At 43.6% G+C, this 72089-nt stretch overlaps 1 protein-coding gene and 1 long non-coding RNA gene across 2 annotated transcripts; one reads left to right on the top strand and one right to left on the bottom strand.

Moving 5' to 3' along the window:
* Nucleotides 1-20517: 20517 nt before the first annotated feature.
* On the bottom strand, nucleotides 20518-24769 carry LOC114811054. Its single transcript, XR_003758737.2, has 2 exons — nucleotides 24602-24769; nucleotides 20518-20894 (listed from the first exon to the last, which is right to left on the bottom strand). It is a non-coding gene; the product is annotated as an uncharacterized LOC114811054 (long non-coding RNA).
* Nucleotides 24770-31563: 6794 nt separating this feature from the next.
* Nucleotides 31564-50067, top strand: INHBA (inhibin subunit beta A). Its single transcript, XM_029063406.2, has 3 exons — nucleotides 31564-31658; nucleotides 34220-34712; nucleotides 44180-50067. The coding sequence occupies exons 2-3, from the start codon at nucleotides 34325-34327 to the stop codon at nucleotides 45079-45081; spliced, it is 1290 nt and encodes a 429-aa protein (XP_028919239.1). The 5' UTR covers nucleotides 31564-31658; nucleotides 34220-34324; the 3' UTR covers nucleotides 45082-50067.
* The last annotated feature ends 22022 nt before the right edge of the window (nucleotides 50068-72089 follow it).

Here is a 72089-nt window from a genome sequence, read left to right as displayed (position 1 = left end):
CATCTTCAGAATCCTAAAAAAATCATATCAATTTGTCGGTCATATTTAGTATTGACAGTATGCAGTGTACCATACTAAGCTTTTGGAAGAAAACAGTATAACTGTTAATATAGAAATAAATGTGTTCAGACACAACTAAATTAGAACATAAATGTGTTCAGACACAACTAAATTAGAAATGGGAAGACAATCTTAGAAGCAAGATCTAGGTACGCTCACAACACAGAGAGGCAAAACCAAAATGGGCGCTAAGCACTGTGGATAGTAAACGCGACAGTGAAGTGAGGGGTGACTTCCATATATGGAAGGGAGCTTACACTCGCTGATGAAAATCTCACCATCATTAGAGTCTTCTATGAACCTGAAGGCCTGCCATACATAGAGGGAATGGATGTACTCTTCCTTCCTATCACTTGATCTTCCTTTGTGTTCATTTCCCCAGCTATCCGGGGGGACAGGAGCACCTGCCATCTTCTTCCTTTCCAAAGATGTTGTAAGGGCTAATGAGGTAATGTCTGTAAAACATTTGGGCCCTTCCTCAGAGGAAAGAATTTCGAAAACCAATTGTATTATTATTACTATAACGTGATTATGCAATTCTGCCTCAGGGGACAGGCTTGTTGATAACTAGTCCGATAGATGGGTAAAACAGTTCACTTTTAGAACTTGGGCTCACCTGACTGTAAAAAAAACAAAAAACTGCCATTGGCAATTTGGGGCCCTAAATCTTCTGTCCACAGGCAACTGCTGTTGTCTCCTCCTGTTCTTTCTTGGGCCAAACTCCATTAGGCTTCCTTCGGAAGTAAACACGAGTGAAAGTGGGACCTAGTACTGTACACAGAATCAATTACTGTCACATCTTGGTTCTGAGTGGCCTAAATTTGGATGTAATGCCCATTATATAATTGGTCACTGACCTCAAAGAGCTTTCGACCTAAAGGAAGATTGAAATAGGTATAAATTGCCAGACATCCAGTAAGTAGAAGAGTGACAGGCTAGATACAAAATATTAAAAAACACAAGTAAACAATATTATTGTTATTGTTATTGTTGTGTTTGTTTAGCACTTACTCTATGTCCAGCACTATTCTAAGCACTGGAGTAGATAGAAGTTAATCAGGTTGTATACAATCCCCATCCGTGTGAAACTCACAGTCTAAGTGGGAGGGAGAACAGGCGAGGAATCCCTTTGTACAGTTGAGGAAACTGAGGCAGAAAGAAGTTAAGTGACTTGCCCCCAAACACACAGCAAATAAATGGCAGAGAAGGGATTAGAACCCAGGTCCTCTGACTCTCAAGCCCATGTTCTTTCTAATAGGCCACACTGCTTCTCTATAAAAATAGTATTAGGGTGACTGATGGAAGGGTGACATTAAGGAGAGGAATAAACAGGGAAGGTTCCTTGGAGAAGGGAAATTTTCAGGAGAGCTTCAGAGGAGAGGACTTTTGTGGTTCAGTGAAGCTGAGGGAAGAGGGTGTTCAGGCTGGGGGAAAACAATAGGTTGGGGATGGGAAAATTGTGAATGAGACACAGTTAGAAAATGTGCTTGGAGAAACACAGGAGCATGAGTTATGGTGGAGGGGCAGAAGAAAGAGAACCATGGAAGAGTGCCTGTGGGGCAGAGATCTCTGATTTCAGTGGTTTGGAGTTCGTTTTTTGCAAGGAGAAGAGAAGAGGTCGCCACTGGAGGTTTTTTTTCACAGAGGGAAGTGATGTGTTCTAATATGAATTCTATTTCTAGGCATCACAACTCAAGAAGAATGTGGAAAACTAGAACAGGGAACAGCGGTTGCTTTTCATGTTCCAAGGAGAGAGTGAATTATTACAAATGAAAGGCTAGAAAACTAGAGAATTCCTCTTCATTGAAATCAATATTTATTAAGCATGGAAGAGTAACGAAAAGTAGAATTTCCCCACATAAACTGGAGGGGTTTGTGTGTGGCTCTGCCAGCATGCATTATTTCATTTGAAGATGATGGCTCTTGTGTTATGACCTGTCTGTTTGGTCTAGTTCTGCTAAGCAGATTGTGACATTGAAGTGCTTTTGTCATAAGCGTGTGGATCAGTAAAAGGAGGCTTACACGTTTAGGAATGAAGTTGAGAGAAAGTAGAGATTCCTTATCACAAATACACCTTAAATCTCATCAGGAAACATTGGTGATTACAGAAAATTGAATTTTTTTCCCCCTCTCATTTTGCTTTTGTTAATTCCTCTTCCTTATAGCACTGTCCTCATTCTAGAAGCCAGGTAACGGCATCTCAGCATTCTTAATGCCACTGAAAACAAGAAATTATTTTAAAAGAGCTTTCTTTGCTTGTTTGGGACTGATGTTATGAACTAAGGAATTTTATTATTATTGGGGAAATTCATCCAAAGGAACCTCCAATCCTCTAGAGCTGCATCCATTGCCAACAAGGTAATTCTTTCAAGAAGGACTGTGGCCAAATGGAAAGAACATGGGTATGGGAGTTAGAGGACTTGCGTTCTAATCTTGACTCCACTTATCTGCCCTGAGATTTTAGGCTAGTCACTTTATTTCTCTGTGCCTCAATGTTCTCATCTGTAAAATGGAGATTAAATCCTACTCCATCCTACTTTAACTGTGGGATTAAGACCGGGTCCAACCTGATAATCTTGTATCTACCTTAGTACAGTGTGTGACACAAAGTAGATGCTTAAAAAGTACCATAAAAATCAAACAAACAACAAAAAAGGGGCCCAATCTGGATTCAAACCACAGCAGGTTTAAAACCAAGGGGGCCATTCATCCACCACCAGTTTCCAACCCAATCAGCCACCTAATTGCAAAGCCAGTTATTTCTGGCTCATGTCTTTTCATGTTGCCAGAGATCAGGATTTTTTGACTGTACAATTCCAAGAATAGAAACTACATGCTAGCTCTAAAGGACTTGGATAATAAGCTCATGTCAGAGGAAAATCCATTCACTGGAATGGGGTAGTAGCAAGGAAGGTTCAACACTGTGAACAACCCTCTGCTCCCCCATATACAGAAAGCCTTTAGGAAATGATTTTTGCTTCTTCTGAACTCCCGGAATATGCCTCATGCTAAATTTTCCATCAACATTTTAGAGGATTTCTATTTATTGACAGGATTGGATTCAGAAACAGGTTTTCATCAGCTTTCACATGTTTCAATGAACACTTTTCAAACTGTTTTATCAGCATTATCTTAAATCAAACTTTAGCACAAGATCACCAAGAATCAAATCCCGAATTCAACTGGCTCTACAGAGTCGAGACAACACTCATCTCTAGAGAGCTTTTCTGGGCAGGACATGTGAGGAGGATGGACAAGAGTAGTTTACCCATGCAGCTACTAATCATCATCATTATTAATAATAATGATAATGGTATTTGTTAAGCACTTACTATGTGTCAAGTACTGTTTTAAGCATTGGGCCAGATACAAGTTAACCAGGTTGGACCCAATCCCTGTCCTACATGGGGCTCACAATCTTAACTCTCATTTTGCAAGTGAAAAAACTGAGGTCCAGAGAAGTGAAGTGATTTGCCCAAGGTCACAGAGCAGACAAGTGGTGCAGGTGGAATTAGCACCCAGGTCCTTCTGACTCTGAGGCCCATGCTCTATCCACTAGGCCGTGGTGCTTCAAAGGAGAGAAAATTGAACAAAAGGTATGTTTCGTCATTATATTGGTAAATCTACACTTCAAGCGCTAGTGCAATTATACCTTCCATATCTCAGGAAAGTTGCAAATGAGAATTCACATGCGATTAAAATGGTGGTAGAGTGCTGCCAAGGTTTTCATCAGAGGATAGATTGAGAAGATTAGCCTCTTTCAGTCTGAAAACATGAAGGTTGAGATAGAACATGATTAAAATGAACAAAACCAGGCATGTGTGGTCAGAGCTAGCATAGAATTATTGCTCACCACCATCACTCTACCCTTCCAAGCAACATTTGGTGCCAAGATTCCAGGACTTCAGATCGCTGGTCTGGCTCTTCTTATGTGTGGTGATCCAAAATGGTGCCTCGTAGGTAGGAGGGGTAGAATCAGGGTTGTAAAAGCATAGTGAAGCACTGTCTCTAAAAAATCGTGAGACGACGGGCATTTGGGGGATGTGAAACAAACCTATCTTGTGGCACCAGGAGGATTGCTCCTCTTGAACAGAGGGAGTATCAGGATGCCAATAGTTAGATTTTGAAACAGTGAAAGAATCTCCAATTGCAGCACGTCATCAGCTTGGCATAGGGCCATCTTTACATGCACACAGTGTGGACTGGAGTCTTGGTCAGGCATGGACATATTAAGCAATATCCTTAGGCACTGATAGGACCTCACCATGAATATATTCATCTTCGATATCAAGGCCAGCCATATATTAACAGGTGTTGGACATTTAATTCCAAATATAATCTAAAACCTCTGGAATTAGTAGTCAAGAAAGGTTGATGTGGTAAAATGTCTCACCAAATTCCCTCCTTTCTGTCTAATCCAAAGAAAAGTTGAAGGAGGGGATTTCATGAAGCAGTGTTTGTATTTATGAGGTCAGTAAGGGCCTTTTCCACTGTCTGAGGAACTGATGGATCTATTATAAACTCCATTCTGACTTGGTGTCAAGAGTCTTGATCCTGGTGCATTCAGGGGAATTCTAACCTACTTTTGACCTACTCACGTCTCTATCCTCCTTTTCCTCAAAGCCTATCCTGTCAAAGAGCATGTTTTCTACCAAAAGTCTTTGACACTAATGGGAAGACAAATGAATTGTTCATGGCAAAGACTCTTTCAGGCTCCTGAATGAAAGGGAGAAGAAAAGCATTGCTTTCTAGAGCACCTCTAACACCTTTCAAGTTCCTTTTTTGCTCCCAAGGCCAAAAGGATCAATTTGAATGGTCCTTAAAGTTCTGGTCAAGGATTTTTGAAACCATGGAATATCTCTTCATAGGAAAGTGTCCTCTCCCATTGAGACCAGTGGAATGCTAGCTATTGCATAACTTTGCTCATAATTTCATCAGGAGATTTGCGACCTGTCAAGATCACACACTTCTGCATCCTCCCTTCTTCGCAGCTCAAGTTGGCTTGCCCCACAGGAACAAAGTGTTTTGACACATAAAACTTTCACAATTTACTTTTGTGCTTTCATCCTGCTCAGTGATATAAATTTGTATCATTCTGTGGCTGAACTCAATGGTTTGGAACTATTGATTCAATTTAGAAATTTCATAAAATTTTTCTCAATTTGTCTTAACATTTAGAAAAATAGGGTCCCAGCTGTGGATAACTGGACCCCAAACAAAATACAGATGTGACTCCGCCCAAGATCTTTTTTGATCCTTTTTAAGCTCTACCTCTTTTCCCTTCCTCTCTCCCAACCTCATAATTCCCACCCACAATTCCATTAGCACTCTTCCACACAATTTCTTTTCTTCTTGCTGACCTTTCATTGCTAATTCTCAGCTTCCCATTCTCCAAATAATTGCCATCTCTCAAGCCCATTCATAGAACTTCCTCACTTTCTTGTCTCTTCTACTGTCTGTGCTATGTACTTCATTATTAGCAATAGACTGCTCCTCTCTTACTCTACCCATTTAGTGTTCAAAAGATCTACCACCTCCACACTGCAATATGGAATCTTAAAAGAAAGAACTCGAAGAGGTACAAGAAGGAAGATATTCAAAACACTCAACTACCAGTATTCTAATCTTCATGGAGTCTGTAGGCTGCCTCAGAAAAGCTAATTTGATCCTGAAAAAATAACTCGGTTCCCTCTGACTGTATTCACTGTATCCTAAGTCTTCAAAGATGACGGTGACGGTGACTTGCTAGCTGCCAATAATGACCAAAGCAAGTCACGACTCTAGCCAGCAGAGTCAAAGCTTCACAGATATAGAAAGAACATGTGAGGACATTCTCTCTCTCTTGAATCTAGGCCTGGGAAGATAAAGGATAAACCCATTTTCATGCATACTGGAAATCACTCTATGTGGGTCAGGTGTCTTCCAATTTCCCTATACTTAGTCCGAATAAATGGAAAAGGACTGTATACTGTGCCTTGATCTCATTTCTCTTGCCACTGACCCCTTGCTCACACCCTCCAACCTGCATCCTCCCAACTAAAATCATATCTTCTCCAGGAAGCCTACCCTGACTAACCTCTCATCTCCTCACCCAATTTTCTCTCCCTTCTGCTTCACCTGTGCATTTGCATTCATCCTCTAACCACTTTGCTACTCACCCCCAACTCCAGAGCAGTAAATTCTTATTCTTATACTCTATTGCTTCTCCTATCAGTAATTTATTCTATCTGTCTTTTTCCCCTACTTGATTGTAAATTCCTTGAGGGCAAAATAGTGTCTGCTAACTCTATTAAACTCTCTCAAGCTCTTAGTACAGTGTTTTGCCCACAGTAAGCTCTCAGTAAATACCACTGATTGGTTGGTCTTCATATTACAGAGGGGACACAGCAACACAAGAGAGTAAGACATTTCCCAGTGATTAAGAAGTTGAGCAAATAATAAATATCTTTTCAGCTGACTGATTAGACTGTTTATCTATTCCCTCCCTTAAGCCTCCAATTCCAAGGATTGCCCTGCCATCATGTCCTATGGCAGTAGGTCAGGCCCTAGCCAGATCTGCAGCATAATCTCCCAGCTGCTAGATCATTAGAAAGGTTGTTACTGCTAGACTAGGAATTGTCCTGCCGAGGCAGTGAGGACTCTGAAAACTGTACCTATAGCTCATTTAGTTTTAGTGTCCCCATTGCATTCATTTATTGGTCTTTACCTTGTTATGGAATCAAATCTTCATATGTCTGCTGCCAATTCTTCCCCCATTCCCCATGTGTTAGTTTGTGAGCCTCTATCTTTCCCTTCTCAGCTTGTGATCCCCTTGAGGGACAAGGTCTGTGTCAGATCTGATGATCTTGTATATACCTGAACATGGATACAGTGCTTGAAATATAGTAAGCCCTTAACAAATACCATAATTATATTGTTATCATTATTTTCTGTGGTTAGCATTGTGCTCTCTACAAAAAGGGCCTTAACGAATGCATTTAATAACACTAGTATTTTATGGAAGAACACTGCTATCATATCAGTGTATGGAATTTAATACTATTACCACTTCTAATAAGAACAGTTATTGCTAATTATCACATTGCTAATTTAGTACACAGACTTACTGCCCACAAGAGGTTAATCCTGTAGACATTTGAAAAAAATTCTATATATGCATACATTTGTATATTTGTACATATTTTTATATACATATATATTTGCATATATAAAGGTTTCATATATGTATATATGTATATGTGTTTGTGTGCATTTTATGTATGTATATGTAGCAAAAGGTCATCACTTCCCCAGACCCAGGACTGCTGGAAAGACTGATCCTGCTTCGGTCTCCCTTGTAGGAAAGTTCAGACTCTACAGTTCCATAGAGCTAGGGCGATCTCAGGCATCCCAGAGCAATGCACAGGCACACAAAACCATGACCTGAACCACTGAAGGCCTCGTGGTTTCCTCTGACTTTCTAGTTCTTAATTAAGACTTGTCTTAGCCCTTGTGATGAATCAATCAATCGACTATATTTATTGAGCACTTACTATGTGCAGAGCACTGTACTTAGCACCTGGGAAGGTAAATATAGCAATATAACTGAGTTGGTAGACACGTTCCCTGCCCAACAGTGAGCTTACAGTCTAGAGGGGGAGACAGACGATAATATAAATAAATTACAGATAAGTACGTAAGTGCTGTGGGGCTGAGGGAGGGGTGAATAAAAGGAGCAAATCAGGGCAACGCAGAAGGGAGTGGGAGAAGAGGAAATGTGGTTTTAGTCAGGGAAAGCTTCTTAGAGGAGATGTGTTTTCAGTAAGGCTTTGAATCTTCTGAGGAATCCCCAGGCTGGTCCAATTCTCGTCTGGACCCAACCAAGAGACTCAGTTGACATGGTTCAAACCCAAGCCAACAAGATGGGAACCAGCAAGCTGATGATTGCTACCCTCAAGACTTCACTATTCTGCCCTCCTGCTCTCCAGTGGCACCACATGGAGGTATGTCCCCTGTACCCACCTACAAAAGGTCATCTACAAAATACAAATCACAGTTTTCCCCAGGTAGGGTGAGATGCCTCAGAGCTTGACAGCGGATGTGGATTGATCTCTTTCAGTGTGCCTGTGGGTAGATGTGTGTCTGTGTATCTTTGGGAGGGGATAGGGACTCCCTTGGTTTATGGTAAGATCAATCCATCAGTAAATCCAATTTATTGAGCACTTAGTGTGAGCAGAGCACTGTACTGAACACTCAGGTGAGTACAATATAATAGAGTTGGTAGACAAGTCCCCTGCCCAAAAGGAGCATACAATCTGGAGCAGAAGACAGACACCAGTATAAATAAATTAATTATGGATATGTATGTAAGTGCTATAGGGCTGAAGGTGGGGTGAATAATACAATTCCAAGTGAGACATGAGGAGGGAGAAGATTTGGACCAGTCCTTTTTCTCCTTTTTTAGGGATTTAGCTTAAAATGCTCCCCCGCTGGTCCGTTAGCTGCTCCGTTAGAGATCATGTCTATATCTACCGTAACCTTCCAAATGCTTAGTACAGTGTTCTGTGCACAGTAAGTTCTCAGTAAATATCAACGAGTAATGGAATGATCATACCCGCAGGAGCCAGGGTTGGAACTGGGGCAAGGGCTCGAGTTGGTGCTGAGGCAAAGACGGAAGCAGGGGGCTGATGGTTTGGTGACTGAACCAAACTCTTGCCTGGGATACCATACTATTTTCCGTGGGAAGTGAAAGAGGACACATATCCTCTTCCATGCTGATTCCAAGCAATAAACTTTAGTAGAGCCTGTCTCACTCCCTAAAGTGAAGCACTCAATCCCCATGTCCCAGTCCTGCTGCCGATTGCCAGTTGGAAGCTATCTCCTGGCAAAACCAGATGGTCACAAGCCATCATTTTTTTTCCTCTTGCATTATATACATATAGAAGCAATATCTTCTTGGGCCAAACTGATTATCCATGGAGCTCAATGTTCATTCAGTCTCTGAAAGTGTCATCAAATGGCACTTGAAGGATGTATGATACTGCTTTCTGTGCCATCCATCCTCAAGATGGTGGATGTATCAACTAAGGATCTAACTCTCCCCTTCCAATAAGCTATTACGGGCCTTTCTTCCATCATTGCATCCAAGTCCTTCCTGAAGCTGTTGATATTTTTCTCAGCAGAATTGTCTGTGGTAACGAATTCCTATATTTATCACACAATTCGTGGAAAAAGCTTTTCCTTTGGCTTACTTTGTTCTTATTACCTCCAGGCTTCTTTGAGCAGGACACCAAGAATTGGTGATATAGGATTAGGTGAATAATTCACATTCATACATTCATATTCACTCTATCTGAGATTTTGTAAACTTCATCCTTAATCTTTGTGGACTAAGTCCTCACCGTCCCAGTCTCTCCTCTCATTAAGGCTTCTCCATCCTCCAGCTCATCTGGATTGCCTTTCTCTGTGCCTTTTCCAGCTTTCTTATGTTCTTCTTGAGGTGCAGCGGTGAGAACTATGAGCAGTATTCCCGGTGCCAATGATATATGGTTGATTACAACGGTCAAACCCTGCATTCAGTCTTGTGTTCTATCCTTTACCAAATGATGTCCAACTTTTTGTTGGCTTCTGAAGCTGCTGCAGTCCATTGGACCGTTGAAGATAAAAGTCTAACTGGTCTCACAATCTCTTTCATGAATGATGTACATTTCTTGGCCTTCTACATTTCTGAACTGACCAATTATTAGAGGCTATCGAGCATCAGTACTCAGTGGCAATACAGTCAGGATATGGTGTTACAGAGACAGAACTCTACCTCCCCTTAGCCTACATAATTTATAACGCAGAATGCTTATCTCAAATACTGTATAAAAAGTTACCATTATTTGAATCACTGCCTAATGATATTCTTATATGAACACCAAATCATTTCAATTAGTTTAAGTTCATTTCAAATGTTGGAGGGAATGGAAGCATTAAAAGTTAGTTCTAGGCGATTGTAACGCTTGCTTCTTTCCCCCCGGTCCAGTAGAGGGCACTCAATCCTCAAATAAATGCTTGCAAATCCATAAGGGCAATCCACATTTCTATTTAATTAAAACTCCTATTTAAGAAAAATAAAAAACAAATCCCCACATAATAGGATTTAATTACCGGCCTTGCCAATAATTACGCTGAGTGAGAGGAGATCTTATGAGTGACAAATTGGGGAAATTCCTCTCTCTGAGCAAAATGTGTCTCTTTTCATTTTCACTCAGCTAACATCCCAGAGACCAGAGGAGAAATCCTGTCATCTCATAGTGTGGCATTTGGAATTCTAATTCTCCAATAGACCTATTAATCTCTACGTTATATTCCTCATTCAGGATCTCATGTGGGTATTGTCCTGGGGAAAGTAAAACTCTCTTGAATATGAATCCATGTGTTGGGTGCCAAATCAATGACTGATATGACAAAGGACTATCAACCTAAGGACCGTCAGCTGGGCCCTGAAGATGTGAATTTGAATTTTCTTTCAAATCTCCTACCGTTCATAAAAACTTGCATATCTGTCTGTCTCATTACCTAACATTTGAATGAGAGAACTAAAATTTCAGATGAAGAGAGTGGATGGACATTACACACAGGGTACTTGGGTTCTGTCTGAGAAGTAATAGACAGAACTGGGTGTGAGTAGGGCTCAGGAGTTAGGCCTCATTAACTCCAGGACAGCTTTATGTGTTCTTGATGCTGAAAGCTATCCATTGGGCCATAATCCACGAGGCAGTGGCAGTTTTCATTAAGAATCTTGAATAGTAGTGATTCTATTGTCACTTTGGGACCTTAAAATCCTGTGGAAAGAGCATTGGCCTTGAAACCAAGGGATCTGTGTTCCAGTCTCAGATCTGCCTTGCTGCTTGCTGTATGATCTTGAGGAAGTCACTTACCTTCTTTCTGCCTCAATTTCCTTATCTGAAGAAAGGGATTAATTACCTATTTTCCCTCCTTCTTAGACTGTGAGTCCCGTATGAGACAGAGACTATGTCTGATTTAATCAACTTGTATTTATCCCAGCATTTAGTACAGTGCTTGGTACAAAATAAGCACTTAACAAATTCCAGTGATTAATTACCATTTCCGAGGAGTCCAAGCTCAGTTGAGTCACCTGCAGTGGTTTTCCACGCGGTGGGGAAGCCATTAGTCAGGCCTCTTGGATTTTCCAAAGACAGAGTTGTCACAAATTTAATGAAGAATTTGTGCCTTGAGTGGGAGCAGCTATTCTCTCCTAGGAGTGAACGAGAATCACTTCCAATCTTGGGTAATGAAAATGACCTTTCTATCAGCGGCTTGGGTAACACATTTCAAGCTTCTAGAGGAGACAGAAATCTTCCTAAATCAAATCCCTGTCCTTTTACTGAGGAAGGGAAGTGGGAGGCAGCTGGGTAAGACACAACGGCAACAGGCTTCTCTATCTGGTTGGTTTGAGGGTGTTTTGGGTTGATTTCAAAACAGGAATTGCAAGTCATTGAGTCTGAAGCTGGCGCCCAGAGTACTCGTCTCCTGACTATCCTGGTGCTCATTCATCTGAGGGAGTCAGTGCTGAGCACCTCAGAAAGTCCCACCCATCATTAGTATTTTAATGGGGAAGTAGCGTGGACTAGTGGGAAGGACACGGCCTTGGGTGTCAGAGGACCTGGGTTCTAATTGTGGCTCCACCACTTGCTTACTAGATGTCCTTAGGCAAGTCGCTTGACTTCTCTGTGCCTCAGTTTCTTCATCCGGAAAATGGGGATTAAATGTCTGTGCTTCCTCCTACTTTGACCGTGAGCTGCATTTGGGACAGGAACTGTCTGACCTTATTGTCTTCGATCTACCCCATCGCTTAGTACAGTGCTTGGCACATAGTAAGCACTTAAAATACCACAGTTATCGTTAATATTTACCAAGCTCAGAGGCTGGAAGAGGGACAGGGAATGGAGAGTGGATGGGAGGCCAAAAGAGGGCATCTACGTGGTGAAAAGTCACTTAACACTTGAGCCATACCAACACCGCCAAACCTGGAGTCCCACTTCATTCTGGTTACTCCCTTGCGATAATTTATGGCTTGTTCCTCCCCGGTTGATTGTCACATGACTTCCTGATGGGTTCAGGGGGCACGGAGATAAATTACTTTCCTTTCTGACATCACTAAGAACATCTGGAGCAGAGATGGCATTTTTTATATATTCAAGGAACCCTGGAAAATCACCCAAGGAAGGAAAATTTGAATTCCCCATCTTTTGGGGACAGTGATCTTGAGGAGAATGATGAGGGGGATATGGGGAAGAAAAAGAAGAGAGAGTGCTAAAGCTTTCTATAGGTTGTTCTTTAATTTTAATTACATTCTTGTGGATTTTCTCCAAGGAATCACTGCCTCACAGGGAAAATCCCCAAGGAGAAACTGCTCCTTTTAGGAAAGCTCACAATTTTTCATTTTAATTTCCAAATAGACCATGAAAGTCACAGTGGGAGACCACCACCTCTATCTCCTGAAGACACACCATCCAGGCATGGTGGAGTTTGGGGTAATACTCTTCTGGGCCCTGGATTGACCCAAAAAAATAAGTAAATAAAGCAACGAAAATTTGGAGTCTGAATTGTTCATCAGCCTGTGCCTCACAGGATATTGTTGGGAGGTCAGGAGGCAGCTGTCTCGCTGTTTATTCTTGTTCTCGGCTCTCTGACATGGGCTTGTTTTGTAGCTGCGGCGAAGGAATGACAGTTGAGTCTAGTTCCTTAGCCGTTGGCCGGAGGTTTCCCTCCCTCCCGGCTGCACAAGGGAATTTTGATTTCCACTTTCCCGGCAGAATCGTACATTTGACAATGGGATTCCAGTGGAGCTCCAAGACGGGTCCCTCGGCTTCACAAGTGCTTTATCCATATTGAGTAGTCAAGGTTCCTGAACCTTGCACACATGCTCCCAAGTGATCGGACTATCGCTTCGTCCGTACTTCCACAGCTTCAGCCCACGGATGCTCCAATAAACCCACCTACATACAGAATCAGTCTCCCAGCAACCCAGATGCGATCAGAGAAATGCACATATGCAGACCCCGTACATATTAACTTCCTTAAGTAGGAGCTTCTAAAACTACTTGGACTTAATTGGATCCTGATCCCTGTAACTAATGACTAAAAGAGCATGAAACTCCATGTTATGGACTTGTGGAAAATGAGTCCATCAGTGCCTTTCCAGCCTTCTTAACTAGGAGAGGTCTTTGGTTTTCAACACGGACAAGCTGGGGTCTTCATCTAATTGATTATTCCTGTCTCTGGAACTGAGTCATTTGCTGCCAAGAAGGATCACGATCCTTCCTGGAGTGCGTCTGTTTCTCTATGTTCCCATTTCCGTGCTCTCTTTAATCCTAAGGGTCATCTCGCCTATGCTCAACAAACTGGCCTTATTCTCCTTTCACCTCTGCTCGGTCTAGAGGCGTGGGAGTGCAGGGACACAGAGGTGGCTTTGTGCCCGGGGGTAGAACATGAGAAGAAGAAATGTCAAATGAATCTCTGATTTCTTCTTCCATTTCCTTAGTTTAATCACTGAATCTGGCCGTCGCGTAGAGTTCTTCCCAACCAAGTTTTCTAGTTTAAGAAGAGGTTGCTCTTCCTCTTTCTGTGTTAGGGAAAGGATGAGGCTTTCGGGGGGACAAGCTTTTAAGACCCCAAAACTATTCGTTAATAAAATGACTTCATATTCAGTAAACATCCTTTCTTTGACCTTTTATGTGGTCTTCTCCACCTTAGGGAGGGCACTCTTTCAGAGTGGGAATGATGGATCCATCAGAAGGTGAACTGACCCTTCCTGGTATATTTACCAGTGGTTCCTTGCATGGCCAGTGGGACATGTATGTGACCATACTGGGAAATCTCCTTGAACCGTCAGGATGGGGTCAAGCACCTTGTGCGGTGGCCACCATCCTGGCTTTGTCATGGCAGAAAGCAGCAGATGGCTGTGGTCTGTGGTAAGCAGTGGAGGAAATAGTGAATTTGTCCTCCCTTCCTTACTTCTCTCTCATGCTCTCTCTCGCCCCTCTCTTCAGAGGGAAAATGAAACTTGATATAAATAGAAAGACTCCTTAGGAAGGAAAAGAACATTTATGAATTTAGGAGTGAAACATGAGAAATGTTTTTAAGAGGAAACTTTTCATGAGGATTTACTGTCCTAGCATGTTTGATGTCCATATCAGTCATAAAAATCACTTCATGCCCAAGATCCGGCGAGACCGAGGAGAGATCTAATGATGGAGAAGCACCGTGAGCTCCATGTGGTACCTGATTATTTTATATCCACCCCAGTGCTTAGTGCAGTGCTTGGTGAATACTGAACACTTAACAAATACAACAAAAATTAATAATTAATTGTAATAAAATATTGAAAATATGGCCAAATGCTACTATACTACAGGTTTCCTCCATCATGCGATGAAGCATTGTGGATGAAAGTGAGATGCGGTGGTGAGAACACTCTCAAGGTGACAAATTTCAGAGTGAATCCCTGCGTAGAGCTAATACAGAGAGGAATCCAAGCTAAAAAGAGTCCCGTATGCTTGCTTTTGTTGATGATTTTCAAATGGTTCCTAATGCCCTCAGGCCACCACACAGGTTTAAACCTGTTTAAAGCAGTTTGAACAAGTCTACACAGCTCAACAGTAGAGGGTCTAGTATTCCTTCGGGTTGGAAGTCGTAAGTGCCAAGCACAAGGGTATTTTATTACGCAGCTGACACTGGAGCAATGGTTAACAGATCAGGGCCTCGTTATCTTGGGCCACCTAGTACATCTATATAAGCAAACACACATAAAAGCTTACAAACGTATAATTATAGCTCAGCACACATGGAACATACACATTGCTTTAGGAAGAATGCCAGTACTTTAGCTTCCACGGGGAGGGGGGGGCGAAAAAAGAACTTCTGTAAGTCAGCTAGTTTCAGCTCCAGCTCACTGATTATTACCAGTGTCAGTAGCCATCATATAACCACAGGCATCTCATGCATTAGCTGGTGCCCTAATACTACTGTCATGCTTCGTTCTCTTCTTGCTTACCGCAGTTGCACACGCACAAAAAAAAATGGAACAGGAGGGAGAGGCATTTTTTTACACAAAGAGTGGAAAACATAAATGAAAATTGACATTCGGTTTGAGACCAGGAAGTCAGCCTTGGGCTTGACCACCTGGAAAGAAGGTATTTGAAGCAGGCTTCTCACTGTCTGACTTTATAACCACCAGCCCCAGTATAAGGTAGCTCATGAGTAAGCCGAGGAGCGGTGGTCTGAAACTGGGAGACGGAAAATTCCAAGCGAGACAGGAGGAGATTTTTCTCGACTCTCCAGCCGAGCGAGCAATGGAAGAAATTACTCGGCGAGGCCGTTGTGGTTACCTAAATAGAGGTGCTCAGGAGAAAGGGAGATGGAACACTTATTGGTGTTGCTGTCATTACTCTGCAGTGTTTATGGGGTGGTGACACTGCTGTTCAGTCCACAGAGAAAGTGATTGTTCCTGTGGAAAATCCTGGGCAATAACACTCACATTTCTAGGAGACTGGAGGAACTTGTGATTCAACTCAACTTTTATGACTGGAAGACCAAGGATTCTGAGGCAAGCCACAGGGAAGCAGCATGGCGTAGCGGGAAGCAGCATGGTGCAGTGGATAGCACGGGCCTGGGAGTCAGAAGGTCATGGGCTCTAATCCTGGCTCTGACATTTGTCTGCCGTGTGACCTTGGGCGAGTTCCTTCCCTTTTCTGGGCCTCAGTTACCTCATCGGTAAAATGGGGATCGAGAATGTCAACACCATGTGAGACAGGGACTGTGTCTAATCCGATTAGGTTGGACGGTGTCTTGCACAAAGTAAGCTCTTAACAAATACCGTAATTATTATTAGGACATGTGGCTGCTCAGAACAGGGAAAGCTCCCATACCTGGAGAATAACAATAAGAACTTCTACCCTTTTGAGCCCCAGGCTCTCACTGAATAAGGAGAGAACAGTATTCTGGAGCACAGATAAGTAGAGGTTAATCTTTATGGGTGATAGAGGAGAGAGTTAAGTGGAGGGCAAAATTCAAATCCTTTAATGAACCTCTGGGGAGGCCTGGTGATGGGGTAGTTACTGCATGCTGTATTTGCATAGCAACCCCCTGGAGTTCCCCTGTCCCGATCAGCAGCAAATCCACCTGAAATGAAATGTCTTTCTAGAATGTTCAGAGCCAAAAGTCCCCGACCCCTTTAGCAGCCCAGAGCACCTGAACCAAACCACAGCCCATAAACAAAACGGTGTCTCACCCACTTTGGAGGGAAGGTCCTAAATAAATTGAACAATCACCAGCAAGAGACAATAATGCTTCATGTTTATCTAATGTATTTCTTCCAAAGTAGTCAAAGCCCTTTTGTGTACGCTATCTCAGGGAATCAGCAAATTCTCTTTTCACAACTGAAGGAACAGAGAATCAGAGGAGGTAAGCATTTTGGGTGTTGTCTTGGAGAGCTAGTAGCAGAGGTGGGAAAAGATCTTAATCCTCTCGATCCTTGGTCCAGGGCTTTTTTCACTGGGTCACATAAAGTGGCCTTGCCTTTTTTACTTTCCTGATTTTTAGGGAGTTTAATGATTAAAAACAAAATCCAAAGAAAATCGTCCTTCGAGATTGATAGGTTAAAAAAAGGACGACATTAGTCTATTTTCCTCTTGATGGATTTCCTTTAGACACGCCTAAGAAATCACATCGATCTTCACTGGGAGGGCGAAAGCATAGAGTCGCCATGATTTGTTTGCGCTCAAATTGACCCTGCCCAAGGTGACACTCGGGTCAAGTCAAGTCACAGAACAGCAGCTTGGCAAGTCCAAAGATACAAATTCCTCACTTCAGGATACAAAAGCAGTTTCAATTTTCATTTAGTGATGAGGTAGAATAGAAGTTTGGATTTTGTTCTGCTCCTCCTCCCCATCCCATCTCTCTGCAAAATCCAATTCAAGACCTTTAGATGCAGCCCAATGTGCAGCATTCTCACCTGCTGTACACAGCTACTGTCGAACTCACGATTAACAATCACTTTTCCAATGCCACTTTTGGCTTCCCATGCACTTTCTATTAACAACTCAGGTGGTGACATGATATGAATAGGTGTTAAAAGCAGGGATTTGGTAGAAGGGGAAATATTTAGGGTATGAGACTATCACTTTGGCAGGTTCTTAGTAGGACTAAAGCCATTCCATACGAAGAACCCCTAGTGATAAGTCTGTTTACATTCATCCCCAAAGCTTCGGTAGCTCTCTGCAAACATCATAACAAGCCAGATTCTTTGGGGAGAGGTCAAAGAATTCACAGTCATTGCTCATAAAACAAGGTGTTGATGTCCCTGTGTTTAAATTCGATGGGAATCCAAGGGGAAATCAGGTAAGAGTATTGGAGGAGGCCAAGGGAGAGTAGATATCTGCAGTTTGGCCTAGTTAAAGGAGCATGGTCCTGGGAACCAGAGGGCTTGGGTTCTAATCCTGGATCTGGGGAAAGTCGCTTCACTTCTCTGCACTTCACTTTCCTCATCTGTAAAAGGGGATTGAGTCCCTCCTTAGACTGTGAGCCCCATATGAGACAGGGACTGGGTCCTTGTATCTACCCTAGGGCTTAGGACAAGTGCTTGTAACATCTAAGGGACATAAAAAATGCAGACATCCTCATCGTCATCCTCATTACTTCCATTTTACAACTGGCAACCATGAGGTGCAGAAAAATTGTGCAGCGTATAAGAATTCAAAACAACCAAATAGGTAAGGATAAATAGGTTATTGAGCCAGTTCTTCACCCTGCTGCTCCTTTATTGTAGATTCATTATTTAGTTATGCTTTCCCAATACATGAAGTGGAATTGCATGATTTCCCCAAAATTACTTCTTGACCTTGTTAGTCCCGGCTAAGTATGCTCCAATCTGCAGCCACCATATGCTTAGCATTAGACTCCTCTCCCCACACCAATCTGCACTTCAACCTTTTACCCACTGTTCTTTTAATGTAATAATAAATTTCCTGCCTTCTGGGAGGATACAGCCATCCTCTGTCTCTGTTCTGCTCTCTTCCCCTTATCTTGTCCTTTCCCCTCTCCTTCAGTGAGCCTTGAGAGAAATAATAGTAGACACTAAGCTCCTCCTGGGCAGGTATCACATCTACCAACTCGGCTGCATTGTACTTTCCCAAGTGTTTAGTGCAGTGGTCTACAAACAGAAAGGACTCAATAAATACCATAAAAATACTGCTAGTCCTGATCCCTTTAATGCATTTGTGACCATTATCAATCAGTCAAAAGCATTGATCGAGTGCTTACTATCTGCAGATCACTGTTGTAAGCTCTTGAGAGAGTGAAAATTGACATTATGTCCATGCTGATAATCACAAACAATTCTGCTTGCATCCATTTGTGTTGCCCTTCCTCCAAAGTCAAATCCAACCCCAGACAAACTGGCCAAACCCAGAGGTCTTGAGCAATTGACAGACACACAGAGAGAAAAAAGAACAGAATAATCTTCTCAGAATTTTGTAGGAAAAGTCAAAGGCAAAAAATATATTGGAGGGACAACGTTAATTCAGATTTCATGTATGAATCTCCAGTCAGCTTTAGCAGAGCTAAGAGAGACGTCCTATGCACTTTATATTTCAAGGGATCTATTTCATATTCATATGTTTTATTTTCTTTAGCACTTTCAGTTTCAAGGCACTTTGCCTTCTCACCTCTCATTGCTTCACACCAAACAATTCTTCTCCCTTTTCTACTTTGCCAGCACATCCCTTTCTGGTGTGGATTTTTCTCAGTTCTTTCCTGGAAGCCCTTGCATTTAACCATAGAGGAAACCCTCATTTCCTCTTCTCACTCCCTTCTGTGTCACCCTGACTTGCTCCCTTTATTCATTCACCCCTCCCAGCCCCATAACACTTATGTACATAGCTGTAATTTTATTTATTTGTATCAGCGTATCTCCCCCTCTAGACTGTAAACTCATTGCAGGTAGGGAATGTGTCTGCTTTATTGTTATATTGTACTCTCCCAAGCCCTTAGTACAGTGCTCCATACACAGTAAGTGCTCAATAAATACGATCGACTGACTGACTGACCATTTTTAATGATTCCCTCTGAACCTGTCCATCCTTTCAAGAGAACTTAAACAGTTCTTCGGTCAGAAATTTTCTACCTACATTCCCCTACTTCTGATTTGCAAAAAAGGCAGAAGACACAAATCAGGGTAGTGTTCTTCCTCTCACTCCCTAGCTCCTGCTCTCTGTCGGCCCCTCTCTGGGATCCTGCTGAGGGGATTCAGCCAACTCCCTGGAGCTGCGAGAATAGCGTCCGAGACTGATCCGGGCCAGCCTCTTTAGCTCAGACCAACCAAGCCAGCGGCGTGTCAGGCCACAGAAAAATTAGAATTCAGATTTTCCTTGGCCATTACTCCTTCCTGCAGGTGAATGATTTTCACCTTTCATTTTTTTTCAGTATCACACTTCCCTTATTACTTGAGGCTTCATTGTCAGAGGCAGTTTGGCAGCTGCAGGGGCCAAATCAAGAAGAGGATGGAGAGAAAAGAGAAAGAAAATAAAAACCTTCATCTTTTGGAGGAATTTTTAAGGACTTGGGGTGCCTGAAATGTATTTTGGAGATCTTTGCAGGGGCAGCAGTATCCCAAGATGACACATTATGCTGTGTCGAGCATTTGCTGTTCCTAGTTATACCTGTTAGGTGGCAGCAAACCTCTTGGCATGCTCTTTTTTGTTCAAAAAACTGGTAAGTGTAGTTACAGTTTCAGGTTTATAAGCCATTTGGTGCAAAGATTCTTTATCCTGTAGAATTGTTCTACCAACTCTCCCTCCATAGTCTACCTTGAGGTTCAGAACCTACCTCTCTTGCTGGCAGTCTCAGTTGGAAGGTCAATAGCCTGAGCTTCCTTTGGCTAATCACCCCGTCCATTAGGCATTCATGTCCCGCTTCTCAGGGCTTGACTGAAGTCACAGATAATCATCCGAGTAACGATCTTAACTGCGGTATTATGTGTCAAGCACTGTGCTTGAGGTAGAGACAAGAAAATCACTTGAAGTCACCGGAGTTTTGAATCTGCAGAATCCCTTTCATCCTTAGACAACTATTACCACATCTCCATTTTCTCCTACTGTGTACCTTTCTCATCCTCACGTAAGTGAGTTTCACTCCGACTCCTCTGGGCCCATCCCCAGGATAGTGTGGCACAGAAGTAGTGTTGCAGATTGGACAGATCACGGGCTTGGGAGTCTGAGGGTCAGGGGTTCTAATCCGACTCCACAGCGTGTCTGTTGGGTGACTTTGGGCAAGTCACTTAACTTCTCCGGGCCTCAGTTCCCTCATCTTTAAAAATGGGATTAAGAGTGTGAGTGTGCTCAACCTGATTAACTTGACTCTAAACCAGCGCTCAGAACAGTTCTTGGAACATAGTAAGTCCTTAAGAAGCTCCATAATTATTTTATTTATTTACAAGGAGGAACGAGCCAAGACGTATGTAAAATTGCCTCAACACCAAAGTTCACCCCGCAGGCATATGTTTATGGGATATAAGTAGAGCTAGACCTGTTGTAAAATGAGCTGGCTGAAGTCTCCCACAATTGCGGTGACATCCTGGAGTCGGAGTCATCCTAGAGATGCCCGGTGAAACCCAGACGTAATGTTGATGGACGCGAAGCTGTGGGGAGCGGGACACGCACGGCACGCAAAGAGGACGCCAAGGTTGGCCAAGAGCTTCGTCTCCCCACCTGTGGCCGTCGGAAGATTTTCATGTAGACGCCAAGACACGGATGTGCAGCGACGGATAAAGAGAGAGACAGCGAGAGGCACTGGAGAAGATGGATAGAAATGGGAAGATAATGACAGACTACAGGAGACAGAGAGTTACTCTCTTTTCAACCACACCCGCGTGCGTAAATAGAATACCACCGGTAGCGTCATGGTGGAAAATGAAGGGCAGTTATATATAAGTATTAAACTACTATGAAAGTTTTATAGGTACTGTGAGTTTTTAATTGTTAGCTAAATTTTATCAAGGTGCAGACACCAGATTAGTGCCACAGCAAAATTTTCCTGGGGATCTACTAAGCGAATCTATCATTTTATTCATTCAGTAGTTTTTACTGAGTGCTTTCTGAATACCGAGCACTGTACCAGAGCACTAGGAAATCGCAAGAATGATAGGTTGATGGGTTCCTGGTCCCTGGAGCATGAGAGTGTAAGATTTCAGAAGAGGGACTTATCCCCAGACTCACAAGGAATTATTGAAGTGATAAAAATAATAATAATTGGGTATTTGTTAAGTCCTTACTTTGTGTCAAGGACTGTACTAAGCACTGGGGTGGATACAAGATAATCAGGTGTCATCTGAGGCTCAAAGTCTAAGAAGGAAGGAGACAGGCATTGAATCTCCATTTTGTGGACGAGGGAACCGAAGCACAGAGAAGTTAAGTGATTTGCCCAAGGCCACCCAGCAGGCAGGAGTTGGAGCTGGGATAGGAACTCGGGTCTTCTGACTCTCATGCCCATGATCTTTCCACTAGGCACATTGCTTCCCAAACAAATGAGGAAAACAAATTAAGAAAGCAAGGCAACAATAAGACCCAGAAGGGATTCAAAACATTACAGCTAAAGAAGCCTCCTTGTGCTCAAGGATCAAGTCTACTAACTCTTCTCTGCTCTAGTAGAATCCACTAGTCAACATCCTTCTCAACATTGAAAAATTTGGAAGGCAATCTGCTGTTTTTGCTTCTATCTGGACCGTTCCAGTGGGACAAGATTGAACTTTCCTAGGATGAGCGGGGAGGAGGGGAAGGTAGGAAGGGTCTCCCTCTCCCACAAGTTCCTGGCTGCTCAGATGGAGGAGTTGCTGTGGAGGTTGCATGGCTACCACCTCAGCTCCTGTTTTCATCCCTGAAAACCTATAACACAGTATGTTTGTGTGTTGCCATCCAGATCATCAGGGAACTAAATAGGACATCATTGAATGAAGCGGAATGCTGTCTGTTTGAAATGTGAGCTCAGGAAAGAGCCATGAAGAAGTGAGTTGCATTTCTACAGTAGCATTCATCAAGAAATTAGTTTTGCTTTGTGACCTTGGGGAAGTGACTTCCTCATGTGTAAAATGAGGGTAAAATACCCCTTCTCCCTCCTACTTAGGCCATGAGCCCAATGAGAGACAAGATTGTGTCCAACCTGATTATCTTTTATCTACCCCCGTGCTTTGGTACTGCTGTGTGACCTTGGACAGATTATTTACCTTCTCTGACCCTCAGTCAGCTCCTCTCCAAAACAGGAATAAAATACCTATTTTCCATTCCTTTTAGAGAGTGAGCCTCGTGTGTCAGATACTGTGTATGGCTTGATTACATTGTAGCCCAGGGCTCAATACAGTGCTTAGCACGTAGTAAGTGCTTAACCAATACTACTGTTGTTATTACTATTACTGGGAATTGAGTAACTTCATACTTTGTGCTCAGTGGAACGTAGTCTTGGGGAAGTGAAGTAGAAGGACAATTCTGACTTGTTCGTGAACAACGAGAAGTTGAGGGTGGGGACACTCGTTGGAAAGATCTATCTTAATCAAGAAATCTCCCCATCTATTCTTTGCTCCCGAAGGCCCACTTGGTGATAAGATTAGCTCTTCAACAGAAGTTCAGACCAGGGTGTTAGAAACGATCAGTAGGACATGGAAAGTGCAAAGTGGTAATCATTTTCATATGACACTTGAGAAATGTTAAAGCTGAGTAAAACAGCATGAGTTAGCCAATCGTCTCTACTGATGATGTCACCCACTTTCTGCTTCCTCCAGCCCTATGATTAATAAAGGGGGATTATTACAGTAACCAACTCTTGTGGGCAACAGTGACATCAGCAGCAGCTGAGCAAACTGACTGAGTTGACTTGTGTCTGTGTCTGTGTGTGTTTGTGTTGGGTTTATTTTGTGTGTGTGTGTGTGTAGGAGCATGCGCTCATGTAGCTTTTACTATGACTAACAAGTAGCTAATACCATTTGATGGAACAAAAACTTCTTGAGACTGACAGAACACTTTGGGTGGAACCTTTGAATAGCGGCCACCATTTTAATTCTTCTAATTTCATGGTCAAATGATGTTTAAGTTGGCTCAAAATGTACTATCGGTCTCCCCCGACTCTCCCCGCCCCTGTTCATTAAGAGGTCAAGAGCAACTCTGGTCTTTTGCTACAAGTTTCCTTTCCCACCGAGGAGTAACGTGATGGCTTTTCCTTCATTAGTCACTTTATCCTGCCTTTTGGGGCAACTCAATGTGTCTATGGAGGATGGATTAAAACAATTTTAAAAAGTTAAACACTGCGAGTAGAATGCATAGACTCCAGCTAATCTCTGGAAGAATGTTGTGTTTAATTACATTTTCTTTTCTGAACTGATACAGACTTATAGAAATCCTGCCTGCTATTTAACCTTTGCAAACATGACCTTCCTAAAATTAGAGCAGGGCACCTGGAAATATTTATGGACTGAACCGAATGCTTACCCTGGCAAGTAACAGCATGGGCTTTGTGCACACTGGATGTGATTCTGACAGCAGGTCAGGGACTTTGGACCCTTCCTATCAGGCTAACTCTTGCACATGAGGCAGGGGAGCACTTGAACTGATAAAAAAAAAAAGTGTGTCCCAAACTCTCTCCAAACCCTGTTTGGGCTTTGTTCTCCTCAGAAGTTCCGAATCGAGACAGGTGTTGAAGGGCTCCCATTGGCGGGGATAACCACTTTTATCATGTAAAATATACCAAGAAATTGCTTGTCTGATTTGTCATTTTTCTCACTTGATTAGGCAGTAGCGTCCCCCGTGTAAAAGTGACTTCCGTACCCTGATCGATGACATAGACAAGCCTTAACCGGGCCTCCAGGGAAGTTCTCCCTCTTAAGCACTTTTAATTTTCTACAGGCTTCCTGAGATGAGACTCCTGTTTCCTGAATGAACCAGTGCTGTGTAGTTATGAATGACTTAGCAGAATACTACCTGAAGGCAGCATGGCGTAGTGGATAGAGCCTGGGTTTGAAAATCAGAAAGTCAAGGGTTCTAATCCCAGCTCTGCCATGTGTCTGCTGTGTGACCTTGGACCAGTCACTTCACTTCCTCTGTGCCTCTGTTATCTCATCTGTAAAATGGGGATCAAGATTGTAAGCCCAAAGTGGAACAGGGACTGTGTCCACCCCGATTTGCTTGTGTTAGTTCCATCGTATTGAGCGCTTACTGTGTGCAGAGCAGTCCACCCCAACCATTAGAACAGTGCCTGACGCATAGAAAGCCCTTGATAAATACCATTACTTTTATTAATATTACTATTATTACCTTCAAGAGCCCTGGGGTTATGCACTCACTGAGTTTGGGCCCACTCTTGGATCGTGCTTCTTATTTGACCATGTAGTTTCCTTAAGCTCTTCTCTCCTCCCCATATTTCAACTTTTTCTCATGCTCTGAATGTTACTTCCCCCTGGAGAAAAAATCTGAACTATCCAGAAATATTTAGGAATAAATTAGAACAGACCTACCTGAGGCATTGTGGTGACTACATTCTTGGAGGAAATGAGAATGTAGTCTGATGGCACAGACTCATGTTTTCTTGGCTTTTCTTCTTAAACCACCTTTTGGACATGGTTTTTGAAGGACTTAAGTCATCAAACTGACTCAGGGGATAAGCCTGGGAGTTGGGGCACAGTTGTCTGCTGCGACATCCATTCCAATTCAGCATAGCCTAATGGAAAGAGCACGGATTTAGGAGTCAGAGAGCCTGGGTTCTAATCCTGGTTCTGTCCCTTGTCTGCTGTGTGATCTTGGAAAGTCACTTCACCTCTCTGTGCCTCAGTTACCTCATCTGTAAAATGGGGATTAAGACCGTGAGCCCCACGAGGGACTTGGACTGAGTCCAATCTGATTATCTTGTATCTACCCCTGTGTTTAGTACAGTGCCTGGCACATAGTAATCGCTTAACAGATACCTTGAAAAAAAATTTCAAGTTTCTTGATCTTGGCCTCCTGTTTCCTGTGTGGTGCCTACACAAACAGTAAGTGCCCTCTCAGATGGGGTGATGTCTACTTCAGGAAGCTGCCATCATCACGGGCGTCTTCCCACTCCTTCCCCTTCATCTCTACTTGCCTCCTTTTGAGAATTTGACTCCAGGGGATAATGAATTCCTCAAGACTTTAGTGCACTATATATGGACACATTCACATGCCCATCCACTTCCACAGATGAGTCAGCTTGATCTTGTGCTAAGTTTTATCATCTGCTTCAGTAGACCACCTAGTCTCTGGACATTCCCAACACAACAGTGTCTTGTCTCGTCTCACGCTGTCGAGTCGTCTCCCACCCAGAGCGGCGCCAGGGACACAACTCTCCCAGAACACCCCACCTTCATCTGCAATCGTTCTGGTAGTGGATCCACAGAGTTTCCTCAGTAAAAACACAGAAGTGGTTTACCACTGTCTCCTTCAGCAAAGTGAACTCGAGTCCCCACCCTCAACTCTCTACCATGCCGCTGCTGCTCAGCACAGGTGAGTTTGTAGCGGATTACCTTCCACTCTCTAGTCATCGCCCAGGCTGGGAACAGAATATACCTCTGCTTGACTCTCCCTCCCGTAGTCGAGACTGATAGAGTCCTGGAAACTCTCTAGAGGCGACCCTGGGATGGGACACAACGGTGAGTATGGAATTAATGCAGAAATTAACCCCATGTAAATTCACAGTGAGAACTCAAATGTCATCAAGAGGAGATGCTGTTGTAATCAATAGGCAGAGAAGACTCCATTCAGTTAAGATGTCCTCAAAGCAAACATGATGGGAGCCAATCAATCAGTGGTATTTCGTAATAATGTTGGTATTTGTTAAGCGCTTACTATGTGCCGAGCACTGTTCTAAGCACTGGGGTAGATACAAGGTAATCAGGTTGCCCCACGTGAGGCTCAGAGTTAATCCCCATTTTACAGATGAGGTAACTGAGGCACAGAGAAGTTAAGTGACTTGCCCACAGTCACAGCTGACAAGTGGGAGAGCCGGGATTTGAACTCATGACCTCTGACTCCCAAGCCCGTGCTCTTTCCACTGAGCCACGCTGGCTTACTATTTGCAGAGCACTGTACTAAGCACGTGGGAGAGTTCTTACAATAATGTTAGGGTTTTCTTTTAAATGAGGGCTCGAAAATAGGGATAGATGTCCTAAATTAGAGATGGACAGTACACTGAATGGGAACTGAGACCCATCGATTAATCAGCAGTATTTGTTGAGCACCTCCTGTTTATAGAACATTTTACTAACTCCTTGGGAGAGTGTGATATCGTAGACATCCCTTGTTAGTGTGGAAGCTCTTTGTGGGCAGAGAACTTGCCACTTCTTTATTCGGTATTTTCCAAGAACCTGGCAAAGTGCAGTATACCAAGTAGGAATTCAGTAAATATTAATAATTACGGCATTTGCTAAGGGCTTATTATGTGCCAGGCACTCTACTAAGCACTGGGGTAGACACACGCAAATTGGGTTGGACACTGATCCTGTCCCACGTTGGGGTCATAAACTCAATCCTCATTTTACAGATGAGGTAACTGGGACACAGAGAAGTGAAGAGACTTGCCCAAGGTCACAGAACAGAGAAGTGGCAGAACTAGAACCCATGACCTTCTGACTCTCAGGTCCATGCTCTATCCACTAGGCCATGCTGCTTCTAAATGCTACTATTACCACTACTTACAGTAATAATTTATAGATAGGAGGCAGAAGGAAAGTGGAGATCTTTTGTAATCGCTCAAGGAATAGGTTCTAGATTCGTCTGGCCTCAGACTATGGTATCTCCAACCCCCACAACAGAAAGAATCTGCACTGCTGAATTGTTCTGATGTGAAGCCATCAATAGGGTAAGGAGCAGTCAATCAGTCATCGGTGTTTACGGAGCATTTACTGTGTACAGAGCACACTACTATGTGCTTGGGAGAAGCAATGTGGCCTAATGGATAGAGCACAGGCCTGAGGGTCAGAAGGAACTGAGTTTTAGTCCCGGATCCATCACTTGTCTTCTGTGTGACCTTGGGCAAATCATTTCACTTCTCTGTGCCTCAGTTACCTCATCTGTAAAATGGGATTAAGACTGGGAGCTCCACGTGGGACAGGGACTATGTCCAACCCGATTACTCTGTATCTACCCCAGAGTTTAGAACTGTGCCTGGCACATAGTAAGCACTTAAGAAATACCATAAGAAGGCACTATATAACAGAGTTGGTAGACACCATCCCTGCCCACTAGGAGCTTACAGTCTACAGGGACACCAACAAAGGGATAAGGAATAGTATTCTTGGAAGAGCCAGTTTCAGCCATGGAATTTTCAAAAGAATTTTGAATTAATCTTAAATGTTGACCTCTACCTCTACCCGATGTCCTGCTACTTTTTGAAAAAGTCACGAAGTGATTTAAGCTAAAATTGGGAAAACCAGCTTTGGCCTTGTACTGGGGGTCCGTGTTCAGCCCTGAGCTTTCCATCTTACTTGCAGCTAGAGACATTGGTGAGCTGGAGCTCTCCAGGAACCTGGCAGAGTTTGCCAATTGCATGTTTAATTTAAACTGTTTGATGAGTCCCTTAATCATGGACTCTTGAAATATCTCTGCAGCAAAATATCACCCTGGGTGTTCTCCGTATTTTCACGTTTCAGACCTCATTCTCTGAAGAGTCACCAGCCCAGCCCGGACTGGAGGTTTTCCTGCTATGAGCCTAGAATAACCCATCAGATGCTGGGGACACCTTGTGGCCTTTGATTTCTCTCCACAGTCACGTTTTGGGTTCGGTCTCCCAGGCGGGTTGAACCAGAAACGTTTCTTTTCTGGAAACAGATTTTTTCTTTAGGAAGGAACTAAAACACATTGACTAGTCAGCACTCCTCTCCCTCGTGTGATTTTGGCTGAGGCAAATGGATATCTTCCCATGTCACCTGATTTTATTTTTGAATGAAAAAGAGCAAATCAACTGTTCATGGCAAAGGCAATCATGGCATACAGTTCCCCTTTGAAGGCCCTGTCTGTTGTTTCCTGATGATGAGGAGAGCCACTAGGTCATAGGCATGAGGGGAAGATTTAGGACATCCGGTTAATCTGAGAGGGAAACGGAATGTTATTCCTTACTTTCTGCTGATTCTGGTCAAGGATGGATACTGCTGAACCCTAGGATGCGTGCCAATAATTGTCACAGAATAATAATAATAATAATGGTACTTTAGTGTTCAGAATGTGCACTGTTCTAAATGCTGGGGTAGATGCAAGTTAATGAGGTTGGACACTGTTCCTGTCCCACGTCGGGTTTACAGTCCTAATCCCCATTTTACAGATGAGGTCACTGAGACACAGAGAAATTAAGCGACTTGCCCAGGGTCACACAGCGGACAAGGGGAGGGATTAGAACCTAAGTCCTTCTGATTTCCAGGCCCATCTCTAGCCACTAGGCCATGCTGCTTCCCCTGTCACAGGACACATGCAAGCTGGTCGTTAACCCCTCCTCAGGATGGAACTCGAGTTGATTTACCTTCTGGATTGCTCACTAAGTGTGATGGAAGGCCCTGTCTCAAAAGCTATGCATAAGAATGAGCAGATCAGCAGCAGCAGCAAGGCCGATCCTTACTGTTCAATTTGCATAAATGCAAAAAGTCGTATTTCTAACTGGGGCACATCTTGCAGGAGAGTGAAACGACGTTGAGTTTCTTTTCTAGCCCATCCTGGCAGCAAAATGTCTAGGAGCAGGCCCTGGAAAACCCAACGCGGCCAGACATTCCGGTGGGCTTTCCGTGGCTTGGTCTTAGGCGCGCGAACATTCAAGGGTGGATGTCGGGGGTTAAACCACCGGTGAATCAAACAGCCTCCACTAGGTGGATAGGAAAGAGTGGTGGATTCCGCCAGTGACCGGTTGCATTAGATTCTACAATTAGGAAAGAGAGACAAGACGGGTCGCGACTACGCGAACACGCCTCCTTATGGACCCAGTGTGGGGAAACAGAGCGGGCCAGCCAGCCTTCTGAGAGAGCAAGCTTCAATGACATTTGCTATGTTTCAGTTCCTGGCATGGAGCTTTATAAAGCTGAGAGATCTCCACTTTCCTAACAGAACTGGGTTTGTTTCTGGAGTCTCTTGAGGCAATAGATAGCTCGCTAAATAGCCAAGAAAACAAATAGAGAAATAAATAAAGCTGCTCCCAGGAGCCGTTGGCCTGCCCGGTACAAAGGGGTAAAAAGCAGAGGCTGCTCATTAGAATGGCTGGCTCCTTAGCCAGGAGCCCAGAGTAAATGGCTGTGGGATGGGCTGCCCCCGTGGAGAGAGTGCTCCTGCCAAAAGCCAGCAGGTGTTGCTCTAGGTACAGGAGCAGGACAGAGTCAGAGAGATGAATAGGCCCGGAGAGTGGGGGCAGAAGGTGGAGCGGGTGGGGCAAGGGAAGAAAAACAGAAACCAGACAGAGCTTGGAAAAGCCCCTTCGTAAGAGGAAGGAGGCCAAAATGACCTTCCAGCACCCTGAACCCTTTGGGAAGGGAGGAAGAGAGGAAAGGGGTGAGTGTCCGTTCAGAGGGCGTTAGCTCGGTAGCTACCCGACTTCCCTTTTGTCTGAGGAGATGGGAGAGGGTAATGGCGATCCTGCTCCTTGCTGCCTCACCGGGTCGGGGGAGTCAAGTCCCCACACGGGTCTGGAGCTACGTGACCATCAGCAGGGCCGAATCATTTATTCATTGATTCATTCAGTCAGTCGGTCATATTTATTGAGCGCTTACCGTGTGCAGAGCACTGTATTAAGCGCTTGGAAAGTACAATTCGGCAACAGACGGAGACAATCCCTACCCAACAGCGGGCTCACAGTCTAGAAGGGGGAATCTACCTAGCAGGGGTCCCTCCGAACAGGATATTTTCAATCCTATGCCCCTCCTGGCCCATTTAATTGGATTCTTAATTGCAGGCTTTCTCAATATCACCTAGACCTATGGGGGCCGATTGCCTCATAGAAGGATGCCTTTCACAAAATAACGGGGACCCAAGTCTCTACTCGACCCCGTTGAAAGGGATTCTGGGAGACCTTGGTAGGATTGGAGTGAGATCATTCCCATCTAAGGCAAGAAAAGCAGCCTAGAGAGAGCCCACCCTAACAATCCCACCTCCACCTCTTCCCCCCCCCCCCCGCCTCTTTGCCCCCTCCCCCTACCACCGGGATAAAATCATTTCATTTCACAGGGATATTTTGTAATCCCAGAACTGGAATTTAATTTCATTACTACTCGGAAGGGTTAAGAAGGCAGATCTTCTCCCTCCATAACCCCGACCCCCACTCCCAGCCCAGAGACGCACACATATTTTTCTCAAATCTGAAGGAGAATGGGTTCGATCCATTAGCGAAGCTTTGCCCGTCGCGGGTACAAGAGGACCTGCTGAAGTCTTACCTAAAGAGGCTAAAACCTCTATCTTTTTCTTGTGGGTATGGTGGAAAATTTATTTTATGCATGTTAAGCCCTGCAAACAAAACAACATATCTGGTCATATGGCTTTCATTACCTCCCAATTTTGCACATTTTATCCGACTTGTCATGAGAACTCAGTATATGTTCCAACCGGTCTCCCTGCAGACAGGCACCAATTCTCCTGCTCTGAGGTTTCCCTTGTTAATCCTGCACTGGTCACTCTTTCATTTGTAATCTGACAAACTTTAGTCTGACTGTGAAAGTAGTTCACCTCCCTCAGTATTAATCTGAGGTTTTATAGGGTAGAGTTGAACACTTGAGGGAATAAAAAAAAAGTTTTACTAAAAGAGACTGAGCTCTGAAGTTTTGGTTTCTTTTGGTAGTGAACTGTGGTTCAAAGGAACTGGAAAAAATACTTATACAGTTCACTTTAAAGGTGTTTTTTTTTTCCAAGCTATTCTAGCTCAGAATGATTTAGACAGAAGATATAAAATCCTTAGTGGCACAATAGCGCTATAAATCAGAAAAAAATTGCCTAGTATGAGTGTGCATACTTTCCTAATTCACTCTGAATGAAATATTTTCTTGAGTTTTCTTTCTGAAATTAGAATCTGTGTAAAGAATGTTTGGAATCCTCTTCACAGCGGGACCCGATAAACTACTATGTAAATAGAGGCAAATTAATTAATGAAGTAACAGATGTTTTACTTGAAGAAGTTAAACTGAAATCTGAAGATGACTGTACATATGTGTTTAAAGCATAATAATAAAAAAGTTGAGCTGGCTCCTCTGGTATAGTTCAACTCTTTATTTTTCTAAATGGTAGGCAGAAGAATCAGTGGTTTTGTGTATCACCCAGTGCTTTCTGTCATGTTAAACAAATAGGGCTTTCCATTAGATAATGAATTATGAGAATTATGTCTCACTCTGGAAAAACCAGTCATTTGCTGATGTAATGATGATTCCAACCAATCCCAAACAAAGCTCCAGCCCTCTTCAATTTGAGGGAGTAATGTGTGAGTGTACAAATAAGTAGTACAGTATAAAACTTCACATTATGAATACTAAGAAGAGGAACTTGAGCAGCTCTTGCCACACAATCCAGCACTCTGCTGGTGAGAGAGAGAGGAGCAGAAAGGTAACATTTTTCAACTTTTACTTGAGAGATTATATCATTTGCACATTCATGATCAGCTACTGAATGTCTACCTAGCATTTTCTAGCTTATTGGTGATTCGATGTGAGTGTTGATTAACGGCTTTTAAGCCCATCAGGCTAATACTAATTTCGATATTAACCACGAGCATGTAAATACAATGTGTGTGTTTATACAACACACTCAGAGTATATACACAAATACATATGTTTAATGGAATGCTATTTTAAGATTTACATTCACAAACAGTAAATTCAGGAAATAAACATACAGAGAGAGTCCAAATATTGATAAACTGCACTTCTCTAACTGTTAATATTAGGACTTTAACTATAAATTGCCTAGTCTCAAGTTGTCTTGGAAGGCATTTAAACTTTTATTCCTATTTCAGCCCCAAGGTAAAAAGCTTAAATGAAGTACAGTATGCTTGGGGGCTTGGTTTTTTTTTTGGGGGGGGGGAACACGACAAATGTTTAGGTGCATTTTATTAAGGGATTGTGTTACAAAGATATATTTATTTTAAAGGTGTAGGTGTAAGTCTCCTTCTTGTGCCCCATGCCTTCTAAAAAAAAAAAAAGGTTTATAAAGTAAAGGCTGATAGACCCTTACCAGTAATAGAGTATAATTGAGGTTAGTAAAGCTCAGAACACAGTGCATTTTAGGTGCCTTATAACAGTGAACGCCTTATAAAGAGTTGTTTTGGAAAGGGTAGCCAGTATATAAAATTCATAAAACTGTTGTAGATTGTTCATTTAGCACTTGAATTTTCACTTATTTTCCCAATGCTCTCCCTCCTTTTACCCTCTGAACTGATGTAGTAACTCTCTTAAAACGGAGACTTCCTAATGCTTAGGTTTCAGAATTATTTTTCCACCAAAAATATGATGTAGAGCTAAGAATGAATGGCACCCAGTAGGCGTTAGGTGTAAGCTCGGGCTACCTAAAGAGCCAGGAAAACTTGTGTGTGGCAGGAAGACGGGGGTTGGGGGGCGGGTAGGGGGGTGGAGGAGGCAGTGGGGAGAGGGCATGCCTTAACAGATAGACATCTTAAAGACACCACTGCAAAACCAAGACAATAAAGCCAGAGTCTGGAGAACTTGGTGGGAATTAAATACTCAGTGAGACGGTGCTTTTATATTTCATATTTTCTTCTCTGAAGACTATTAAGCCATAAGGGATGATTTGATCTCTGCAGTTCATCTGGATAAAAAGAAACACATAACTGGAGAATCCCCCTCCTAAAGAACTGGTGGGCAACTTGGAGAGATGTCATATGAAAGAGAAAAGTCATTTGGGATTAGGTATTAGAGATTCTTTTCTCCCAGGGTTACTTATTTGGGCACGGTAGCATATTATTGGTATAAAATAATGTGGGAAAGGACAAACCCGGTTTCACATTGTATCTGTGTCTTCAGAGTTAAGCAGTAGGCGGTGAGTTCTGTGTGTGTGTGTGTGTGTGTGTATGTGTGTGTGAGAGTGTTCTGTAGGGGAGGAGAAAGAGGAAGGGGGAGGCTGGAAAGGAGGGGGAAAGGTCTTAATGTGCCACAGACTTGTACAGGACTGTCTACTGTTTGGGGTTCTTCAATACCCCACTGCATTTTGTGGTTGGGAAATGTGAAGTGAATTCTCTGACCTCAAACAAAAGTGCCGTTTCGTTCCCCTTAGATCCCTTGCCAGTGTTGATAACCCCGAACGTTTAAATGTGAATGAATGGGAAAGAGTCACATCTCTTCTCCGTGTCATTCAGGCCAGAACGATTTACTGGCCAAAGCAATGTGTTGCTCCCTCCCTCCCCCTCCCCTGCTGCCCTCCCTTCCCCCACAACAATGACTTCCACCTCCTTTTGCCCTCAACCCCCTCACCTTAAGAACAAGGTGGCGATTAAAAGCCTTGGCGGGGGGGGGGGGGGAGGGAGGGGGAAGGGGGGGGAGAAGGGATGTGTACGTGTGTGTGAGTGCGTGTGCGAGCGTGTGTGCATGCTCTTTTCCATCAAAGTTGGCACTGCTTTTGAAACTCTTTTTGGAACTGAGAGGAGGGGGAAGAGGCAGCAGGATGATTGAGCAGAGAAAGAAAAAGAAAGAGCAAAGTCAGAAGAAAAGAAATCTGGATTTTTTTTTAAGGAGAGGGAGTAGAAAACATGAGGATGGTGATATTTGAAGAGAGGTGTGCGTTAGGGAGCAGTGAGCATAAGGAAAGCAGCCTGTCAGAATATGGGCTGTCCCTCCCCCTCCCTAATCATAGCCTTTACTCACAGACAAAACTCCCTCCCTCTCTCATTCACTCACTCACTTCAGGCCAATCCGTCCTCTCTCTCTCTCTCTCCCTCTCTCCCTCTCTCTTTCTCTCCTTCTCTCTTCCTTTCTCTCCCTCTCTCTCTGTCTCTCTCCCTCTCTCTGTCTCTCTCCCTCTCTCTCCCTCTCTCCTTCACTGAGACAGAGTCAGGACTCTCCTCCCTGACAGCCACAAACCTACAGCACTTACTGCATTCAGAGAGGGAAACCTGCGAACAAAACTTCACAGAAAACTTTTTGTTCTTGTTCCAGAGAATTTGCTGAAGAGAAGGAAAAAAAAAAAACAAAACTGTACGTGAGGGGGGAGGAAAAGCAGGGCCTTTTAAAAAGGGAATCACAACAACTTTTGCTGCCAGGATGCCCTTGCTTTTACTGAGAGGATTTTTGTTGGCGCTTTGCTGGATTATAGTAAGGAGTTCCCCAACGCCAGGATCGGAGGGGCACAGTTCAGTCACTGACTGCCCATCGTGTGCCCTCGCCACGCTCCCAAAGGATGTGCCCAGCTCACAGCCCGAGATGGTGGAAGCAGTGAAGAAACACATATTGAACATGTTGCACTTGAAGAAGAGACCCGACGTCACCCAGCCGGTGCCCAAGGCAGCGCTCTTAAATGCTATCAAAAAGCTGCATGTGGGAAAAGTGGGCGAGGATGGATATGTGGAAATAGAGGATGACATTGGAAGAAGAGCAGAAATGAATGAACTCATGGAGCAAACTTCAGAGATCATCACATTTGCAGAATCAGGTTGGTGCTAGAAAAAAAAAACCCAGCAGGGTGAAATACCTTTCACTGGAAGAGTTACAATTAACTTTTTTTTTTCTCCCCTGCAGCCCTCTTTTCTCAAACCTTCTGAGGTGAGGGGAGCAGAGAGAAAGGTGGGGGTGGGGGTGGAGGAGAAGGGAGAGGAGTTAGCAGGAATTTGATTCTGCTTAGTTTAGCCTTGGCTACAGATTCCCCGCTTACACTTGCTAAACTCACACAGCCAAGCAGGGAGGAAGCTCTTTGGCCAATCTTAAGCTGAAAGTCAGACTGTGAGGGGGTTCCCAAGCTGTGCCCATGGAACCAGATCTGAGCAGTTGGATTAAAGTAGCATAACTTGGGAGTGCTGGAGAAGGGGAGGGGGCTTTAAACCTTCCCCGCCCCCACCCCTACCCCCACCCCCTTCCAAAGTGTTTTGGCAAATGAGGGGGATAGGAATGAGAAGGGAAAAAATGACTGTTTTAAGACAAAACTTCCTTTTCAAAGTCAGAACAGGGCTGTATCAGCCAAGCAGAATACATTTATGGTACATCCATCTTTGCCTACGGGAGGTTCTTTTTTGTTAGGTTTTTGGTTTTTTTGGTGGGTTTTTTTTAAGTTCCATCCTAGGCAATAAAGTACAACACTGGATGTCACCTAACACAGGACTGACAGTCACATTTCTCATACTGACTTTTGCACTCTGAACCAGAGGGGGGGCTCGGGGAGGGGGGGGTGGGTAATGTTCTCTGTAAAGTTACTAAAGCCTTCTGCCAAAGAATGCAACCTTGACAAAGTGTGTTTAGATACTATTCTGTACTCTCCCTCAGTCCTTAAGAGTAAAAAGTTCAGTAAATAGATTGTGAGGACTGCTTGCCCAGAACCATAACTGACTGCAGAGTAGAAAATACCTGTCAAAATTATTTTTCAAATGGCAAAATCCCGAATGTTCAGCTGGGTTAGTGACGTAACTGCATATGCCCGTTGCTACCGGGAGACGGTTGTGAATTTCATCGCTCTTTTATGATATTGCCAGGTAAATGCCTTTTTCCCATGACATTGCCAGGCAAATGTATTTTACCCATTGCCAAAACCGTTGGAGAAGAATGTCGTTGTTTTGTTTGGTAGAGCATATGGCAGGCAAAGTGTGTGCTGGGACTCCAGGCATTTTTGTTTAAAAGTTTGCTGCAGCAGTATAAACAATCAAGACAACACTCAGAGTTTCCAGTCCTGAAAACCTGTTGACTCAGATGTTCTGTTAAGCAAGGAAGGGGCATGCTTTTTGGAGAACCGTCCCTGTAGGCTGTTCACCTCCCTCGATTGAGAGCTGTCTCTGGGCTCGGCGTCCTTGCCCGGCAGGCTCCCTAAAGCAGGGGGATCTCTTCTCGTTCGGCCTTACTCTGGGTCCAGAGCTGGGGAGATGTCCCCAGGTCAGTTAAATCTCTCTCCGAGCAAAGGCATCTGTGGCTTGTGGAGTCAGGACCGTCCGGGGATTCTGCAGATGGCCACCCGTTCCCGGTTCCTTTCACCGGGGAGGAGACCGGATCCAAACGTGGCAAGAACCTCGGGCTCCGCTCCTCGCATTCAAGCCCGGGTCCACAAGTGCCCGCCGTCTCTCCGATTCGCTGTGTGGTTTTTTGCACTTATCGCCAGAAATGACACTCTGTCATTGCATCGCTTTGCCATTGCGTTGCTTTAATGCTGTCCCGTGACCGACAGCGCCTGTGCCATCACCCACCTCCTAGCCTGTAATCCAACCAGCAGCCCTTGAATCCTGAATCACGGGCTAATGGGGTACCCTTTCTATCCCCCGTGCTCTGAAAATCTGGGGCTGTGCCCTAATAATAATAATAATAATAATCGTGGTATTTGTTAAGCGCTCACTCTGTGCCAGGCACTGTATTAAGCGCTGGGGTGGATACAAGCAAACCGGATTGGACAGGGTCCCTGTCCCACTTGGGGCTCAGTCTCCATCCCCATTTTGTAGATGAGGGAACTGAGGCGCAGAGACTCGCCCATGGTCACACAGCAGACAAGTGGCGGAGTAGGGATTAGAACCCGTGACCTTCTGACTCCCAGGTGCCTCAGGCATTTGGTCCCTGGAGAGTTTACTCTAATTGAGATTTAAGTTTTTTGGCATTTCTCTTGAACTGATATGCCTCATTTCCAGGCCAAGCCTTTTCTCAGTCCTCTCTGAGTCATTTCAGGCCTTTCCTTTAATACCTGCTAGGCATTTATTTTGAAGGAAACGGAGCCAGTTTATTTAAGGAGTTAAATGAATCACACATTGATTAGTGTTTCTCTTGTAATGGAAAATTCTTGCCCTTTTGTGGGGCCAAAGGGGGACACAGATTTGGCTGCCGGTGAGTTGCTATACCTTTAACCCAGACCTACTGCCAATGTCAATGCTCACTCATCCGGTAAAGAAATTTCAGTCGTCAACCTCAAATAATGTTAATTTAATATCCATATGCACTATGGGTGTGTAATCCCCAAAGGGTCTGGGAGGTGGGAGGAATGCAGTACTCTCACATTTGGGGTGATGATTTAACTATCGTCCCAAGAGATCCTCACGGCCGTCATCACCTGAGGAGGAGATCAGTGAACCGCAACCGTGTCAGGATAGGAGGCGCTGGGGGATGCCAGAATACAACCGGGAATATTGGTTCAGCTGCATGCTCCTTTGGGAATCACGTTGTCTCGCGAAGTCTCCCGCTTTTGGGGGTTCCCAGAGAAAAAGGCTAGAAAAACGTTATCCCTCTTTTCAGTCTCAAAGGTTCCCTGGGCAATAAACACGAGAGACAGCTCTATCCACCTGTCAGATGAAATGCATACCCAACCCCCCAGAAGGTACCACACCTATTTTAAATTTCACACCTCTCTGGGTCCCTTATGGATTAGAAAATTACTACAGAGGCCCAGAGCCCGGCACTGCCTGCGCAAATGTCCATTTACACAGCCTTACTCGTACTTATCAGCTTAACTCTGTTGTCGGGGACCCTCCCAAGTGCTCAGTGCAGTGCTCTGCACACAGTAAGTATCAATACCAATGATTGGTCGAGGGGTCAAAAGGTACAGCGGTTCTTATCGCTATGATTCAGGGAGTACCGGCCACACGAAATCATCCGAGAGTCCACTGGCATTCCAGCTGATAAAAAGGGGGTTTTCTCCTGCCACATGATTCTAAGACTATGAACTTAAAGATGACCTCCGGCCCCAGGACGCTTCTGCCGAAAGTGAGGAGGATTACTCAAGGTGCCGAGCAGCCATTCCGGTGTCGGTCGAGAGGCAGAGGCGATCCAACAGTTCAGCCCAACGGTGACCGGCAGCGGCGATAGACTCTCTGGGTCGAAGAGTTCCTTTCTAGTTTTCGTTAGAAAGATAGCTTATTAGCCTGTGAACTGTTAACTCCTGGGATTCTGCCCAAAGCATATGATGATGCCAGCCACTAAAGCCGGCAATTCGGTAGGTCGCTAACGGCTCCCGGGGCCGAAAGAGGGAGGAGAGAAGAGATGGGAAGTCACAATTTCAAAACTCAAAAATTCTGCTCCCGGGAATGGTTAAGGAGGGCAAGGGATATTGAAATGTCTTCTGAAATCCTACTCCTCCGAAGGAGATGCTTCTTGACGACTTGACGGACAGTACCATCGAAGGGAAGACGAATGGGGAAATTTCATTAAGATTAAAGGCCAGTTTGGCTTCTTGTTCCCTCACGCCGAGAAGCCAAGACGTCAGCCTTCCATTTCATTTTTGTCTCCCTGAACTTATTCGCCAATTGTCCCTAACCGAAGGACGTTGCTGGAGCGCATTTCTTCCTCGGCTAAATAAAGGGAAATGATTGGCCACGAGAGGGCGTGCTCCAAAAGGATTTTTCAACTTGTCTGCAAGTTGCTTTTTCACCTAATTGGATCGCTAGTCTATTGTCACAGGTCCCTGAGATCTCCTCGGTTATCTGGGCTCTCTTCTTTCTTCCCCTGCAGCCGAAAAGTTAGAATGCCTCTAGGCAGAAGGGTCCGGCGGCCTTTAATGAAGTTAAGGGGAAAAAAAGCCCAAAAGAAAGTGAATCAGAATACTAAAGATTGATAGCAGAGGGGCAATATATTTAAAAACAAAGCCGAGCCCGTGGAGAGAAATGTGACTGTGAATCATCATCACAACTGATGGGTTCCAGTCACCCACAGTGGCTTTCTCTTAAACATCCTCCGAGCCCTTTCCTTTTGTACTCAGGATAATGCATTAACTTTTCCCAAGTATGGCCGGTGACGGAGAGATGTCAAATGGGGAGGAAAGGGCAATTTGGCACCCTGTGAGAACACTGTGTTCAGCTTCTGAGGGATGGGTCTGTGTCCCCAGACTGGGCGTGAGGAGCAGGCAGCATCTTTGGGAGAGGAAGGGAGAGACAAGCAGTCTGAGGGAGGAGCGTGCCTGTTTGAGGGGGAGTGGCTGGGGCTGCTTCGGATTGCAAGTACCTGTCCTAAAGTTCTCTGAACTCTGTAAATCCTGTGGCTGTAATGGGGACTCTGAACTCTCGCCCCTTTTAATAATAATAATAATAACGATAATGATAATAATGGTATGTGTTAAGCGCTTACTGTGTGCCAACCACTGTTCTAAATGCTGGGGTAGATATAGATGCAAGGTACTCAGGTTGGCCCACGTGGGCCTCACGGTCTTAATCCCCATTTTACAGATGAGGTCACTGGGGCAAAGAGAAATTAAGTGACTCGCCCAAAGTCACACAGCCGATAAGTGGCGGAGTCAGGATTAGAACCCACGACCTCTGACTCCCGAGCCCAGGATCCTTCCACTAAGCCACGCTTTGATTATAAAAGCATAAAATGTGCAATCGATGCCTTCCCATTAAGATGAAGCAGGGCTCTTTTTCAAGTGGCCACCGCTGGAGCGTTACATTTTCAATGGCAACAGTTCATTCTCTGGAAGAAAGCAAGGGCAGAGATGTTGATTTGGTGGCAAATCAAGATGCTTTGAGTACACACTTGCTGCCCGTCTATAGATGTGACCCCTTGTTGAGGTTAAGAGGGTAAAAACTGCGAGGCCTAGTTTGTTTCTCACTGGCACAGAAACCCTTGAAAAATACAGTCAGAAGGCAAAGTTAGCCCTGCAAAAACATCAGTACAGTTCTGTAAATGATGGCTTTGAAGGCCAGTATTGTTGGCTAAAATATAACCGTTCACAGTGAAATGGCAATGAAGAATGGAAATTTAAAGTAACAGAGCCCTCTTACAGTGAAGTCCTTTTTTCCATGGCACGTTTAATGCTCTATATAAACAGAAAGTTCCACAATAACACGGGATGCATAATTGCTACCAGTGTGAAAGGCAGGCCACATTACCTCAAATAGGACCCCAACAAGTGGCATAACGAGTTTTAATCTAGTTTGATGGGGGTTTTTTCAAATCTACGTGGTGTGAGCCTGCAAAGATCTTTGTCATCCAATAACTATAGATGCACAGGCTTCTTGGTTCGTAATGATTTGCATTTGAGTGCAGATTTGGAGAAAGGAGAGCTGTGGCTCGTTTAACCCTTTGCACCCCACGTCGCCTCCCTGGCATGAGTCGGAAATGAAAGACACTTGCTCTGGAAGCAAAAGACCTGAGCCTCTAATACCGATCCGGGTGTGCCACAGGAACTATTTCTAAAGCCATTTCCCATAGAGTTGATTACAAAGGTATTTACTTCAAAGAACAGATGTCCCGATCTCCGGTCTCCTGTTTCCCTCCCCACCTTCTCTCGGGCCATTTCTTCCTTCTTAGATACCTTCAGCCACAGAATACAATCCAGTCCAGGGGTGATGCCCATGGACACTGGAGCGCTCAGAATATCTCCCACACGCTCGCGTGGGCTTTCCCCAAAGAATTAGTCAGGCAGTACAGGATGATTAGAAATGGGGAGAGCCTCTGTTGGGAGGCATACCTCGTTAATCAGCCCCAGAAGGGAAAGCTAGAACAAGGAGGACAGTGAGTGCAGGCAGTAGCAGGGAAGGAGGAAGTGGGGGGGGGGGGGGAGAAGGGGGGGGGAGAGGAGAGAGGGAAGGGAGAGGAAGGAGGGAGAGGGAAGGGCGAGGAAGGAGGGAGAGGAAAGGGCGGGGAGATGGAGGGAGAGACGGGGGAGAGAGAGAGGAGGAGAGGCAGAGGGAGTGGGTAGTGGGGAGAGAGGGAGGAAAGGAGTAGGGAGGGAGGGGAAGGAGAATCAAGGTGAGAGTTGAAAACTCTGTTAAGGCAAGCTGTCCTGTGAGAGGCTGGGCAGAGCTGTACCTGCTAACGCAGACCCACATCCAGGGAAGAAAAGGTTAGGCTGGAGATCTGGACCTAGAAATGCGTGATTAGGCCAGAACTCATCTCAGAATGCCCCTGCAGAGAGAGGTCCCTTGCTGATTCCACTGTGAAGTTTCTGTGATTTTGGTTCTGGGTACATTTGCCAGGAATACAAAATAGAGATTACTTCTGGATCTTTCTGGATTCCTGAAAAGCTTAAAACCTGTTTGAGTAGCTTTTAGGCACATTCAGTACGATCAAGATCAAATCCATCCATTCTCCTGCCACTCGCCTCCTCCTCCTCTACCTGCTGGAGAAGAACCTAATGATTTTTGTTTTCCAGTTTTTTGCACCCATTGGTGATAAAATAAAACTGAAAGGTCCTCGCAGATTCACTCAGAGTGAGAAACCTTTGAATTTTTTCATGCCCCTTTCCTCTCGGTCTGGGTGACCACAGATTTTGCAGAAAAATGCATCTCAATCATTTATTTTTCTGGTAAAATATCATGCAGTTCGTAAGAGCGGTTCCAGAAATGGACACAAGCGGAAAGCAATGACAACCATTTCAACTACCAGGGAAAAATTCAACTGTCAGAAATATGAGGGAGAAAAAAGACACTTACCCAGCAAATGAAAATGCAGGGATATGCAATATTTCAATCCGTGCTTAAAAATAAATAAATATATGTATATATATATATATACACATTTATATATGCACACATGCCCACACACCCACACACATCAGCTGTGATGCCCTCCCTCTCTTTCCCCAGCAAACAACAATTCCTCCCAGCTAATTATTAATGAAGTGCAAGATTAAAATCACTTTATGATTACTCTCTGCTCCTAATATAACAGCACCTGACAGGATTGAGCCCCCTCTAATGAGTACTCTCTTTGTACAGCCCTCCTCTCAGTAACGCTCTAAATGATTTGCTCCTAAGTACAGCTGCACAGTGAAGGAGGAGAGAGCATTATGCATCGGAGAGCTCACGGTCTCCTGAAGCAGGAGGAATCCGTCATAGGCTGTTTCGCCAGTGCCACAGAAGCAGCTGTTCCAGCCATGCAGAAGGATTTTGAATCCTGCTGTCAATTAACCAGACTCTCAGTTAACCCTACTGCTTTTTGTGCCCTCCCTGATGTCATCTTCTTCCATCTTCCATCGGCTGCTTTTTTATTTTTTCTATATTTTATCTGTGGAAATAACAAATGCCTTCAGGGCAGAACTTTGCCTAGGTGATGTCTCAGTACCTGAGAACTTTCTCCCCCTTTCTTAGGAGACAGGTATCAGCGAAGTCTGTGGGAATGAGTTAACCGAAACCACGTGTGCTCTCCTCTCCCTGTGACCGTTCGGAATCTACGGTTTCACACTCTCTCTCTCCTCTCCCTTCTGGAAAAACAAAACAAAACCTTGTGCCCTCTGGCTGCTCTAATTCAGCAGCTACTGTCTCTGTGACTTCAGAGTGACATTCTGGGCGGCTTAGGATTTCAGAGCTGAGCCGCCACAGCAGAGAGAACAGCAGGTAGCTGATTAGTGTTCAGGTTTGAGCAGAATTGACGTTCCCCATCCTGAAGTATTATTCAGCAGCTTGCCCCCTGGCCTTGTGGAGCCTGCTCACTCTGTCTGCATTTTAACCCAAACCATCAGCTCCGCTACCCAAGTGCTCTCCTCTGCTTTCCCAAAGAAAACGGAGCGTTCCTAGCAAAGGGTCACACGCTATTGTTGTAAAAGCGACAACGACAAAAAACCCCTACTTTGCTTCCTGAAAAATGACTGCTTCCCTCTCTTCCCTCACTGCTTCACGCTCTAGTGATCAAATCATAAAACAGTCTTTCTTAGGCATTTCAACTCCTGCCAGGGATATGAGGTCGGTATCAAAGGAACACCCCCTCACCATCATCATTATCATCATCGTCGTCCCAGTAAGTTTACGCGGCGATGCCAGAGAACCTTCCCCATAAATATGCAATCTTCTTTGGCCGTAGCTCCGCTCTCCGTGGATTTGCCACCACCACAATCACAGGGTACAGCATGTGTTAAATTAAGAACAGAATCTTCAGTGAGCGTTGTATAGAAGAGCCAGCCTCTGCTGCGGAAAACTTGAAACCACGCCTAAAATTTATAGTACTGTAAACATCTCAATACCAGGAGTGATAAGTACAGTTTGGTTTCTGTTAGCTAACGCTTCGGAGAGGATGAGATCCACACTGGGATTCAGATCAGAAGCATTTACATGGGAGCATTAGACAAGTGATTTTTTTTTTAACATTATCCTTGGGCTTTGACAGGTGATAATAAGGTTGGTATTTGTTCAGCGCTTACTATGTGCAGAGCACTGTTCTAAGCGCTGGGGTAGATACAGGGTCATCAGGTTGTCCCAAGTGAGGTTCACAGTTAATCCCCATTTTACAGATGAGGTAACTGAGGCACAGAGAAGTTAAGTGTCTTGCCCACAGTCACACAGCTGACAAGTGGCAGAGCCGGGCGTCCAACTCATGACCTCTGACTCCGAAGCCCAGGCTCTTTCCACTGAGCCACGCTGCTTCCCAAGCACCAATGCACATATACTTTCATGCAACTGCATCTTGTGCCATTATGAGTTCCCGGTTAATGTCATCTGTTTGGTCGTTCTTTGAACTTAAGAATAAATACCTGCCAACGTGGTGTGAGCCCGTTACGGGCAGGGACTGTCTCTCTTTGTGGCTGAATTGTACTTAGTACAGTGCTCTGCACGCAGTAGGCGATCAAGAAACACGATTGGATGAATGAATGCACTCAAGCGATTACCATGGAGAATCATTCCATCGTTCATATTTATTGAGTGCTTACTGTGGTCAGAACACTGTACTAAGAACTTGGGAGACTACAGTATGACAGAACTGGTAGCCCACAGCGAGCTCGCAGTCTAGAGGAAAATCCAAGAGGGAGATTTTATCTCTGGGACCTCGAAGGCGCCGTGGTCAGTCCAGCCTTTTCCCAACCTGCCCCCGTGCATGTTTGTAAGGAAGGGTGGATGGACCCGGTGCCTCTGAGCTTGGGAGAGGAGCTGGATTCTTACAGGCTGAGGAAACAAGGAGGGAATTCTAGGAGGGAAGAAAGGTTGTGCTTGTCTTGAACCAGCCCGCTCTCAGTGAGTAAGCATGACCCCAACTGACCCCATTTTCCCCTTCTCTGTGTCGCCTCTCCCCCTGCAGGAACTTCTAGAAAGACACTGCACTTTGAGATTTCCAAGGAAGGTAGTGACCTGTCCGTGGTGGAGCGTGCCGAAGTGTGGCTCTTCCTGAAAGTCCCCAAGGCCAACCGGACCAGGACCAAAGTGACCATCCGACTCTACCAGCAGCAGAAGCAGCCCAAAGGCGGCTTGGACGGGACGGACGAGATGGAGGAGCCGGGTCCAAAGGGCGAGAGGAGCGAGGCGCTGATCTCCGAAAAAGCAGTGGACGCCCGTAAGAGCACCTGGCACATCTTCCCCGTCTCCAGCTGTATCCAACGCCTCCTGGACCAGGGCAGGAGCTCTTTGGATGTGCGGATTGGCTGTGAGCAGTGCCAGGAGACTGGGGCCAGCCTGGTGCTTCTGGGGAAGAAGAAGAAGAAGGATGAGGAGGGAGAAGGCAAGAAGAAAGAAACAGGAGAAGGAGCGACGGGAGGCGGGGGAGGAGAGGAGGAGAAGGAGCAGTCGCATCGACCCTTCCTGATGTTGCAGGCCCGCCAGTCTGAGGACCACCCACACCGGCGACGCCGGCGGGGGCTGGAGTGTGATGGCAAAGTCAACATCTGCTGCAAGAAGCAGTTCTTCGTCAGCTTCAAGGACATCGGCTGGAACGACTGGATCATCGCTCCCACGGGCTACCACGCCAACTACTGCGAGGGGGACTGCCCCAGCCACATAGCTGGCACCTCTGGCTCCTCTCTGTCCTTCCACTCCACTGTCATCAACCACTACCGCCTGCGGGGGCACAGCCCCTTCGCCAACCTCAAGTCCTGCTGCGTGCCCACCAAGCTGAGGCCGATGTCCATGCTCTACTACGACGACGGGCAAAATATCATCAAGAAGGACATCCAGAATATGATCGTGGAGGAGTGTGGCTGCTCGTAGAGCCACCCTGAGGGCACCAGAGGGAAGGGAAAGGCAGAGAAGCCAACGGACACCAACGGGTCCCTGCTCCGGTTTGACCTTTCCGAATGAACCAATCCAACCAAAACGAAACGAAACCAACTAGAGACAGATGAAGGAAGACGTGCTCGCCTCACCCAACCGGGGCTTGGAGGAGAATCTGGAGGATGAGGGGGGAAGGGGAGGGGAGGGACGGGGGACGGGGAGGGTCGTCCCTTCCTCCCTTATTCTAGCTGAGAAGCAACTTCGGGTGAAAGAACGGGGACTTCTGCTCTCCCAGTTCCCTGTCTGTCAATCATGCCCTGAAACCAGCGTGTGTCACCTACAAGTGATTCGGAAGTCCAGGCCAAAATAGCATGCCGAAAGCCATGTGTTTGAACAGTACATTCACAGGCACTTTTTCCCAGTTTGCCAAGGACGCAGGGTATGTTTGTGTGATGATGTCCATGGGTGTGTCACTGCCTATACACACATAGATATCGCCACACACCACGTACGTGTGGGTCCTGGTGAAAGAACAATATTGTGCAGGTGCTTACACCGACCGTCATTGTCTGCACTACTTTTGCAAAAAAAAAAAAAAAAAAAGGATGAAAAGAATGAATTATCGAGAGAAATACCAAGTTACATTTCGTTAAGGTGCTTATGATCTTAGAACTATGCAACCTAATGGGTTTGAAACTGTTTACCTGATAGAGAGAACAAAAAGAAAGACTTTTTTGTATGGAAGTAACCTGATTAATTTTTTTTTTTTTTTGCTTCAAGGAGAGATACTTGAAAGGAACATGTTTGCCCAGCTGCTGGATCCAAACATTTCTATATTTTGTAAATTTTTTTTATCGTTTACTATTTGCACTACGATGGTGTTTGACCTGTCTAATCCTTATTTAACAAGTATTTTTGAGGAGTGGGTGGGGGTGGGGGGGGTAAGAGCTGCACTTATTGTGAGCTAAGAAAGAACTGCTACAGCACACAAAATAGCTATTTTTATTATTATAATTATAATTATTATTATTATTATTTTGTACCTTAAAAAGAATAGACACATACACCAAAGACATTTGTGTGAGCCTTTAAACAGTCTGTTTGTGGTTGGTATCATTCATCATTAACACGTCAGGGTTGGGATTAAAGGATCAGTGAGATTGACCTTGGTTCAGGCTGAAAGTCCTGTTATCTAGTTTGATCTTGACTCCTTTCGCATCCACAAAACAGAGAACATTGTTTGCTGGATGTACAGTAGTTGTACACTGTTGGAAAGCAAAGTCATAAAATGATATATGCATGTATGTATGTATACCCATATGTATACCTACACATGTTAGGGTATGTATGCATATTTGGTATGATGTACGTATATTTTAAGCACTTCAGGCTGTCATTTTTAATGTTCTGAAAATAATGAATGTTTGTGTGCGAAACACAGTGTTTTTAAGAGGAGGTTGGGGGTTTTTTTCCCTTTGGACTAGGGTGAGGACAAATTAAAATTTTTTATCAATTTGGATGACCGAAAATTCCCAATTCACGTGACTATTCAGAAAGGCCCTCTTATGTGACACATGGAACTTAGTTCCGCCTTCTTTTTTCTATTTATTTTTGTGACCCCCCCCCCCCCCCGTTATCTCCTGTCATTCAGAAAACGGGAATTTTGGTATTCAAACACCAAGCAGAATATTGCCCCACTCCACATCTGCAATCAACATTCAATTCAATTCCCTGGAACCAATATTCAATCCAAGACCCGCTGTGTAAGGGAGATTCTCCAGTGGGGAAGGGTGAAGTGCATTGGATTTGTTCATTCTAAGAAGAAATAATTTACTTTGGGGTGTCAACATCTAGATTGAACAGCCTGATTCTCGGGTTAAATTCAGCAGAGAATCATGTGGACTAAATCGGAGTATTATAACTTATTAAAGGATGCTTAAAGCAACATTTCTCTTGGTGAAGCATCTAGAGAGTAAAGACGGGAGAGAAGAAATTGGGTTGGAATGAGAGAAGGGAAATGAGGGCAGGGCAAAAGCCCTTAAGTTTATCTTCAGCCAAAACTCTTTATATGTGTGTGTGTGTGTGTGTGTGTGTTTGTATGTATTGTTAGAGATGGAAAAAACCTTTTGTTTTATAAATATCAAAGTACTTGCTTATAGCTAAGTTTTCTAATTTATTCCACAGTATTTAGCTTGCATAGTACAGCTAATGGGTTACTCATTTATGTGCTTTTTATACAGATACTTCATTTTACAGACTTGTTTGCAGTTTGCAAAAAAAAATATTTGGAACAATTTCTAACAACTGGGTAAAAATTCAATTTGTCACTAAAGTATTCTGTATGTTATTGAGGCTTTCGGACCTGTATTCAGTCACAGGGTTATTGTTTGATTTAATAATGGGGTATCAAATGCCTATGAGACGAAACACTACAAAGATGAAGCATTTCATCTTGAAAAGTCAACTAAATCAACAAACCAGAACACTTCAGCTAAGGATGGAAGACCTAAGAGAAGGGTTAGGCGGTAGTTTTGAACACTTATTCGTGTTGGCTAGAGTTTCATAAACATAGGGTGGGTGGGTGAGAGGGTGGGGAGGGTGTTTAGGAAGGGAATGAATGGTTTCATGGCCATGAATTTCCCGAAGTTTTTTAACGTTTGATTGAGGGGCTTTGCAACTGCACAGCTTGTGGTGACTGGGACTGATACTGGACCATATCAAATGAGTATGAAAAAACATTCCTATGTGCCTGCAGGGAAGAGATGGGGAGGGGGAGACAGAGACATTGGTACAGTTCATTAAAGATAGATTAGAGAAATCAGAAGGTTTAAAAGTCAGCTGCTAACTAGGCTCCTCCTTCTCTGGCTAGTTTTCTTTCAGTTCATCCATGAATGCCCCATTTCTAAATTTTAGGAGGTTTTGGGGGGCTTTATTTTTCCCCCCTCAAGTCTTTAGGCCTCATCAGGGGGTTTTGATTTGTGGTTAAAGTTATTAAAAACAGAGGGAAATGAAAACCTATATGATAAAATAAAAAAGGGATGTTAATCAAGACTGACTGTGGTTCCCGCACAAAAAAACTATAATTTAGTTTAATTAAATCTGCATGTCCTCAAAATAGCACTATAAATTGCTACCATATTTGACTAGTTGTGGAAGGTTCTGCAACCTGAGGAACAACCATGCTTTTCAGGTAGCAGTGGGGCTCCGAAACGACTTTAAATACCAGCCCATTGTGTAAAACTGAGCCTCCGTTCCACCAGTAGAGAATCGTCAGTATCTGACCTCAGTATCTCCCAGTCTCTCAGCAGTGCTGCTCACCAGATCCCTCAAATCCTATCCACTCTCTCTCCCTCCCCGCCCTCCTTGGGGTTTTTTTTTTCCTTTCCTTTAATCTGCAGGAGCCAGATGAAATCAATCTTGGAGGCCTGGAAAGAGCTCTTGACCTCAAATGTCTGTTAGGGATAACAGATACAAATTTTGCGGACTTGATTATAGTTATCTGTAATTATTTTTCCCGCGTCCTGTAAGAAACAAAGGCATCGAGGCATTCATTCCTCCACATAGGGACCTTTATAGTTAACCTTATCTGTATTTAGAGGAGGAAGACTGATCTCAGGTTCATTTTGGACCTGACTTTCTATCTATCCTTTCTAGTAAAAGACCCCATGCTCTCACTGAAGTCAGAACGAGTAGAATCGCTCCTCCAGGAGGAGGAGTAAGGGATCAGAGTTCTAAAGGTGACATGGTGACACTGTGACGTTGAGGAACAAAAATACCTTGTCATTTGCATTGCCTTGGGATTCAAATCACCAAGCGCTCTTTAAATGGATCCCTGTGGGCCTTTTGCAGAAGGTTGCCAATTCCCTCTCTTTGATTTAGAGGAACTTAGTCACCTCTAAAACCTACATGCTAAATGAAAACTTGAAGATGTGGGCAGAAAGAAGGGACGGGGGTGGAAGTTGCATTTCTTTAAATTAAACCTCGCATCCCCGAGAAGCTATTGTGTGGGTCAAAGAAAATGAATGGTTAGAAGTTCACATCTTCATATGCAGAAACAAGCAACATTTTTTGGCTATAATGTTATTTATTCCTTGTCAGATGCAGTGAATCATTTTTCTGTGTTAATTCTCAATGTTTTTTTTCCTCCCTGATTTAAATGCTTTGAACACACTACATTAACAATGGGTTGACTTTTTTTAAAAAAAGAAGTATAATTATGAAAGCCAAGATATTATGAAGCCTATTTTGTTTTAATCATTTTTGTGTTCTGTGGTTGATGTTGTTTTCTTAGTTCGATGTTCCCCCCGCCCCCGCCTACTACATGCAGTGCTTTAACCAATGTCCGTTTGGCTAATGTAATTAAAGTTGTTAATTTATATGAGTGCATTTCAACTATGTCAATGGTTTCTTAATATTTATTGTGTAGAAAGACTGGTAATTTTTTATTTACAATATGTTTAAAGAGATAACAGTTTGATATGTTTTCATTTGTTTATAGTAGAAGTTATTTATTTTCATGGCATTCCATCTAATATTTTGATATTTGGAAGGCATGCAATCTATACTTTGTACAGTTAGTGGACAGTATTCATTAGTGTCCGATAGCTTCTTGGCCTTATGTTAAATAAAAAGACCTGTTTGGGATTTATTTTTTATTTTTATTTTCATTTTCAATCTTTCTTATTGGTTTCTCGTGAGTAACTCAGCGCACTTATGGTCAGCCGCTTTGCCTGGGTAACCATTTAAATCCTACTGTACTTGCCTTTAAGAGAGGGGTTGAGTGAGAGTGAGTGGTAGAACTGGAGAGAGAGAGAGAAATGGGAGCATGGGGTGAGAATGTGTCTTTGCACTGAGAGAGGGTTTTGATGTGCTAACATAATTTGGGCCAACTATGATTTTATCTTGGTCTTTTTGTTATTTTGCCCTTTCTTCAACAACAAGAGCAACAACACAAGTAAAATCAATAAAGGGAGTTTCACTGAGCATTGTGTGATTGTCCCTTTCTCTGTATTCCCAAATGGGAAATTGGGGGATTGGGGACTGAGAAGTGAATGAGGGCAGTGGATGAGGGAAAAGCAGATGGATTCTGCTTCCACCCCTGTCCTTGCCCCCCTGAAAATGAGAAATTTCCCCCACTGATGATCTGGATGACCATCGATAAAATGGGTTTTGGGGAAGTCAGTCAGTCAATCAATTGCATTTATTGAGCATTTACTGTGTGTAGAACACTGTACTAAACACTTGGGAGAGTACAATATAACAATGTAACAGTCACATTCCCTTCCCACAATGAGCTTACAATCTAGAGGGGGAGACAGACATTCATATAGATAAATTATGGTTATGCACGTGTGCACGCAGTCAGGGGCAAAACGATGTTGACCCAGAAGAATCATTTCAAATGTACGTTAGACTTTTGCATATCAATCAATCAGTCATATTAATCGAGCTGCTACTATATGCAGAGTGCTTGGGAGAGTACAATACAAGAGAATTATCAGACGTGTTCCTTGATCACGATGAGCTTACAGTCTAGAAATTAAAGATCTATTCCCACCTGTTTTGAGCATCTTCATAGATGTTGACTAGAGATGGTCTGTTGGTGATAGAGTATTTTCTCACGCAATATGTTGTGGCAAAACTCTCATTACAATCCCTGATTTATGCTAAGGAAGGCAGAGAATAGGGAGGGCCCATCATGTAAAAAAACACTGATATTTAGTTACTTTGTTAAGAATACATTTTCAGAGGACTTTTGGAGGACTGGATGCATTTTATCTATGTGACATCTTTAATTAAAGAAAATGACCAACATGTTACAGTCCTGTAGACTATAAGATCATTGTGTCTACCCACTCTATCATACTGCACTCTCCCAAGTGCTTAGTACAGTGCTCTGCATGCAGTAAGCACTCAGTAAATAAGGTTGATTATATGGCCATTCATATGCACCTTAAACTCATTCCTCCTAATTTACTTAGAAAACACCTGGGAACTCTCTCTGTCTCTTTCCCTCTATTTCTCTCCCCTGTTCTGGCCTTGTTTTGCCTGTCAGCTAATATGATAGTAATTGTGGTGTTTGTGAAACACTTACTATGTGCTAGGAACTGTAATAAGTGCTGGGGTAGATATAAGATAGGTTACACAGGAATAATTGGAGCATTATCTTTCCATCTTGAGCTACAATTTCTTCTTTTAACCTATTCCCCTCCACTTTGCAAGACCAAATTTGCCACTGAATATAACTGGCTAGATATATATTCCAGTGAATACAGTGAAAAGAATGATGCTATCCTGAAATGTAAAATCCCATGAAAAGAAAACCAAAAGAGTATTTTCCCATCCTCAATCAATAACATTAAGTACTTGCTGAGTGCCGAGCTCTGCATTCAGCACTTGGGAGAGTACAGTAAAACAGAATTGGTAGAAACGTACCCTGCCCACAGCAAACTTACAGTCTAGAGTGGGAGACAGACATTAATTTAAATAAATGAAATTACAAGATCCCTACATAAGCGCAGTGGGGCTGAGGGAGGGTGAATAAAGGGTGCAAATCCTAGTGCAAGGGCGACACAGAACTGAGTGGGAGAAGAGAAAATGAGGACTTAGTTGGGGAAGGTCTCTTGAGGGAGGTGTGTTTTTAATGAGGCTTTCAAAGTGGAGATAGTGAATATCTGTCTAATATGAAGAGGAAGGGAGTAACAGGACAGAGGCAAGATGTGGACGAGGGATTGGTGGTGCGATTGACGAGTTGGAGGTGCAGTGAGCAGGTTGACGTTAGAGGAGTGAAGTGTGCGAGCTGGGTTGGAGAAAGAAATCGAGGAGGTAAGGTAGGCGTGGGCAAGGTGATGGAGTGCTTTAAAGCCTATGGTAAGGAGTTTCTGTTTGATGCAGAGGTTCTTGAGGAGTAGAGAAACATGGATTGAACATTTTTGTAGAAAAAATGATACAGTCAGCAGAGAGAAGTATGGACTGAAGGGAAGAGGGACAAGAAACAGGCAAGTCAGCAAGCAGGCTGATGCAGTTGTTAAGAGGTGGGGGGCGGGATAGCATCACTGCTTGGTTTAACATGGTAACAGTTGGATGGGGAGGAAAGGGCAGATTTTAGTGATGCTGGTGAACAGGAAACCACTCAATACAGACTTCATAAACAGCTTGATGTGAGTTACCCAAGAGTTCCTCCTTATTGAGAAACACACTGTCGTGGTTCTCTGGCTATACAATCCAGTGCGCTGGGAAGTTGACTCTGATGGAACTCATCAGTGGGGAAGCACTGTGGCGCAGTGGAAAGACCATGGGTCTGTGTTCTAACCCCAGTTCTGACAGTTTTCTGTGTGTGACTTTGGGCAAATCACTTAACTTCTCTGTGCCTCAGTTTCCTCAACTATAAATTGGGTATTCAATACCTCTTCTCCCTCCCATTTAAATGGTGAGGCCCAAGTGGGACAGAGACTCTGTCCAACCTAATTAGCTTATATCTATGCCAGCATTTAGAACATTACTTGACACATAGTAAACCACTTAATAAATACCATGATACATAAAACTTAAAAATGCAATTATTGCTATTACCTATTAGATAAACAAGTCAGTAGACTCCCTGTGGACAGGCATCCGGTCTACCTATTCTGGTGTTTTGTACTCTCACAAGTGCTTAGTAAAGTACTTAGTAAGAGGCGTTCCCAGACTGAGCTCCTCCTCCCCCTCTACTCCCTCTGCCATCCCCCCTTTACCTCTCCGCAGCTTAAGCCTCATTTTCCCCTTTTCCCTCTGCTCCTCCACCTCTCCCTTCCCATCCCCACAGCACTGTACTTGTCCGCTCGACTGTATATATTTTCGTTACCCTATTTATTTTGTTAATGAATTGTACATCGCCTCGATTCTATTTAGTTGCCATTGTTTTTACGAGATGTTCTTCCCCTTGACGCTGTTTATTGCCATTGTTCTTGTCTGTCCGTCTCCCCCGATTAGACTGTAAGCCTGTCAAACGGCAGGGACTGTCTCTATCTGTTGCCGACTTGTTCATCCCAAGCGCTTAATACAGTGCTCTGCACATAGTAAGCGCTCAATAAATACTAATGAATGAATAAAGTGCTGTGTGTACAGAGAGTGTTCAATTAATACTGTTGATTGATTAATTGCCTGCTAATCCTGCTAGGCTGCCTTTGTAGGACCATTTCCAGTTTTCAATTCTCCTTTATGCTTGGCCTGAGCAAACCCAGGCTGAATCAATGGTTTGTGATAGGAACGGATTTTATCAGGCCTTGCATGCAGCGGAGGCTATAACCATGTGGGTCTCATCAGCCTTTCGCCTGCTCCCTGGGATAACTAGAGGAATACATTACCAGAATCTCTTTTGTGCAGCTGGATTCACGTAACACACCTCAGGGAATGCTGAGGGGATTTACTGGAAATGAGAGAGCTGTTGAGGATGGTGTCCCCCTTCCCGTCTCTATTTCAGGAAATTGCCAGAGAGGAATGGAAGAGAAAGTCCTAACACTCTCAGTAAATAAGGGAGGGAATTCCAGAGTGGGACGATGGTCGTGTAAGGTTCAAAAAGGCACGACCCACCTCCGGTAATATGGCGATGGCATGACTATCACCTCCAACACGATCCTGTTGGATTTCAAGACCAACTGCAAAGAGTCCAAAGTGGTATCGAAACTCCAGGTGGGTCTGATCTAGAAATCGATTCATGAAGAGATAACGGCATCCAACCCTAGGAAGTAGAGCACTGCGGCCTAAGCCATTTGAAAATCTGAATGCTCACATGGGATCAAGGCAGCATTTAGAGAAAAATCTTCCATTGTGCAAAAAAAAAAAGGCAAACATCACTAATCTATGCCAGAGACTGAAGGCCCTTAGGCTTGGTGATGACAAAGCATCATACTTCAAAGTGTTTATTGTGCTAAAGCTTCCAAAGCACTTTGAAGACAATCATCAAGCCCTCCTAAACGGAACCAGGGAGTATTCTCTCCATTGATCTAGCCAACAAATGTTTGTGTTTCATGGTCAATTTATTTATCCCTTTAAGACTCTAAACCCTCTAGTCATTAAGTAGGATTTTGGGGGGTCTATTTAAGGTAAGCGGACTTTGAAAGTCCATAATCAAAGCTCTGATAAGAGACAATAACTAATAATAAGAACAGTTTGAAGAAAGGGTGATCTAGTAGTGTTGATGATGATTCGGAATTCCAGTTTCCTAGTAGAATCATAGCAATTTTCACTGACACCCACTCTTCCGTTTCATTCCTAAAATACCTATAATTTTTGTTGGAAATAGAAGCCGAGTAATCCATTAGATCACAAAGTCCTCCTATAATCGAAACATTCTGCCACAACCTTTCAGCTGGCATTCACATGTGTCAATGACGGCTCTTGGATCAGAAGGCATTCTAAGAAGAAAGTCAGTTATATTGGTTTCATGATGCAAAGACATACATAGTCTCGTCACCAATATTGAGGAGAGCTTTCTGAGATGTTTCCCAAGTAACATGCTTAAAAGGTCATGGGAATTATTTGATGATAAACTTCTGGAGTTTTGTGAAATGTCTAAGTGTGTACCTCCCAAGAGGGTTATAATGCCCAGAATCTAGGGAATCTCTAGAAACTGTCACCCTTAGCTGACAAAACCTACAGAACTGGGCAATTTACCAAACACCTTTGGGTTTGGGCCCTGATCTCTTGTGTGAGTGGGGAAGAGTCAAAAGACACCGTTTATCTCTCATCGGGCGCTTGAAACGTTCTCTTTGACCAGACTATATGAGGTGTCCAGCAACTAAACCTACATGCAGCTGGCCACTGGATGTCTTCACAATGTTTAGAGAGCCCACCCATTTGGTTGACGCCAGAGTGATCTGAATAATTTGTAGTTCTTCCACTCTTGTCTGTCCTGCCTTGCTTTTCCCAACAAGCAAAGGGAACCTTCCCGCATGGGTGCCTGAGGGGAATGACTTCGTTATTTATCCAGAACATATGTTCCCCTGGCAAAGATCCTAGTCCTTGAAATAAATCTTGATATTCTACAATGTGTGCTGCATATTCCAGGTCAGCGGGTTCTTGTGGGGTAAGCATTGGCCTGGCCAGATTAAACTTCTCACACGCTGCTCGACCTAGAAATGGGGTCGCTTCCTTAGGCATTATGATCAGGATCATCGTGCTTTTAGATCTAATCTAATGCTGCCAGAACAGTTTCCTTTCACTGGCATTTCTGTTCCTGAGAAGCTAGTTATTTATACGTGTTTGGACCCAATTTTGTTTTCATTTTCCGACTTTCATAATCTTCCCTGGTGAAATATTAACCAGAGCTCTAGTGTTGAGTTTAAATGAAATCAAACTACCCTGGACTTCTTTTGGCTGAATCACATTTATAGTTATGCTTTACACTTCCAAAATGGTACTATTGCTGGTGAAACTCTTACCCTGTGTGACACCATGACTGATAAAACTGATATGGGACTGACTGACTTTTCTAACCACTGGAACACTGGAAAGTTGGAGTCATGGTGGTATTTGCTGAGCACCTCCTGTACTAAGTACTTGTGAAGCACTACAAAATCTCAAGTCACATTTATCATTCACAAGGAAGCCTGGTACATTGTAAGCGCTTAACAAATACCTTTTTTTTTAAAAAAAAAAGAGGCATTTCTATTAATGGTTATGATCATTTAAGCTCAGTTGGCCCTGTGTTAAACAGTGAGAAGCCAAGGATGATTTCCTTCTGGGGTGGCTTGTTGCTGCTTTTCTTGTTACTGTGATATTGTTTTTGACTGAAATTTCCTGGCTACTTCTTTCTTGGCGTGTCTGTCTCATCTTCTACCTCCCCTATTTTCACCCCATTTTGGATTGTAACCCCCCTGGGAGCTAGGGTCAAATCCTATTTGACCTGGAGTATCTGTCTCTGCTTCTACCTCCCCTATTTACACCCCATTTTGGATTGTAAACTCCCTGGGAGCCAGGGTCAAGTCCTATTTGATATTCTAGGATCTTTCCCCAACCTTTTAATATTTGCAGAAAGGGAATGCTTAACAAAAAGTCCGAATTAATAATACTAGTATTTATAATAACAATAATAGAAATAATAATAATTATTAATAATAATGATAGTTTGAGAGGATTGAGGGACTAGATGTCTCCATGGGTTCAGAGGACTCATTCCCAAAGAGAAGGGGTCTGGTGAGGTGGCAAGTTAGGAATCTGGAGTAGTAGATTTGGAGAGACAGAAGGTAGAAGACATTTAACTCTCTCCCTCCTCAAACCCCCTGCACCCCCCAAACCACCACCACCACCTGCCTCCCTCACCTCCTGCTCCTCATGTCCTGGCCACCTAATTCACTGAAAAATTTAGAATTATGAGTCATAATCTTCCTAAAATATCTCCCCTCTTCCTCTCCAATCCTCCCTCCTCCTGCCCCTTCTTCAATTCTGTCAAAATCTACCCCCTCTATCTGCATATCTGAGCCCATCTCTTTGCACCTCATCACAACACTTGCCTTCTTTCTCTCCTGATGGCTTGTTTAGCTCTCCAGTGACTTCTTCCCCACTGCTTTCTAACATGTCCAGTTTTCTCCTATCCTAAAAAAAAAAACCCCTCCCTTAACCTCATGGCTCCCTCCATTTGCCGCCCCTTCTCCCTCCTACCATTCCTCTCCAAACTTCTTGAGTGAGTTTTCTACACATGCTGTCTCAAGTTCCTCTCCTCCAATTCTCTCCTTGACTCCCTCCAATCTGGCTTCCATCCCCTTCAGTCCACAAAATCCACCCTCTAAAAGGTCACCAACTATCTCCTTCTTGCCAAATCCAAGAGCCCCTACCCCATCCTAATCCTCTTCAACCTCTCAGCTGCCTTTGACACTGTCAACTACCCTCTTCTCCTGGAAACATTATGCAACCTTGGCTGCACTGACACAGTCCTCTCCTTGTTCTCCTCCTCATCTCTCTGGTTGTCCATTTTCAATCTCTTTTCCAGGCTCCTCCTCTGCCTCCCATCCTCTTACACTGGGAGTCCCTCGAGGCTCACTTCTCGCTCTCCTTCTATTCTTCATCTACACCCACTCTCATGGTAACTTATTCACTCCTGTGCTTTCAACTACCATCTCTATGTGGATGACTCCTGAATCTACATCTCCAACCCTGATCTCTCTCTCTGCAATCATGCCTTTTTGCCTGTCTTCAAGACAGCTCTACTTTGATGTCTTGTAGATACCTCAAACTAAACATGTCCGAAACAGAACTCCTTATCTGCCCACCCAAACCTTCTCCCCTCTGATTTTCCCAATACTTTAGATGGTACCACCAGGCTTCCTTTCTCACAAGCCAGTAAGCTTGGCATTATCCTCGACTCATCTCTCTCATTTAACACACAAATATTCTATTTATCACTAAATCCTGTCAGTTCAACCTTCACGACATTGCTAAAATTTGACCTTTCCTCTTCATCCAAACAGCTGCCATGCTAATCAAAGTATTTATCCTATCCTGCCTTGATTATTCTTCTCTCTCCACTCCAGTTCCACACTTCACTCTGCTTCCCAGATTATTTTTCTATGAAAACATTCAGGCCATGTCTCCCCACTCCTCAAGAACCTCCAGTGGTTGTTCATTCACCTCCACGTCAAACAGAAACTCCTTACCATAGGCTTTAAAGCACTCAATCACCTTGCCTCCTCCTACCTCACTTTGCTCGCTATTACAACCTCACTGTTACAATCCAGCCAGCACACTTCATTCCTCTAAAGCCAACCTACTCATTATACCTCAACCTCGTCTATCTCGCCACTGACCTCTCTCCCACTTCATGCCTCTAGACTGGAATGCACTTCCTCTTCATAATAATGATAGTATTTGTTAAGCATTTACTATATGCCAAGCACTGATCTAAGCTCTGGAATAGATATAAGGTTGTCAGGTTGTTCTACATGGGGCTCACAGTCTTAATCCTCATTTTACAGATGAGGTAACTGAGGCACAGAGAAGTTGAGTGATTTGCCCAAAGTCACACAGCTGACAAGTGGTGGAGCTGGGATTAGAACTCACAATTTCTGACTCTCAAGACCGTGCTCTTTCCTCTAAGCCATGCTGCTTCATATCCTGCAAACAATCATTCTCCCCACCTTCAAAGACTTTTTGAAGGCACATCTCCTCCAAGAGGCCTTCCCTGACTAACCCCTCATTTCCTCTTTCCCCACTCCCTTCTTCATCACCCTGATTTGCTCCCTTTATTTATCCCTTCCTCATCTCCACAGTACTTACGTACAAATTGATTATTTATGTATTTACATTAAAGTCTGCTCCTTCTCTGGAGTGTGAGCTCATTGTGGGCAGGGAATATGTCTGTTATATTGTTATATTTTATTCTCCCAAGCACTTAGTACAGTGCTCTGCAAACAGTAAGTGCTCAAAACAACGTTTGATTGATTGATTGCTAACCTGAGGATACCCAAACAGCTGCTGTATGGAAAGCTGACATCAGGTAAATGTAAACTGGGTGGACAAAAGAAATGCTTTAAAGAATCAGTGGAGAGAGATGTGGGTTGGAGTGAACAGATGGAAGAGAGCCACCAAAAGATCTATTTTTCATACCATATTAGAAACGTGGTGACTGGATTACAGCATGACACCAAGAGGAAGAAACAAAAACTGTATCACGCAACTGTGACTAACAGACGCAACAGTCTAGGAAGGAACAGCCTTTATATGCGCTAGGTGGAAAGGATTGCCAGTCATACATCAGCTCTGTTAGTCACACTTGCTCACACCAATAATCTGCTCCATTTCTGAACCTGTAGAATATCCGGGCATGCATACATATACACAAACATAGGCACACACACACACAAACATCATATTTGGAGGAACACATGGAACATGTCTCCCATAACAAGTTCTTGCTTGGAATGTTTCTCTACTTAGACGGTTCCTATTTAAAACAAATTACCGCCACATGATATTTTCCAGTATATAGTATTTTTTTTCCCCTCTGGTCCTCTGCTAACCTGTTTGTTATGAAAACAATTAAGTGCTTAAATAACCCATTTAATCATCCTTTTGTTTTGGTCAACTGAGTAGGGCAAAGTCTCAACTGGTAAGGAACGTTTTATGACAGTAAAGCCAGTGGAATGATGCATCGTCTAGGAGTTTGGAAAGAGAAAGAGAACACCAAAGAACAGAGGATCACATCATTTCACAGGAAGCACTTCAGCCCTCGCAGACAGGTCAGTCTCGCATCTTTTTGTTTTGAGTGCCACGTTTTTTGTCTTGGACAGGGATTGTCACCCTTTATTGTCGTACTGTACTTTCCCAAGTGCTTAGTACAGTGCTCTGTACACAGTAAGAGCTTAATAAATGCGACTGAATGAATGAATGATTTAACCCTGGCTCTACCTTAATCATTTATTTCAGGGATCCTCGAATCCTATTTAAATCTAGGAAATGGTATGCAGTTGTGGAAAAAAGGAAAGTATCTGGTTTGGCCTGCGTGGTGCTTAATGCCACTTGTAGTTTTGGGATACCTGCTCCCTTCCAGTGGATTGATGGCAGGTTGGGATCATTCAGCAAGGCTTTGATACAGCCAGCCCCATGGTACAACTGACAGCTTCTGCCTGGATCCTGAAGGCCCTGACCTCACCTGCATTCTTTCACCCCCGCTTCTCCAGCTGCCCTATCCTCCTGGTGGAGCTACATAGGTTGGCAGCAGGATTGAGGTGGCTGAAAAAGACTGAATTATCATTCATTTCAATTTGGTGACTACAGGACTCCAGGAGATGGCTTATTGGCATCTAAGGCAGAACTTTCCCCTGATAAACTAGGTGGAGAAAATTAAGCCTTCCCTGAAGTGGTTAATTAATTAAACTGTTTGTTACACCTGCCATGTATTTTTCTTCCTTTCAGGACTTACAAGTTCAGCAAGATATCACCCCCAAATCCAGGCCAATTTAAGAGGGGAACTGGCAAAATACGAATATTTTGGAATAAAGATCTGCTAATCAGGTAAAAGGATAATTTGACCAGATTTACCCAGATTTTCTTCTTTTACTGATGAAAATATTCAGAGTGAAGACAATGTCACAGAAAATAAGCTCCCTTAGAAACTCTTTTTGTGACTAAGGTCAAGAAGAACAGAAAGGGGAAAAATGATGTAACTGATTGAACTAATGTAGGTTACTATTTTGCATAATCTAGGTTAAAGGACAGGGATCACGTCTTTTAATCCTACTGCACGCTGCCACAGTGCTTATTCATTCATTCATTCACTTGTATTTATTGAGCACTTACTGTGTGAAGAGCACTGTACTAAGCCCTTGGAAAATACAGTTCAGCAACAGATAGAGACAATCCCTACCCAACAACGGGCTCACGGTCTAGAAGGGGGATATAGACAACAAAACAAAACAAGTAGAGAGGCATCAATAGCATCAAAATAGATAAAATAGAATTATAGATATAGACACATCATTAATAAAAGATAGAATAATAAATATGTACAAATATACACACTATATATGCTGGGGGGTAGGAAAGGGGGTAGAGCAGAGGGAGGGAGTGGGGGCAATGGGGAGGGGAGGAGGAGTAAAGGAAAGGGGGGCTCAGTCTGAGAAGGCCTCCTGGAGGAGGTGAGCTCTACTGCTCTGTATATATTGATTCACTGATTGATTTAAATAAGACTCTTTTCTCAATAGCGAAGTATTTTTGCCTGAATTATTTGGAGAATTGTCTGAAGCTTTCTGCTCTGCTTTGACTATATGATCACAAATTTAGGATCCCGAGACAATATAAGACTCTGAGCTGAAGTCTGCTGGAAGCTGGAGAAAAGGAAAAACAGAGGAGGCCATAAGGAAGGAGAAGCAGAAGAAAATTGCCCCAGACTCATTCCTCGGCTAAGACTGGTAATCACTGTTGTGAGGTGGAGTGTTTTTATTTTTGTTTTTTTAATGGTATTTATTAAGCACTTACTATGTGTCAGAGACTGTAGTCAGTGCTGGGGTAGATACAAGCTAATCAGGTGGGACACAGCCATGTCCCACATGGGGCTCACAGTCTTAATCTCCATTTTACAGATGAGGAAACTGAGGCTCAGAGAAGTGAAGCAACTTGCCCATGGTCACACAGCAGACAAATGGCAGAACTGGGCTTAGAACCCAGGTCCTTTTTGACTCCCAGGCCCATGGTCTATCCTTTAGGCCATACTGCTTTTGAGGGGTTGAGAGTGTTGTCATCTTTTCCCCCTTCCTGGTATTCATAAGGTCAGTCTAGAGTTGAGATAGACATCGAGGTGAACAGGGTTATAATCCTAATGTCAAGAAGAATCATTCTCTTTTCTAATATCATTGTTATCTCTAATGTCATCTATCAGTATTGAACCTAGTGTTTGGGAATCTGCAGCAAAATTCAAAGTCACTGTCTGGGTATTCAAGGAGCTTACACTCTCATCCTCAGTGTGTCTTTGGAGAGATATAGGGATAGGTTACCCTGTACTGTGGTAGCGTATTTAGGCAAATGGACTCCTGATAATGAGGAAAAGGGTAAGTACCATCAAACCAACCAATACAGATTAATCCATCAATCACATTTTTGAGCACTTACTGTGGGCAGAGAGCTAAACTAAGTGCTTGGAGAATACAGCACGACAGAGTTGGTAGATGTATTCCCTGCCCAAAAGGATCTTACAGTCTAGAGGGGGAGACAAACGAGAAAATAAAATTACAGATAAGTAATAGTTGCAATATTTTAAGCCCTTACTATGGGTCAAGCAAAGTTCCAAGAGCTGTGCAGGATAAAGATAATCAGGTCAGACACAATCCCTGACCCACACAGGGCTCACAGTCTGTACGACTGAGAACAGGTATCGAATCTCCACTTTACAGATTAGGTAACCAAGTCACAGAGAAGTGAGGTGACTTGCCCAAAGTCAAACAGCAGGTGATTGGCAGAGTCGGGATTAGAACCCAGGGCCTCTGACTCCCCAACGTGTGGTCTTTCCAGTAGGCCACGCTGCTCCTCAATCAAGCCACTGTTCATAAGTGCTGTGGGACTGAGGCTGAGATGAATAACAAGTGCTTAAAGGGTAGAGATCCAAATGCATAGGTGATACAGAAAGAAGAGTCACTGCCCGTAGGCTTTATAACTCCCATCAGGCTGCTTTTGCACATCTTTCTTCTTGCAGGTTTAGGCTACTGTTCTGCACAGACACTGTAATCATCCTGCGGCGAATTCAGCCTTTCAGTAAATCAGATTGTGGGTGATCCTGCCTCGTGTTCCATTGCTTTCATAAAACAGAAATGTAAATTAAGTAATTTAGTTTATTACTTTTGGCCTCCACTGCCTAAAAACCTAGAAGGGGAGGGAGGATTCAAGGAAGAAAATTGACTTAAACCAAGATGAATGATGAGAGAAAACGTAGGTGAAAATGTTAAGCTTGGCTAAAACGCAATCCTTGTGTAAACATAAATGTTGGGCCGATTCTTTTCCAACAGGAAAGAAGGGTGCAGTCTCCAAATGAGACATGGCTGGAACTTCAAAGATGCGAACACACCAGTTGGCAATAATTGTTTATAAAATTGGATATGGGCATTAGACCATTAACCTGCCATGTCCTCTTTCAGAAGATGAAATATGAGTGGTGAAACCGTGGTAGAGAAATACAGAGTGAAATAACAAAAAGTTGAAATTTAGACTTTGGGAACATTCGTATGCATTTTAGAATGTATCTCTCCATGTATACTCCATCGATTGAAAAACAGATACTCAAACCAGCCACAACTTTTTTGTTTCTTCAAATTATTCTTGTTTATCCCATTTTAAAAAATGATCTTTTGTGATGAATTCCTTCCATTTTATCATACCCTGGGTTTGATAAGTGCTACAGCATGCCTGGGCTCCCCTATGGCATTGCTGGACCTGGTGATCAAGAGTCATCTAAAGTAAGAATAATAGTAGTATTTGTATTTGTTAAGTGTTTACTAAGTACACAGCACCGTGTTATTAATTAATGTTGGTATTTGTTAAGCGCTTACTATGTGCAGAGCACTGTTCTAAGCGCTGGGGTAGATACAGGGTAATCAGGTTATCCCACGTGAGGCTCACAGTTAATCCCCATTTTACAGATGAGGTAACTGAGGCACAGAGAAGTGAAGTGACTTGCCTAAGGTCACACAGCTGACAAGTGGCAGAGCCGGGAGTCGAACTCATGACTTCTGACTCCGAAGCCCAGGCTCTTTCCACTGAGCCACGCTGCTTTGCAATGGGGTAGCTTGAAGACAATTAGATCAGACACAGTTCCTGTCCCACAGATGGCTCGCCGTCTAAGAAGGAAGGAGAATTTAACACCCATTTGACAGAGGAGAAAACTGAGGCACAAGAGGTAGGCGATCTGCCCACGGTCACATAGCGTGCAAGTGGAGGAGCCGGGACGACAACCCGGGTCTACTGACTCCAGGTCCTGTTCTCTTTCCATTAGGCTTGCCATTTCACTTAGGAAAGTCAAAATAAAATGTAAATTTTAGAATTGTAAACATCTAAAATGCTATAAACCTTTAACACTCCACAGCACTGTGGTAGTAGACTGTTCTTTCCAATAAACCTGTTATGACTGTATATCTGGCGATGTTATTGTCATTGCTAATGATGACAATAATACCGCTGCCCAGTCAAAGCCATTATAAATTTCAAATGTAAAATTATGTAATCGCTTGAGGCTGTACCTCTTTCATTACAAATTAAGCTCTGCTCATAACCCTTCATTATTCTCAATATTACACAAGCCTCCCTTGTTTTGCCTCATGTGCTATATTCGTGAAAGAAAATGAAGGGGAGGGAGAGGCAGCATGCCCTAGGGAAAAGAGCGGACTGGGAGTAAAAAAACACCTGGCTTCCAATCCTGGCTCTGCCGCTTGCCTGTTGGGCAGGTCGCTTAACTTCCCTGGGACTCAGTTTCCTCATCTGTAAAATGGGAATTCGATACTCTCTCTCTCCCTCTAAGACAGTGAGCCCTGTGTGGGACAGTGACTGTATCTGATCCAGTTCCAGCTAGCCAGCGCTAACTCATGGCTGGGCCACAGCCATTACTATTACTGAAAGGCCGATTTGTGACTACCTGGAGTTGGGCATATTATTGCTGGGAAATTATTTGAGTCACTCCCCTCCAACTGGCTTGGAGGCTCCCAACAGTGAAATTGTTGCTTCTTCTTTCAGATAAAATCTTCCCCGATTTTCCTTCTTTCTGCCTATGTAAGTCCCTGGGTCTTTCCTTCATTAACCACTCACTCTCTCTTCAGGTCAGCAGTACATCTGATGGTCCTAGAAAGCTAGCTACTTTTCCTGTTGTAAGGTTACAGTCAACGGATCGATCAGTGGTAGGTATTGAGCTCTTATTCCGTGTAAAGCACTTTGCTAAAAACTTGGGAGTGTACACTACAGTGGAGTTGGTAGTCACGTTCCCTGCCCACCAGGGGTTTGCAGTATTAAGTCAAGAACTTGGTACAGTGCTCTGCACACAGTCAGTGCTCTATAAATATCATTTATTGATTAATCGATTGATAGAGGGAGACAGACGTTAAAATGAATTATGGTTATGTACTTAAGTGCTGTGGGGCTGAGGGTGGCGTGAATATCAAATGCTTAAAGGGTAAAGATCCAATAGGTTAACTGTCAAAGGGGACTAAACAACTTTATCACACCCACCCTGTCCCTATCTAAATGGAGGCCCTGCTGTCTCTAGAAATGGGATTGGGATTCAGGTGGGCAGAAGATTTTTCAATTCAAGGTGAAGTACAATGTTAGCTTATTGCCTAGTGGAAAGAGTATAAACTGGGAGTGCAAAGACCTGGATTTGAGTCCCAGTTCGGCCATTCCATAACCTTGAGCGTATCACTTAACCTCCCTGGACATCGGTTTCTTCTCTTGCAAAATAGGGTTGGGGTAGATTGTGAGCCCCCAGTGGGGCAGGGACTGTGTCCTATCTCAAAACCTTCTATCTACCCTAGTGCTTAGGCCATAGTAGAGGTTTTAAGAAGTGTCATAATTATACTGTGGCTTTGTCCACATGAAAGGAAAGTGAAAGGAGAGGCAATTTTCCCCCAGAAAGATTCCAGCACTGTTCACATGTGAAATAATGATTTTATCTGACAGAAATTCCATTGTTTAACCCCAACATCCTATTACAACGTTTGCCTTGGGGCTGGTTTCCAAAGGGCACAGTTTTATGTTGTGATGTGATGAATCGAAAGTTGAATAAGGTCACCAGCTCTGTTAACACATTTCTGCGGAAGGCAATACAAAGGTCTTCTGGCAAATCCCGAAGTTATTGGGGTGTGGGGAGCTTGGTTATTACTTTGGAAGAGACCTTTGCTTCGGATGCATTATTTAAACTTCTGGAGCCTCCAAATGTCATTCTGGATCTCCCCACATGACATTATTGACCTTCCTGATGTTGATGTGCAATTCACTCTATCTTATTAGTGTTCCACTGGATTATTAGCAGGGATATACCTGGAAATTGCCTTAGTAATAATTACGGTATTTGTTAAGCGCTTACTCTATGTCAAGCACTGTTCTAAGCTTTGGGTTAGAGACTTGTTAATCAGTTTGGACCCAGTCCTTGTCCCACATGGGGTCTCACACTCTTAATCCCCATTTTACTGATGAGGTAACTGAGGCCCAAAGAAGTTAAGTGACTTTCCCAAGGTCACACAGCACACATGTGGCAGAGCTGGAATTAGAAACTAGGCCCTTTTGACTCCCAGGCCCGTGCTCTATCTGTTGATAAGAAATCAGATTCTGCCCCTTCCCATATAGTGATGGGGAGAAAGAGCACGGGCTTTGGAGTCAGGGCTCATGAGTTCGAATCCCAGCTCTGCCGCTTGTCGGCTGTGTGACTGTGGGCAAGTCACTTAACTTCTCTGTGCCTCAGTTCCCTCATCTGTAAAATGGGGATTAAGACTGTGAGCCCCACGTGAGACAACCTGATTCCCCTATGTCTACCCCAGCGCTTAGAACAGTGCTCGGCACATAGTAAGCGCTTAACAAATACCAACATTATTGTTATTATTACCCTGATTCTCTCAGGCCTTCAGGCTATGCCTGGAAGAGTGCTGTATTCTCCCCAGAAGTCTCACTTTATGACTTCAGGTAGTGTTAGAGGGACCCAACCTTACCTGCCAGTCAGGCCAGTCAGCCCAGTTTAGAAAAGATGAGGGCAATTGTATCTGCTATTCCTAACCCCAACCACACCCATAAATGGGCTCTGCAGCTGAGCTTGTGGACTGGCATGGGGTCACTTTAGAATAACTGTGAGTCTAAAGACAATAGTCATCAGAGTTTGGAATGCACTCTGCTGGAATAACTGCCTTGTTAGATAACCAGAGTGTGACGAGTTGGGTCAATCAGTGGTATTTATTAAGTACTTACTTGTGTGCAGAACACTGAACTGTACACTTAAAAGTAGGAATCTCACCGAGAGAGAGAAGGAATCCTTGGGAATTTTGGTTCTTTGAGGATGCATCACCCCATCACCCACTTATCAACACGAACCTGACTCCCGGGATGTACCTCTCATGTTCTCCTCTGAAAGGAGAGAGAGTACCCCCGGGGAAGATTTTGAGATTCTAACTTGGAGTCAGTCCAAATTGGCCCTGACCCTGACTCCCAGCTTGAAGCCCCAAGTCATTCAAAGATGGCACCGGGAAAGGGCTTAAATGGCCTAAGAGTTTCTTGGGTGCCAGACCTAGGATATTTGGAACTGCATCTCCTAGGGATATTTGCTTTCTCTAAGAGCTTGGAGCATTTACAGGCATTCTTGGATTTTAAGAAGATTTCCAGGGTCCAAGAACTGTACCAAACAGACTGGGATGAGTGGCCATCCAGTGACCAGTGGTTGGTTTAATGAAGAAGAGACCTGGTTAGTGGTTAAGGGAATAAATGATGTGAGGATTTTTTTAAATGGTAGTTGCAAAGCACCTACTATGTGCCAGGCACTGTCCTAAGCATTGAAGTAGATATAAGCTAATCAGGATGGACACAGTCCATGTCTCAAGTGGGGCTCACAGTCTTAATCTCCATTTTACAGATGACATAACTGAGGCACAGAGAAGTTAAGTGAGTTACCCAAGGTCACACAGCAGACAAATGGAGGATCCGGGATTAGAATTCAAGTCCTTCTGATTCCCATGATCTATCCACTAGATAATACTGCTTCGCAACAATATACAGTATTCTCAAAATATGCTATTTACTATTAGACATCATCAAGTCTGGGTGTCACTGTGGAATGAAACATGTCTGGATACCATAAAGGGAGACAAACAATGCCAATTAGGCATGTCTAATCTAAAGCCAGAGCCAAACAGGAGCAAATGAGCGGAAGAGGGAGTGGATTTTGAATAACTGAGAATTTGGAATTTTAAACAGCTGAGATGCCAAGGTACTGGAAAGGCCTACAAAAATAGGCAGCAAATGAGAACAAAAGCATAAAGGACCCAGAAAATTGAGAGGGATGCAAGAGGATTAAATCTAATAGATTGTTAGATTGTAAACTTCTCCAGGACAAGAACTGATTCTTTCACTTCTGTCATATGTTCCTGAGCAACTATATCTGCCTACAACAGATGCCAAAACTTAATCAAGATGATGATGAAAATAATGACCATAGGCATAGGCAGATAGAGAGGCAAAAGAAATAAGATATTAAAGCTCCCCATAAATCATTTGCAGATTTCAGATGGCACCACAACGACACCACAGTGAACAATTTTTCAGGCAGTATAGAACGGATTGTCCATTTCATATCTTTCCAGTTACATATTGGTGTTTTCAGCCCCATCAGAACATATGGATCAAAATCCCATCATTAGTAGCATTATATTGAAACATGAGACAGCCCTCTCTGCCCCCTCACTTTCTCTCTGTCCGTCCCTCTTCCCCTTCCTCAATTTTTCTCTTTCTCTCTTTTTCTCTCTTTCCATCTTCCTTTCTTTCTCTAAAGTAAATAATCCAAGACTGTCATATTTATTACTTTCATTGGCTGTGGGGATCTGATTCCAAATGGCAGAATTTGTCTTAAAATGTGCGCACATATGCATTTCCGTGTGTGCACATATGCATATCATTTGGACATGTGCAACGTGCTCTCTTTTTCTGCAGAGGATAACTTTTGAGTGGACACAATTCGAAGCACATGTTTTTGCCATAATAAGATAGGACACAAAGGAAGGATTTGCTAATGTGATTAGCAAAGATCTAGAGGTTTTCATGGATTCCTATTATGTAGGCTTTCTGGTACAAGTACTCGAAAATTGATGCATGTTTTAGATTAAGATGTATAATGCCCTAATTATAGGGCAGAAACTAGCCACAAATCTATTAAAAATATGGCAGAACGTGCAGCGTTTTGAGACATTTCAATTCCACTTAAACACTTGGGTTAAACATTTCTATGAGGGAGGAGTAGCTAGTGCAAGGACAGTTAATGAGATAAGAAGAAAATTCCCGCTCGGTCACATTTTGCAACATAGGTGTTGTTGAGACTAACTAGAATTTTGCGACTGATAGTCCAGTGGGCGGATCTGGAGACCTTTCTTTTTTTCTCTTTCAATCCAAACAGGCCGACCAGACAACCATATCTACTAAGCCCTAAGTTGGAGGTTCATAAGAAAACAAAAGAGTATAAAGAAGATAAACTTTTGCATCATTGAACATCAGATTGCCTTGTGATGATGTAAACAAAATTTACCAGAAACAAAAGCATTTTTTTACACACGAGCTGAATATACAATAAGCTGTGCAAAGAAAGACCAAGGTTATGCATCTGCAGGGAAACCTGCACAAAACAAAGATTTTCACCGGGAGCCCAGAATAAAATGTCACCCATTTCTTCTCCTTGGGCAGGAAACAATCGAATGAAGCTTGGATAAGGAATAAAGTAGGAAACCACATCAACCTAGCCTATATTTCTTCGAGGGGATTGAAATTCAAAGTTGGCTACAACTGGGTTTCAAGTTTCATCCCAAATTGAAGGTCAATCAATCTGAGGCAGGATCAAACCTGGAGTAAGACCATGATACCCACAGCCAACTCCTCAGTAAGTTACTTCAGGACCACCGAGTTTAGAATGCGAGCTTCTTAGAAAAAGAGACCACATCGAGTATTCTATTATACTCGCTGTAATCTCTATTATACTCTTTGTATCAATCAGTCAGTCAATCAACAGTGTTTATCAAGTACTCATCTTGCACATCTCTTCCAAGAAACTTTCCCTGACTAAACCCTCCTCTCCTCTTCTTCTCACTCCTTTCTCTGCCGCCTGACTCGCTCCCTTTATTCATTCTTCCTCCCATCCCCATATCATATATTTATATATCTGTAATTTGTTTATTCATTTATTTCTTTATTTAGGTGTATTAATGTCTGTCTCCCTTCCTAATAATGTTGGTATTTGTTAAGTGCTTACTATGTGCAGAGCACTCTTCTAAGCGCTGGGGGAGACACAGGGTAATCAGGTTGTCCACGTGAGGCTCACAGTTAATCCCCATTTTACAGATGAGGTAACTGAGGCACAGAGAAGTTAAGTGACTCGCCCACAGTCACACAGCTGACAAGTGGCAGAGCCGGGAGTCGAACCCATGACCTCTGACTCTGAAGCCCAGGCTCTTTCCACTGACTGTGAGCTCATGGCGGGCAGGGAATGTATCTGTTTGTTGCTGCATTTTACTCTCCCAAGCTCTTAGTACAGTGTTTTGCACACAGTAAACACTCAATAAATGCTATTGAATGAATGAATACTTACTGTGTTGAGTGACTGTTCTAAGTAAGCACTTGGGAATGTGCAATAGAATTAATGGAGTTAGAATCTAATGGGGGAGACAGACACAAAGTTAAATTAAGAGGAAGAAGAAAAAGGGGATATGTGCATTAGTTTATCCTTAAGGCCATAGGGCAGGTAAGATATATGCAAAAGTGTTACAGGAGTACATGAGTTCTTAAGTGGCCAGAAATACTGAACTAGCAGTAGTGGGGAATGGCAGAGAAGAGTAAAAATTAATTGCTGATGACTTCCTGCTAGCGATATGACTTCCAAAAAGCTTTCAATAGGAAGTGCTTTGGCCCAAGCTCCTGGGAGTGTGTCAACAAGAGCTCTGTGGTAAGAGAGATGAGAATGAGGCCCAGTGAATTGGTTAGCTTGACAGAATTGAAATGTGTGAGCTGGGGTGTAGTGGGAGAAGAGGGCAGATAAGTAGGAGGGAGAGAGCTGATAGCGCATCTTAAAGCCAATGGTCAGGAGATTCTGCTTGCTACTGAGAGGAATGGGTAACCGTTAAGATCAACTTATGAGATTTTGGTAATACTGAAAAGATTCTGTCTAAATTATTACAAAATTTTTAATCAGTAGTAGTGTCAGAGCTTCTGTGCTGATATTACCTGTGTATACATACGTGCACATTTTACTTTTTAAGTAGGCTTGCGGTCCCCAGTCGACTGCTTATCCTGAGTAGATTTGAGAGTTGTGAGTGAGATTCCAAATGTATGATATGTTTGAAAGTGATCATCTTGAAGAGAGGTGACCTCTCCGGAAGGAGGTGTATCCAGCAGCTGTCTCCAGAAACTGCCCTTCTCAGGGAAGCACCATGGCCTAGTGGAAAGAGCACAGGCCTGGGAGTTAGAGGACATGGATTCTAATCCCGCCTCTGCCATTTGCCTACTATTTGACCTTAGGAAAATCATTCACTTTGTCTGTGCCTCAGCTTCCCCATCTGTAAAATGGGGAGTCAATAAATGGCCTCCCTCCTCCTTAGACTGTGAGCGCCATAGAGAGAACGGAATGAGTCCGATCTGATTATCTTGCATCTATCTCATTCTTTGGCACATAGAAAGACCACAATTACTATTGCATTTTCAATCCTGCCATGCTTCGTCATGGAGAAGTCAGTACTGTATAGGGTGAAGCCAACCCAGATGTGATAGAAAAAGGATTAAAGTAGCTTGGTCCAACCCTCTCTTTTCTTTCAGAAATACCTTGAGTGCTTATGCACAAGGAGCCAGTTTATCAGACTACTTTCTTCTAGGCTTGAGAATAAGCTATGAAATGGATTCCAAATGTCTGACAGTCCTAGCTGGGAGGAGGAATAAGCCCACAGGACTCTGTGGCTTAGCTGGGCATGGAGTAGCATGTGTTGTGAAATTCTGCCTGTCAAAATAGTAGTATTAGGGTGATGTGACTTTGCGATATCATTCATACTTCTCTTTGAATGTATGTACAGAAGAGAAAAAAAATCTAGTTCCAATTAGAGTTCCTGAATTAATTCAGGAAATGTGGCAATAATATATAAGGCAAATTCCTGGTCCAAAGCCAAGATAACAGGCATAGGATTGCTAGAGCCTTAAAGATAGAAAAATGTGGTTTCAATAAGAATGTTTTCCCGGAAACTTGTTTTTCGAGAACATTTAGATGTGAGTGTAGGATTGAAGAGACCCATGATGGACAGTGAGGGAGCCCTGGAGATTTCGTGTAGGAACTGGAGAGCACCTAAGAAAATACTGGCTTTTTCTCTTCCTCTCTCCCTTGCTTCTAAATTAATGTAATGTCCTTTTCTGGATTTCTTCCACCTTTAGGAGTTATTGCTTCAGAACAATTTGCTACCATAATGATGAGTATGTAAGAATGGAGTGGTATTTGAAAAAACATATAGTGTTAGGCATATTTAAACCTTGAGCCACTGCAAGACTCTATTCAGCAAAAGAGAGTGAAGGAGAGACAGAGAGAGAGAGAGAAGAGTGGTAGTATTTGTTAAGCAATTACTATGTGCCAAGCACTGTACTAAATACTGAGCTCTAAGATATGAGGTAATCACTTTGGACACAGTCCCTGTCCCTGTCTCACTTGGAGCTCACAATCTAAGCAGGAGGGAGAAGGAATCCCCACGTTAAAAATGAGGAAACAGAGGCATAGTGAAGTTAAGGGACTTGCCCAAGACCCCATAGCAGGCAAGGGGTGGAGCTGTGGTCAGAGGTCTTCTGAC

The sequence above is a fragment of the Ornithorhynchus anatinus genome, chromosome 4 (genome assembly GCF_004115215.2).
Source record: "Ornithorhynchus anatinus isolate Pmale09 chromosome 4, mOrnAna1.pri.v4, whole genome shotgun sequence".
Lineage (NCBI taxonomy): Eukaryota > Metazoa > Chordata > Mammalia > Monotremata > Ornithorhynchidae > Ornithorhynchus > Ornithorhynchus anatinus.
This window is presented reverse-complemented; position numbering and strand designations above follow the sequence as displayed.

What these genes read in the sequence shown, in the direction of transcription:
- INHBA (XM_029063406.2), top strand. Translation starts at nt 34,325, where the DNA reads ATGCCCTTGCTTTTACTGAGAGGATTTTTGTTGGCGCTTTGCTGGATT. An exon ending in CATCACATTTGCAGAATCAG is followed by an intron (nt 34,713 to 44,179) that starts GTTGGTGCTAGA and finishes CTCCCCCTGCAG; the next exon opens with GAACTTCTAGAAAGACACTG.